The following is a 72,089-nucleotide window of genomic DNA, read 5'->3' as shown; positions in this document are numbered from 1 at the left end:
CAGACGTACTGTTTAATGCTTAATTTGTTGCAGGGCATTCTGCTTAACTGGACGAAAGGCTTCAAGGCCTCTGGCGCTGAGGGAAATAATGTTGTGGGTCTACTGAGAGACGCCATTAAAAGAAGAGGGGTTAGTATGCATGACTTACCTTTCATACTAAACATTTCCAGCACGGATTCTGTGCTTGAATCCTGTCTAACTGGTAATGGAAATGTTTGGAAGGAGAATGGAAAGCTGCTTTTAAACCAGTAGTGCATTAGACACCTTAAAAGCTTACAATAAAAGGTTAAAACCGCTGTGCTATAAAAGTGATTGAATGAATCTTTGTTCAGGACTTTGAAATGGATGTGGTTGCCATGGTGAACGACACAGTAGCCACCATGATCTCCTGCTACTATGAAGACCACAGCTGTGAAGTCGGCATGATAGTAGGTAAGAGTGACCGCATACACTCAGACCCATATAAATATAGCTAGACCACGGGCATAAACTTTATAACAGGAAGATGGAATATTTTAATGGCCATTCAGGAAAAAAACATCATGGCAATAAAGCAATAGGCCTGAAGCTTTTAGTTGAATGTTTTTGTTGTCTCTCTTTCATTTGTCGTGGTCTCTCAGGGACCGGCTGTAATGCGTGTTATATGGAGGAGATGCGTAAGGTGGAGCTGGTGGAGGGAGAGGAGGGAAGGATGTGTGTGAACACAGAGTGGGGAGCGTTTGGGGACAATGGGGAACTGGAGGACTTCAGGCTGGAGTACGATCGCGTGATTGATGAGACATCACTAAACCCTGGACATCAGCTGTGAGTGACCTTAAAAATAAATCAATCATTCAATCAATCAATCAATCAATCAATAAAATTGGTCCAGAAGTCCGAGACCACCTTCATAATCCTGGTGTCATATTCTAATTTGGAAATAAAAAATAAAAATAAAACAAAGGAAGGTTAAAATTAGGTAAAATTGATAATAAATATTTCTAAAATATTTAAATTATATATATATATTTAAATTAAATATATATATATATATATATATATATATATATATATATATATATATATATATATATATATATTTGCTTATATTCAAGTACAAGATGCACTTTAGAACATGTTATGACATAATATGTCATAAAAAACATTTACTAAATTATTAAAATGTAAAATAAAATTTTTTTTTGTGATCTCTGACTATTAAACTAAATATATATAGCATATTTTTCGGACTATAAGTCGCACCTGAGTATAAGTCGCATCAGTCAAAAAATACGTCATGAGGAAAAAAACATATATAAGTCGCACTGGACCAGGGCCGTGCAGAGACCTTTGGAGGGGCAGGTGCTCAAAGTATAAAAGGGGCACATGGAACAAGGCTTTAAAAAGCGCGGTTCAAAATATCAATACAGCAATATATTGTGATGCATTCCTTGCCAATTTGCATATTGATATGGATGATTATGTATTGATACGGCAGCCAATGCTGTGATGCAGTTTTGAAAAAGAAAAAGATTAGAAGAGACAATTTTAAGTTTAAAAGTAAAAAAGTCTACATTTGCCTCTTTTTCTCCCTCTATCTCCATCTCCTCATCTGATCTATTACTTTCCAGTCTCTGTCCATCTAAGAACAAGGCACAATCTACTATTTCATTAGCAATCTATTATTTTAACCATCACTACTACTCTTGCACCTAATCAATAAGTCCACCTTAAATATTGATACAAAACAATAAACAACTGAGTCATGCTATGAAAGCACTGTATAACTTATATAGGCTTATATTTTATTTATTTTTCCTTTTTATTCAAAACAATTCCAAACATGCTTAATATATCAGGAAATATCTCGATTCTTAAACGTGTAAGTAAACGCGTTTTGCACCTTTATAGATTGTTATTTGATCAATAAATGGAAAGGTAGTGTAATCTATTAACTACACATAAAACCCCGACTTTTTACTTAAGTGCCATATCATGCCATAAAATATTTTTAATACGACTGAATTTGCATTTAATGTATATTTTAATAACAATATTGTAAGTTACTCATTTTAACTCTTTCATTTTGCAGAGAGTAAAGAACATTTACATTATCAAATAACATTTACATTCATTCTAGCCAGACTTCAGGCACTCTCAAAAACTCCCATTACAATCACTGAAGCACTTTATATTACATTATGCACATCAGGACTGTTTTTAGTTTTTACTCTCTCTATCTCTCTCTGAAGAAAGAATTCGCTAAATAATTCAGTCAGCAAGCAAGTGAACAAAAACACCGCGTTTCATGATGACTCTTCTGCATGTATCCGATTGGCCATTGCATTCGCGCAACAGAACCCTTGATTGGTTATCATCATGAAGCGTTGTACGAACGTCTCTGGCTCTGGCTTTTTTTTTGTCGTTTGAAAGCTGCATTTAAAATCAACTTGGCTCAGAAATCTTTGAATGGGCATGACGCCTCTGCCCTCGATGCCTGTGAAACGTTTCTCCCTCAAACAGCACGCTAACGTTACTGTACACTACAGGCTACACACCGCAATATAAACAACATATCAGCATGTTCTCACATCACGTCGTTCTTGTAAAATAATAATAAGTAAATAAATATCAAAACCACTTCGATGAGTATGAAACACCACTTACCAGCTTCCGCGGTGTTGAAAATATCCTCTGACAATTAAAAAATGCGCTGCAGCGTGACGAATCATCCCGGTCTGATGAGGAGGTCGTCGTCATCAGGTCAAAGGTCATCACGTTGGTCAGCTTATTGACGGCTAAATTATTATTCAAAATTTTACTAATATTTAGATTGGGCATGAGCAGGCATTCACCAAAGGAAACGTTATGACAAAAAAAAAATTAGAGGAAATTTTGCTTTGACAAAAGGGCACTTTGGGCACCAAAGGGCAAAGGGGCAGGTGCTCAGGCACCCAACGCCCCCCCCCCCCCCCCTCTGCACGTGCCTGCACTGGACTATAAGTCGCATTTATTTAGAACCAAGAACCAAGAGAAAACATTACCGTCTACAGCTGCGAGAGGGTGCTCTGTTTTCAGTGTAGACGACAGGAGAACTGTGCAGCATAGAGTGCCCTCTCGCGGCTAGAGACGGTAATGTTTTCTCTTGGTTAATTTCTCTCGGTTCATGTCAAATTAATTTTGATAAATAAGTCGCACCTGACTATAAGTCGCAGGACCAGCCATACTATGAAAAAAGTGCGACTTATGGTCTGGAAAATACTGTATATATATTGGATATGTTATAGCAGCACAACAAATAAGACATTTTCTTTAATTTTGTTTAATTTAAACCTATTTTAAAGAATTATTCACAAAAATATGCATTTTAGTTTGATATTTTTTTTTTCAGGATATTTTCTTTCTAAAACAATCACTGGAAAATATTATTTCAGTATCTCGTCTATGAAAGAAATATTTGACACGTTATTTTGTAGTATGATCAGTGCACTTAATTGTATCGAATGTGCACTCTGTGTACTTCAAATCTCAAAAGTACTTTTAAGAAAAAAAAAAAAAAACATTTGCAGTGAACACATAAGTGAAATATAGACCACTTCAGTCCTTACACACTTAAGCACACTTATGAAATGTACTATAAAAAGTGAATTTTGTAATAATATCAACTTAAAAAAACATGCTGTATTATTTTAACTCCTCATCTATGAAAGTACAGTATTTGACACATAATATGTATACAAGACAACAGTCACAGTTATGACCATCTTTCGTCATGAAGTTAAATGCTTTCCCCATTGTGCAATAAATTTATTGCAATACCACTTGTATTTATTTGATACCACCCATCTTAGTCTATCCCTATATTTAATCTATTCTATTCCATCTATAGCTTGCTTGTACCAACAATTTTTGTTTATATATGTATACACATACATACATACATATATTTCTTTTTTATCATCTCTGTGTTGTTTTTGTCTCTATGTACTTGAAGTTTTTGTCACCAGATCAAATTCCTTGTATGTGCAGACATACTTGGCAATAAATCTGATTAAAATGTGAAGATACGTGCACAATTTCCTTATTTATATCACATCTGTAACTAGATTAGACACTTTAGGCGCAGCAGTGTGAATCAGAAACGCAGATGTCCTTACATACATGCTTCTAAGTTTAAGAAGAGCTTATTCATATGGTAACCTGGAGCTCTCATGTGGTCTCCAGGTGACAAGGGTTGTTTTTCTGTACATGTGTATATACTGACGGTAGCCACGTCAGTGCTGGAATACACACGGCTGGATTAATGGCCAGGGAAGGAGGTCATTAGTAAAGCTGCTCGCCTAATGGGTATTTACAATGTACTGTATGCTAGAAGATTCTCAATGGGCCGCTCCTCTTCCCACGTCACTATAGGCCATTTGTTTTTCATGATTATCCCCAGGCTTTTACTTGCATTAAAATGTTTTCTTGTGCTGCTGAAATTGATGACTCGATGTCAGTTTTAGCTTTGCGAGATCTAACATCCACATACTCTTTCCTGATGACTCTAGGTATGAGAAGCTGATCGGTGGGAAGTATATGGGGGAGCTTGTGCGTCTCGTGCTGCTAAAGCTAGTGAATGAAAATCTGCTGTTTAACGGCGACGCCTCAGACCTGCTGAAAACACGAGGAGCTTTTGAAACCCGCTTCGTCTCCCAGATTGAGAGGTACGGCTGAGGATTAAAAAAAAGAGAAAATCTACTGTAGATTGTTTTGGTTAAGAGAATCAGAATTGATAAACAAACGTATGCTTGTACATTAATATACAGTTTATTTGATCGATTTCAGTGACACGGGGGACAGAAAGCAGATCTACAACATCCTGAGCTCACTGGGAATCTTACCCTCGGAGCTGGACTGTGACATTGTGCGTCTGGTCTGCGAGAGCGTGTCCACTCGAGCCGCTCACATGTGCGGGGCCGGCCTCGCTGGCGTCATCAACCTAATGAGAGAACGCCGCTGTCAGGAGCAGCTGAAGATCACTGTGGGAGTCGATGGCTCTGTCTACAAACTACACCCTCAGTGAGTACAAGACGAGCGAGAGGGGTTATGGGAAGGCAAACAAAGAGAAATGAGGGGGGAAATTAAAAGGAAACAGAGACGGAGGCTGACGGATGAGTAACAATGTGATATAAACACCATTATAACGTGTTTTCCAAATTCTCCCATGCAGTTTCAAGGAGCGGTTCCATAAGCTTGTGTGGGAAATGAATCCTCACTGCGAGATTACCTTCATCCAATCAGAAGAGGGGAGCGGTCGGGGCGCGGCTCTCATTTCCGCTGTGGCGTGCAAGATGGCCGCCTGCATTCTGACACCGTGATGAACCCCGATCCGGCCTCGTCAGGTGGATCTCATGAATCACAGCTGACCCGCGATGATCGAGCGGCCTCTCAAAGCCTCTCCATATGGTGAAAGTGCTTCTCTCCTTTTCAGCATTGCATATGTGAAGTGGCCGGCTACAGGGTTATTTGGCAACATCATGCATACATCCCATTGAAATATTTAACATAGCTATGTATTATTTTATGTCATAAAGTCAGATGTTTGCTGTTAAATATGCTTTTAGAAACAACATACATCTTTTCTTGTTAGCTGTTGTCCTGAGCACATTCAGGTTGTGTTACACATACTTGCACCTTCATGACTGTTTGGAGGTTAGGAGTGACGTGGAGGGAACTACATAGGTGTGGTTGTAAATATATGAACTGGTCAGGTTCAGCAAGGTGATTGTGCACTGTTTATTGCTTGTTTTATTTATTGACTTTAAATTATGTTTATATTCAGTGGTAATCAGAACTGTTAAATTATTTTATGTAGGAGCGACATATTCTTTGCACATGTGATTCATTGTTGTAAATAAAGCTGCTGTACTATTTGAGTGACTGGAATTGTTGTTTTTAGAGGTCTGCTATAAAAAATTTTTTAAATTAACATTACACTCAAACATTAAAAAAAACTGCATCCTCCTCCATGAGAATGACATTACATTTCAGGGATACTCAAGACCCCGTGGGTCAGGATGGACCATGACAAAAGTGTAAGAAAGTTGTTGTGGACTATTTGCAGTAGTCACAAATTCTGCTGGATGTTTGTGTTTGATTAAAACTGACGTCAAACAAAATGTCATAAACATTCTATTACATATACATATATATGTTAATAATTTACACAATGAAGTCCTGTTTTGGAGCAGCGTCCATGTGAATGACACGAGACCTGATGTGTTACTGCCACCTGCTGCTTCTTACATGCAAATATTTGCATTCAGATGCAAGGATCAAATGTGCCAAACTATACGTTTTATACTTTAAAACTGTGTATTCATAAAAAAAAAAAAAAAAAAAAAATTCATGGATAACAAGACAAAAATATTGTTTCTGCAGTGAAATAATGAGATATGCAAACTTCTGGAAATATTCCAGTCATGTGCATGCAGTACAAGAGAGCGGGCTTGTTTTTTTTTGTGGTCGCAGCAGGCAGTTGTTCATTACGGATGTGGCTCTAACCAAACAAAAGTTTGAAAATCTTCACTAGACAATGACAGTGTTGGTAATATTGCATCACATCTTGTGAGTATGTGGAAATTATGTAGCAGAAGCTAAGTGACTCTTAATTTAATTTTATCCTGGGTGGTCATGCACTGCTGAAAGGCAAGAACCATATTAAAGGCAGTGTTGGGGAAAGTTACTTTTAAAAGGAATGCATTACAATATTATGTTACTACCTAAAAAAGTAACTAATTATGTTTCATAGTTACTTTAAATGAAAAGTAATGTGTTACATTACTTTTGCATTACTTTCGCGTTACTTTTTAAAAATGCGCAGGGCTTTATTGTGTTTAATATAAGAAGTTCTATTTTTTTAGAAAATGTAAAAGCTCTTTCACACTAAAAAGACTAATGAATAAACCTCAGGCTCAAAAAAAAAAAAAAAAAAATATATATATATATATATATGTATATATATATAAATAATGCATAATTGTTAGTTTATGTAGAGTCATTTTTGCATTTTAGTATGGTTGAACTGGCACATCAAAGGTCAGCAGCAAAAACATTAGTTAATAAAATGGGACTGGATACATTTTTTTTATTTAACATATTTAATTATTGCAGGTTTGCCTCATATTCTGAGTTTGCATTTCACTGTTTTAATTAATTTTGATGAATACTAAACCATTTTACTAGCTACTTGAAAAAAGTAATCTGATTACGTAACTCACATTACTTGTAATGCGTTGTAACACTGTAATACTTGTAACACTGGTTATTAAAGAAAAATAGAACACTCTTAGAAAAAAGGTACAAAACTGTCACTGGAGTGGTACATTTCAACAGGTAATCATTTGCATAATTAAGGTACTAGTACTTTTTAACTACTATTTACCTTTAGGTTACTAATATGTAGCTTTTAGGGGTAAATAAGGTAGAACGGTGTACCTTATAGCTTTTGCATCTTATAGGCTTCTGCCCCAGTGACTGATTTGTACCTTTTTTTATGGTCACCTGAGTGTGCCATATCAGCTAAAAAGACTATTTCACTACACTTCATTAGCAAGAGAAGGGACACACTCAATGTGATTGATGCACACTTGGTCAAGCTTCACTGGTCAAACTAGTTGTTCCACATTATAAAATATCCACTTGTTCAGAAACATTTCTCTAGTCCACCAACATACTGTGCAAACATTAGTCTGTACATTTCGACAGGCTTCCATTTTTATAATGCATCGTTTAACCTCTGAATGGCTGGAGGAAAAAGCTTCCATATTTACATGCTTGTTACACAACAAGCTATTCTACATTTAGCAATGCTAATTGCAATCTTCAGCAGGGAGAACCAGTCATTTTGGCCTTACGTAATATTGCTGTATGTGTATACGTCTCTGAAAGTGAAAGCCTGTGGTCAAGGGCCGTTTCTCTCTCTTCCATTTCTGCTTTCTCTGATATCAGACCATCAAAAAAACAGAACTGTGATTAAGAAGAAATTCTATGAAATGGGTCACCTGGAATAATAATCAAAAATAAATAAATAAATAAATAAAAGAAACACCTTTGCATGATGATAGACAGTGTGACATACTCATTTGCTTGATATCTCTCTTAATCAAAAAACAGGAGTCTTTAACATATCTTTTTTCCATAATCATACTGCTGTTGGTTAATTATGGTTTGAGATCAAACTAATTAAAAAAATAAATAAATAATAATAATAAACACAAATGTAATTTAATGTTCAGGCAGTCGTTTCATTCTTGGATTTCAATATACAAATAAATAAATAAATAAATAAATAATGATTATTTTACTGGCGTTGCAATTGATCATAAATTAGCATATTTCAATATATCAATATTTTGTAAATAACAGTAGAATTTTATGTTAATAATAATAAAAAGTTATGTTATTAAAGAGCAAGTTTTAATGCAACACTACTCAATTAATATGCACCAAAGTGTTCGTGCAACAAGATGGCAGTGTAGCACATAAAATACAGTTTCAAACGTAGTACATTGCATTTGATGTGCTCATGGAATATTCCACGCAAAAATGAGAAGCCTGTCATTATTATTTTTATTATTATTGATCTCTCTAATTAAAGCGTATTCTGCAAAGTTGAGGAAAAAAAAACTTTACTTCATTCATTCTATCATTGCAATCAGGTTCAAACTCTTTTGAGAAAACCTATGTCTGTATTTGTTTTCTTTCATTTAATATATTTGAAACTTTTCGCTGAAAGATATAGGCTATTTATTATTCTGGCAATTACCATTGTCACGGTTCGTGAATGCACCGTCTCCAGCTGTAGTCATGTTACGTCATGTTGATTGTTTCCTGTGGGTGTGGCCGCTGATCGTCTGATCAGCGGCAGGTGCGGCTCGTTCTATCAGACTATATAACGCCCTGTCTTTCGTCTCCTGTTTGTCTGATCGTTGTTTGTAGATCCTGGTGTTTGATGTCGTGTTCGTGTTGTTCCTGCCTTGTTTTGTCGCCGTTCTGTCGGATCCTGTCTTCACGCTCGGAATACACTCACCACCATTGGATTATCACCACTGTCATCACCACCATTGGATTATCACCACTGTCATCGTCGTCAGCGCACTCTACGTCTCAACTCACCAGTCTGTGCTGCCATCGTGGTTCCTGCGTCACTCTCCGGCCTTCCATCATCATCATACTGTCAATAAACTTCCTTGTACTTGCATTTGTCTCCTGTCCTCCATAACTACCGTCACAGAACGATCAGACCAACATGGAGGCAGCGAGTACTCAATCCTCATCTCTGGAGGAATTTCTCAGCGCCAGTGTTCGGAGGATGGACTCCCAGGAGAGGACTCTTAACGACACTGGTCGCGCGGTCCAAGCCTTGGTGACGCAGGTGTCCGAGCTCACCCAGCAGTTCCATCTTCTTCGAGCACCCACTGCGCCACCCACACCGCCCGCTCTCCCGATACCACCGGTGACCGCCTCCCAGCCGGAACCGCGACTTCCGATCCCGGAAGCATACTCGGGTGAGCCCAGCTTTTGTAGAGCATTTCTAACCCGATGTGATATGCATTTTGCCCTGCAACCCAGGATATTCTCCAATGAGAGGGCGAAGGTGGCGTTTGTCCTAACGTTACTCTCTGGGAGGGCGGCACTATGGGGGACGGCGGTGTGGGAGAACCAGGACCCATGCTGCGACTCGTTCCTGGCGCTCTCCGAGGAGATGAGGCGGGTCTTTGATCGGGCCGTCGCAGGACGGGATGCGGCCAGGAGGCTGGCGGAGTTACGCCAGCAGGAGAGATCCGTCTCAGACTTCTCGATCGAATTCAGGACCCTGGCGGCGGAGTGCCAGTGGAACGAGAAGGCGCAGTGGGACATGTTCCTGCATGGGCTGGCTGACCGCGTCCAGAGGGAGATCTACGCCCTGGATCTGCCCCCCTCTCTTAATGGACTCATTGAGCTAGCGTTACGGGTGGATGCCCGCCTCACTCGGATGGAGAGGAGGGGGCTGTTCAACACCCCATCCAGGGGCCCGGCGGACGGGCGATTCAGCGGCGGAGACGTGGTCAGTCCCACCTACGATCACGAGCCCATGCAGGTAGGGCGAGCTCGGCTTTCCCGGGAGGAGAAGGAGAGGCGGAGATCCCTGGGCCTCTGCATGTACTGCGGGGGAGCCGGACATCAAGCCCATACCTGTCCAGTAAAAGGCCAAGCCCGGTAGTACGCATGAGGCTACTATCGGGTGGGATCTCTGCCGAGAAGACCTCATCACCACCATCATCTACGCTCCTTCCAGTAAGACTGCGGTGGTCAGCACAGACACACCACTGTCAGGCACTACTGGACTCTGGGGCAGAAGGTAACTTCATGGACCGTCATCTCGCACACAAGCTCCACATTCCCCTCAAACCCCTCCCGCACCACATCACAGTCCATGCCCTCACTGGACAGCAACTCCCCACTATCTCTCACAGTACTGAGGACATCACACTCATCACCTCTGGCAACCACTCCGAAACCATCTCTTTTCACATCCTTGACTCTCCCCTGGCACCCATTGTCCTCGGGCACCCTTGGCTCCTTCTCCATAACCCCAAAATAGACTGGTCCTCTAATTCCATTTTTTCTTGGTCTCGAAAGTGTCATGAGTCTTGTTTAGTGTCTGCTTGTCCGTCCGTGTCTGTGTCTGTGTTACAGGAGGAGGCGGTGGATTTATCTAACGTGCCCGCTGAGTACCTCCACCTGAAGGAAGTGTTCAGTAAGTCTCAAGCTGCTTCTCTTCCTCCGCATCGTCCTTACGACTGTGCCATAGAGTTATTGTCAGGTAAGTCTCCGCCTAAAGGCAAACTTTATTCACTTTCTGTCCCAGAGAGGGAGGCTATGGAGAAATATATTTCTGATTCTCTAGCTTCCAAATTCATCCGCCCTTCCTCTTCTCCTGCGGGGGCGGGGTTCTTTTTTGTGGGAAAGAAGGACGGATCACTGCGACCTTGTATTGATTACCGAGAGCTGAACAACATCACGGTAAAGAATACTTATCCTTTGCCGTTGATGTCTTCAGCCTTCGAGAGGTTGCAGGGAGCGTCTATTTTCACAAAACTGGACTTACGCAATGCGTATCATTTGGTTCGGATCAGGGAGGGGGATGAATGGAAGACCGCGTTTAACACCCCCAGAGGGCACTTTGAATATTTGGTTATGCCCTTCGGGCTCTCCAACTCCCCAGGGGTCTTCCAGGCACTCGTCAATGACGTGCTGCGAGATATGATTGATCAGTTCATTTATGTCTACCTGGACGACATATTGATTTTTTCCTCCTCTCTCCAGGAACATGTGCAGCACGTCCGACGAGTGCTTCAGAGGTTGCTAGAGAATGGGCTTTTTGTCAAGGCGGAGAAATGCGAGTTTCATGCACAGTCCATTCCATTTTTGGGGTTTATCGTGTCGACTGAGGGAATACGCATGGATCCCGAGAAGGTTAAGGCTGTGGTAGAATGGCCAAGCCCAGATTCTCGTAAGGCCCTACAGAGGTTTCTGGGGTTCGCTAACTTCTACCGGCGTTTCATTCGCAATTTCAGCCAACTAGCCGCGCCTCTGACCGCCTTGACCTCTGCCAGAACTGCGTTCAGGTGGTCAAACACAGCGGAAGCTGCGTTTGCGAAACTGAAGAGCCGTTTCATTTCAGCTCCCATTCTGATTACCCCTGATCCTACACGTCAGTTCGTGGTGGAGGTCGATGCGTCAGAGGTGGGGGTAGGAGCGGTGTTATCCCAGCGTTCTCCCTCAGACGACAAGGTCCACCCTTGCGCGTATTTTTCTTATCGTTTATCTCCTGCAGAAAGTAATTACGATATTGGTAACAGAGAATTGTTGTTAGTCAAGATGGCATTGGAGGAATGGCGACACTGGTTAGAAGGATCGGGGGTTCCTTTTATAGTATGGACTGACCACAAGAATTTAGAGTACATTAGCACCGCCAAAAGGTTGAACTCCAGGCAGGCTCGATGGGCACTTTTTTTTCGGACGTTTTGATTTTACTATTTCGTACCGCCCGGGTTCCAAAAATATCAAACCCGATTCTTTATCTCGTATTTTTGACCATTCCGAACGCCCGTCCACTCCCGAGTGTATTTTTCCTGAGACATTAGTGGTCTCCACTCTCACATGGGAGATCGAATCGAAGGTCAGAACGGCCTTAGAAGGGGTAACGCCTCCGCCCGGGTGCCCACCGAACCGCTTATTTGTGCCGGAGGGATTAAGGTCCAACGTTATCCAGTGGGGTCATTGCTCTAATGTGGCTTGCCATCCAGGGGTTAACCGTACTAGATTTTTAGTCAAGCAACGATTCTGGTGGCCACTGATGGCTCGCGACATTCACAATTTTGTTTTGGCTTGCTCGGTATGTGCCACTGGTAAGGCTTCCAATCGGCCCCCGGATGGGTTACTCCAACCGCTGCCGGTACCTTCTAGACCCTGGTCCCATATCGCACTAGATTTTATTACCGCCCTCCCGCCCTCCCAGGGCAACACGGTTGTTTTAACCGTGGTGGACCGGTTCTCGAAGGCCGCCCATTTTATTCCCTTGGCCAAGTTGCCCTCAGCCAAGGAGACAGCGTTGACCGTCTTGACTTGACAAGACTTGACTTGACTTGACTTGACTTGAGTATGGAATCCGAGGTTGCGGTCCCCTCCTTTCACGCCTTCGTCCAGAGGTGCCACCGCACTTGGACCAGAGCCCGCGAGACTCTACTCCAAGTGGGGGCACGCACCAAGGCCAAAGCTGATCGCCACCGGTCTAGGCCTCCCGTATACGTCGTGGGTCAAAAGGTGTGGCTTTCTACTAAGAACATTCCTCTCCGTTCCGTTTCTAATAAACTGGCTCCCAAATTTATCGGCCCGTTTACTGTCACCAAGATCATTAGTCTGGTGACAGTCCGCCTCAAACTCCCTCCGACGTACAGGAGAATTCACCCCGCCTTTCATGTATCCAAAATCAAGCCCGTATTTCATTCTCCCATTAATCCGCCTACCCCGGTTCCTCCCCCGCCGCGTCTCGTAGATGGGGAGACCACTTATTTGGTTAATCGCATTCTGGACTCTAGAAGGAGGGGACGCGGATTTCAGTACTTGGTGGACTGGGAGGGTTACGGTCCGGAGGAGAGAAGTTGGGTACCTGCTAGGGACATCCTGGATCATTCCCTTATCGTTGATTACAATCGACAGGTAAGAGAGGCTGGGGACGCCAGGAGGCGTCCTTAGGAGGAGGGGTACTGTCACGGTTCGTGAATGCACCGTCTCCAGCTGTAGTCATGTTACGTCATGTTGATTGTTTCCTGTGGGTGTGGCCGCTGATCGTCTGATCAGCGGCAGGTGCGGCTCGTTCTATCAGACTATATAACGCCCTGTCTTTCGTCTCCTGTTTGTCTGATCGTTGTTTGTAGATCCTGGTGTTTGATGTCGTGTTCGTGTTGTTCCTGCCTTGCTTTGTCGCCGTTCTGTCGGATCCTGTCTTCACGCTCGGAATACACTCACCACCATTGGATTATCACCACTGTCATCACCACCATTGGATTATCACCACTGTCATCGTCGTCAGCGCACTCTACGTCTCAACTCACCAGTCTGTGCTGCCATCGTGGTTCCTGCGTCACTCTCCGGCCTTCCATCATCATCATACTGTCAATAAACTTCCTTGTACTTGCATTTGTCTCCTGTCCTCCATAACTACCGTCACAACCATGTGCTATCGATCTTGTTAATTTATTAATAAAAAAAAATTAATTGTAAATGTTTTATTCACAAAAACAAATTTCTCAAGATTTTACCATTTGAAATCTTTCTTGCTGAGGTTTCGCTTATTGTTAAATCCTTTAAACTCATTAATAACCATAAGAATAAACAAGTTTCATAAAGCTTATGATATGTTTCTTACTGATTGAGATGTTACTGTATTGTTTCTGTCTTATTCCTTTTATATTATTGTATCTTAATGCAGTGCTGTTTGTTGTTGCACAGGAAAAGCAATCTGCATGACTCATGTGCCACATATATTCCAAGTATTCTGAAATCATAAGACAGCTTCCAAAAAAATTCTCTCCACGACTTTCTTTCTTTCGTTCTTTCTTTCTCTCTCTCTCTCTCTCTTTCTTTCTTTCTTTACTTATTCTATTCTCGCCTGTCAAGACAACTTTTTGTGCAGCTGAGAAACATGATTATTATACTCTGATTGAATTGTTATGTATATAGGCGGATGCCGGATTGTTGCCCCGCCCACGAGCTCTACTTTCGCCGCCCACTTTAAAATCAAACTAAGGGGGATTTTACATTGTTTTGTTTGAGACTCATTCGCAGTTTTGCTCTCTTTACTTTGGGCGACTTGTGATGGTCACGCGAGGAAAGCCAAACACGCGCTGAAACATGTGGACGGAGGTGAGACACAACAACAGCTCTATTCATGAAGAAGCACAGGAGCATAATCTCACACAGGTACAAGCAAACACACGAGGGGCAATCCAGTGCAATACTGAACTCTCCTGCAGTGCATCTGTTATAAATGATCCACCTGTTTACAGGCTTTAAAGATAGGACCTTTTTAAGATGAGAAACAAATATTGCAAATGTTGACATTAGGTTAATCAGGTTTATCAAGTTAGGTTGCACTGTGTTTTTTTTCTAGTATTCAGTAAAGTAAAGTTACATTTTGAGAGACTTAGGACTGCATTTACAGCACAGATCAAATGTTTGAGGAGCAAGACTTCTTGGGAAACAGTAAATCTCTCTCGCCCCCCTCCTCCTCCTCCTCCCTGTCTCATTTCCTGTCTTCCAGCATGTTTTGGAAACTTTCAGTCATGGCATAGTTTCTTATCTTTGTTAAACAACAGTGCTGGGACATGCCCCCCTCTCTCACTGTCACATATCAGTGATTGGATAGGATAGGTTCTACAGAGGTGCAAGTAACTTTTCCACAGATTCACCTCTGGAGCATCAAACTTTTGACAAATATATTAAAAATGATATACACTTACACGATGAATGCTTTAAAATCATGTTTGAATCACATGACTAGTGGACACTATACTCGCTCGAACTCTATAACCAGACATTTTATTTTACATAAGAGATTAATCATAGGTGAGGAATATACCTGTGGACAGGTAATGTCTACATTGACATCTGTATCTGAAAACTTGCTCTGATGTGATGCTGCATCCACACAGATTGGTCTAAAATTTAAAAATCGTTGTCTTTGCATTGTTTCATAAAAATGTGGCCATGCTTCTGAAACGGTTTACTCCTTTATGTAATGTCACCCTGTGCTTATTTATTTAACCCTTCCCCACCAATCACTGTTCTCTTATTGTATTTAAAGGAATAGTTCACCCAAAATTCCCCCATGATTTACTCACCCTTAAGCCACGCTAGTTGTATATGACTTTCTTCCCTCAGACGAATACAATTAGAGTTACATAAAAAAAATTTCCTGGCTCTTGCAAGCTTTATAATGGCAGTGAATGGGTGTTGAGATCTTGAAGCCCCAAAAAGTGCACCTATCCATCATAAAAAGTGCTCCACATGGCTAGATTTTATGGTTTATAACATTTTAAATATGGATATTTTTTAGGGCTGGGACAACGCGTCGAGGTCATCGATGACGTCGAAGCAAAAAATACGTCGACGCAAAAAATATGCGCATCGATTCGTCGATCTGTTTTTATTTCTCTAAAAAAAAGTTTGCAAAACGTTTACCTTATGTGCACTGAATATACGCGATGGGCGGATCAACATTCTGTCCAACGTTATATAACCAATCCAGCGTTTTTTCTGCATTTATCTTTTTTTGGCGGCTGTCAAAGCCTTATTTGATCGGTGAGTGATGTAGAATAGAATGACTGACAGGGCGCGTACGAGAGAGAGCCCCGGCTGCGTGCGCACTCAGTCTTCAAACAACACGAGCGCTTCTCTCTCTCTCACACTTGTGCATATTAATCAAAATCATTAAACACAATAGAAAAAGGGCGAAACACCAAAATTTCACGCGCGCTCGCGCACTCACAATCTTCAAACAACATGAGCGCTCCTTGCTCTCTCTCTCCCTCATGCATATTAACCAAAATCATTAGACACGATAGAAAAAGGGCGGAACGCCAAAGTTTCACGTGGAGCATTCTGAGATTTTTTTTTTCTCCATGACAGGCTGCTGGCTTCCACTGTTAATTTTTATTTTTATTTTTTTTGAAAAAAAAAAATGCAAAGTAGTGCATTCTTAGTCAGTCTTTTATTTTGTAATTTTAAGAGCAATAAACATATATCGCAATGTTAAGGAATTCATGTTTTTTTCATTTAGATATGTAAATCAACATGTATGAATTGTTAGTAGTCAATTAATGGGGAGATAATCGAAATTGAATCGTTCTGGAAAAAATTAATCGTTAGATTAATCGATACATCGAAAAAATAATCGCTAGATTAATCGTTTAAAAAATTATCGTTTATCCCAGCCCTAATATTTTTCTTACAAAAATGCATTGCTTCACTTCAGAAGTCTTTTATTAACACCCTGGGTCGTTTGGAGCACTTTTTATGATGGATGGATGCACTTTTGTGGACTTCAGAATCTCATTATATTATACTGCCATTATAAAGCTTGAAAGAGCCAGGGTATTTTTTATTATAACTCTGATTGTGTTCATTTGAAAGAAGAAAGTCATTTGCTGTGGGTTATTAATCATGGGGTGATTTCCATTTTTGGGTGATCCATCCCTTTAAAACCCACTTTTTGCAATTCACTCAGTTCCTAAATGATAAAATCAAGCCCCACCCATTATTTTTATTTATGAAAAAGCCTGTTGTTTTCTCTCTCCAGATAGTTTCCCCAGTGTCTTCATGGATCCCCTCCAACTCTGATAGAAATGGTAGTACATCAAATGGCCTTAATTACATCAGGTTAATGATATTCTGTACATGCATGTTTTAACATAATCTTCATTGTCTCTAAAGGCTCAGCAACTACCAGTCCACCCACTGTTGCTGAGACCACCATGAACAGAGAAAGTGGAATCATACCAGGTACAATCTCACTCTCTCATTTGATGGTCACATGACGCTCACAACATTACATTTTACAGCATATTAAAATAGAAAACATTGGTGTTTTCCAGTATTTTTGCCTTGGTGAGCTTCTTTGCCAAAAAAATAACATACAGGTATGACATATAGGAGACATGATTTATCTGTGACATTTGATTTTGCAACTTGTTTGACATTTTGCCAGGATGAAACAACAAGGGGTTATGTTGTGTAAAAATATCAAACATAATGAATTCTCAAAAAAAAAAAAAAAATATTCAAGAAGAATGAGGAGTATTCAAGAGTGTGGGTTTTTATTGACCACATCAAGGGAAACTTACAATATCTAAATTTCATTGCTTTACAAATAATTACCAACTAACATGCAAACAGATGCTGCTAGAGCTTTTCTCAGAAATATCACATTTTTTATTTACACTAGAGTATATCTACTGTTGTGTATATAATATTAGAAGGATACAGATTTTTTTTTTTTACTTCCTTAAGCACAAAAATGTAGGTAGTGTGTATATATACATAGATAAAAAGAGAGATCACCCAGTGTATCATGTTTCAGTGACATAGAGATTTTTCTTTATTTATTTTTGTGTACATAAATACTTGACCTGTCATTAGAGTTTAACTGATATAGTTTGCATAATTTCTCCTAATCATGGCCAAATTTAGATTTGATTTGCTTTAAAGAACTAATCTAAAACCAGGGTGTTAAAGAGAAAGTGAAGGTTGAGTGTTAAATCATAGTTCAGGGTTGATTTGCCTTGTTTCAGCTTCTTCGCTCACAGGCTGAAACAGGTTTCCAAGTCATCACTGGAACTTTCCACCTCCCCGTTTCCTCACTCACTGTTTATGTCTATATATGTCTTGGTTCTCAGGGTCGTTCTCCTTGATGAAAATCACCAAAGAAAAACAAACTGACTGTTCTTTCCCATTTAGTGGGACCTTTGACCTTTCACATGCCTAAAATCAGTATATAAAGCAGCTGTGATGTTTCATAAATAGGAGATGTTTACTAACAGTACTGAAGTGTCTAAGCTGCATTTTTCACTGGAAATACCAGAGATTTTGAATTGCAGACAATGAAACTGCAGCCTGTCACACTCTGTATCAGTGGTACTGATCTCATCTCTGGGTAGAGGATATGTGCCTCTGTGTACAAATGTTCTTCAGACTGCAAACAGCAGAGTAACAGGTGTGTGCATGTGTGTTTGCAGGTGCGATTGCTGCAGCAGTGTTCATAGGCTTTCTGTTAGCCCTCTATGCTGCTCTTTGGAAATGTATGGTTAAGCAACCAGGAAGGTATGAACTAAACCAAACTTTCACAAATTGCGAGTGCAAAGTTGTTTTGTTTTGTTGCATTTTGTTCTTTGTTTTCCTTTGTGCTTTTTATTTATTTTTTATTTACTTTTTTTATTTTTTGCTTTTTGTTCTTTGTTTTCCTTTGTGCTTTTTATTTATTTTTTATTTACTTTTTTTTTTTTTTTTTTGCTTTTTGTTCTTTGCTTTCCTTTGTGCTTTATTTATTTTTTATTTACTTTTTTATTTTATTTTTTTTTGCTTTTTGTTCTTTGTTTTCCTTTGTGCTTTTTATTTATTTTTTATTTACTTTATTTTTTATTTTTCCTATTTGTTTTGTAGTGTTTTGTGTTGTTTTCATTTGTTTTGTCTTTCTTTGTGCTTTTATTTCATTTTGGTTTTATTTATTTTTTTATTTTATTTTTTATTTGTTTGTTGGTTTTGTTTTTTTCATTGGGTCCAAAAGTAAAAAAAAAAAAAAACCTACATTTAAAACAAATAAACATCAATAATTATGATTATATACTATTCAATCAAAAACTGCCCTCATTCAAAAAGGCGGGAAAAGTCTAATACTGATATTTAAAAAATGTTAATGTATATTAATTGTCTTTGGAAATGGTTACACATCACAAATGTATGAAACAAACAATCCTTTCGCAAGGTGCAAGTACAATGCTGTGTTTAGCTTTTTGTTTTGCATTGCATGTTGTGTGGTTTAAAACTACCAGACCACATTTAAAACAAATAAAGAATATGATATTTGTTCAAAAACAGTGTTGTGCCAATTCAAAATGAGGGACAAGTCAAATTGTATGATATTCAGACATTCATATATTTTTCAATTCACCCCCGCTATCTCTGTTAGGAGGAAAAAAAGAGCAAGACCGAAGGCTCGTGAACACAGGTCTCTTACATGCTGACCTCTGGACGGGACGTCCACCTGTCTACCAGAGATTCTGAGTCACTGATGTTAAGTCAGAGCTTCTCCTGCCGTGAAGCACCCTCATGAACCGTGTTTAGGTCTTAACGCACAGTTTGAGACAGTATTTCATGCTGGAGGAAACTAGATCAAAATCTGCTGGGTTTCATAAGTCACCCTTTGGGCTCTGGGTTGGTCCATTTGTATTCCAGTACATGTTATTCAGTCAGACCAGAGAGTTGCATTTAAAAAAATGTGACCCTGGACCACAAAACAGTCTTAAGTCGCTGGGGTATATTTGTAGCATCAACCAAAAAAACATTGTATCGGTCAAAATCATCGATTTTTCTTTTATGCCAAAAATCATTAGGATATTGAATAAAGATCATGTTCCATGAAGATATTTTGTACATTTCCTACCGTAAATATATCAAAACTTAATTTTTGATTAGTAATATGCATTGCTAATTTGGACAATTTTAAAGGTGATTTTATCAGTATTTAGATGTTTTTTTTTCACCCTCAGATTCCAGATTTGAAAATAGTTGTATCTCGGCCAAATATTGTCCGATCCAAATAAACCATAAATCAATGGAAATCTTATTTATTCAGCTTTGAGATGATGTACTGTATTAATCTCAATTTTGAAAAACTGACATTTAAGATTGGTTTTGTGGTCCAGGGTCACAAATGTTTCTAAAAATGTAAATGTATTCATTAAACTGAATGATTATGTGTATATATAGGGAAGTGCAAGTCCAAATGTGCTCTTGAAGTGTGTATGAATAGTTTACTTGGTCACAACAAAACAAATGTCCACCAGATGGCAGATGGCTCAGTGTTTTTTGCTGAAACCAGAATCAGCCACTATATACAGTCTTTAGAGGTTTATCTTTATAGACTTGTGTGTTTGGGACGTTTATTTTATTGCTGATAGCTATGCTAATTAATTCAAGAAAGATATAATACATTTTTAGAGACTAGGCCCTTGTTTTTCTCCAAACATCCCCTTTGACCATGGTGAACTCTGCACCAGTGAATGAGTGCGTGTGTGAGCCAGAGAGATTTCCCTTATGCAGCAGGATTGACCAGAGAGCAGCAGACTTCTGGGTTAAAGTCTTCGGGTACGTGCGTATGAGTGTGAACATAAGAATTGCACATTTTTATTGCAGGTGCCTTGTTTGCACAATCAATGTAGTGTAATATATTTTATTTGAACTGTGTGTCATTAATTTCAGTGCTTGATAAGTATTTGATTTCCTCTTATTTGGAATAAGAATGTGTTCAATTCTCAGTAGCATGGCTGTATAAAACCTGTTTATCACTGCACAAATGCTTAATATAGAATGTTATGAAGAATATGTGCCAATAAATGTGAACTTTGATTTACTGTAGGAGGATTTTGTACAATAATGCTAAAAGCTGTTTATAGTGAAAGGCTTAAATATTAGATAATTTAATATTCATGTGAGAAGGCAACATTACAGTTCAGTATAGTTTATTTTGACTGGATATCTTTTACAATGTTTGTACATTTATATATATATATATATATATATATATATATATATATATATATATATATATATATATATATATATATATATATATATATATATATATATATATATATATATATATATATATTGATTGCCTCTGAAATTAGTATTAGTTTGCCTACATTCATACAGTCAATAAAGTGTTGTAAAAGCACTTTATGGTTCCTTTAACAGTAAATGGTAAACTTTGAATGCAAGGCTGAGAGATTGAACTATTGAGATGATAATACTGAACATGTATACAGAATGTAGAAATACACACAGTGCATTTAATATAATTACAGTAATGCTTATAATACATGAGCAGATGCTCTTTATACTGGAGTGCTATTTGAGTTGCATTGTCTGCTTTCTGTCCTCAACGAGGCAATTACTTGCATGCAAAAATGACAATATGAAACATTACAACAAAATTAAATATAACTTTACAAATATTACACAATAAAAAGTGCAGTAATTCGAAACTATTGTACCAATATCCTTATTTCTAAAACAGAAACTGTGCTCCTCAATTATCACTTTGTCTCAGGTGTGTAAAAATGATGGTGAAGGACTGACAAGCTGAGTATGAACATCTTCAGAAGGAGATAAGCTGTTTTATAGCAGTAACACAACACTACTGCGTCCACATAAAGAGGCATAGAGCTGACACAGCAAGATGAGATTCTGCTTGAAATGTTTTCGAGCCTGCAATTTTTTCTTTTTTTATTCAGGACTCACACGCATAGTAGTGTATGCTATAGCAGGTGATGCCTTCATTTCGGAGTAATCTCTTATCAATTCACTGTAAAAGTAGAGGTAAATGAATTGGATGAAAGAGGGAGAGCAGTTCGTAAGAGCTACAAAACATCATTTTAAAATTGGCTGGGTTCTTGGGCGGTCTCGGAGACAATGTCAGCCTTTACCGGATGTGATGGCTCTACAGAGATTTCTCCATTTGACTTTTCATGGCTTTCGAAGCTAATGTTGTCATGTGTAGCTTTGCTGTTGAGTTCCATTTCTTTGGCTTTCTTCTCTTGCATCTGCAGCAGAACTGCGTTGTTCACACCAGGACCTGAGCAACACAGACAGATGATTTAGATAAGTTTTGTTTAATCAAACCCTTTTAGAATACACCAGATTTTATTTGGTTGGTTCAAGAGTCTGGAATGGATTTGAACCAACCGAATAAAATCTGAAAAAAAGAAAAAGAAAATAGTGCTTGATACATAGTCTTTTATTGTTAACTAAAAATGAACTTAATATTTTTATTGTAATTAAATAAAAGTAATTGAAATAAAGCTGAAATAGAATAAAATGTAAATATGAGATGGAAAAAAGTTAATGAACTTGAAGTGAAGGTACTAAAATTACTGAATTATTTAAACTGCTTTTTAAATGAAAATATAAAATAAACACTAATTTAACATTTTAATAAACACTACCATAGTATATCAATAATACAAATATAACTTATTATGTGGCAATACAATGTGCTAATATTAAACAACTCATATACTCTCTTGCAGTATTTCTACATAACACTTCAAATTGTAGAATACATTGTTGCCTCATTATGTTGCATTTATTTCATCAAGTAGATTGTGGTAATGTCAACTAAATGTGAACTTGGACCACAAAGTCAGTCTTAAGTGAACATTTTTTGAAATTGAGATTTAAATATCATTTGAAAGTTGAATAAATAATTGGCTGAGATACAACTATTTGAAAATCTGGAATCTGAGGGTGAAAAAAAAATCTAAATACTGAGAAAATCGCCTTTAAATTTGTCCAAATGAATTATTAGCAATGCATATTACTAATCAAAATTACGTTTTTATATATTTATGGTAGGAAATTTACAAAATATCTTCATGGAAGATGATCTTTACTTAATATCTTAATGATTTTTGGCATAAAGGAAAAATCGATAATTTTGACAGATACAATGTTTTTTTGGCTATTGCTATATCCAAGCAAATTAAGGTCCAGGAACACAAATAACATTTCCTTCTCTATCAGCATATTGGGTTGTATAAACAAATTGCATCCGCTTTTTTTTTTTCTTCCTTCACGGATGAACTGACATGTCTGATGCCTCTTCCTTATCTGTTCTTTCTGGATGTTTCCTGTATATTTCTCATCGTCTGTGTTTTCAGATTTGAAATGCAATACACATTTTTGGTCATTAGATTTATTTTGTGTGTGTAACTTTTGTTTTAAACCTTTTACGTTTCGGCTGACTGACAATTTTGGGATATGAATTTGCTCACCTGTTCCAAATGTACACATTGCACACTGCAAAACCAGTGCAATTACAATACTTTATTACAATTTTAACTAGTCTCTTAGAACCTAAACTCTTTGTGATTGGGCACCATGTGCATAAAGACTGCATGTCTTTATAATCATTCAACATACCGAAGAAACTGAGCAGCACGGGCAGAAATATGAGGCCGTGTGCCATGCCAAGCAGAGTGATGACCAGATTGAGTCTGAAGAAGAAGATCTGGATGAGCTGTGCTTTAGCTAATGCCAACACCACTATTCCAGGTAGATTGGTCATCGCAACTCCAGCAAACACCTGGGAAAGAGAACACACAAACACACACACTCATGAAAAAACACAACAACTAATGCATAGCTGAGGAAGATTCAGCATGTTTGTTGTGGTACTCACTGCACTGCCCATGTTAGCTGTGGCTTCCTTTGCCCTTTCCACCTTTGTGGGTTGAATACTGAGCGCAAATGAGCGTGTTAAATGAGACACAAACTCTACTGATATACCAACAGCCTGAAAAACAAACCCACAGTGAGATGAGAAAGTTATAGATCATTCCTGACTACTTTTATGAGCTGCAAACATGCAGACCACCCGGTGTTTTTCTGAACAGCTCACCGTCACAAGGTTGATAAGCGACACAGCATTGAAGTCGATGCCCCACAACGTCATGACACCAACAGTATCCACAGTGATCATCACTATGGTGAGCAGGTTCAGAAAGCCTGATCTGAAGTCCATGCCCAGCAGGATACAACACACCACGAATGTGGGGAGCAGACACACGCCGATGTTGAACAAACCCTCGTTCACGATGGTTAGATACTGTTCGTAATACACGTACGTCACACTGCGAAATAAAAGATCGTAGAATCTGCGCTCAGAGATTTTTGATCCTGGGTCCTCTTTCTAGTCTAACATATTCATTTATTCTGCATGTACTTTTACTTATTATAGTGTTTCTTTGGCCATATTTTATCTTGCAAAAAATAAGTCTACTTTTGTGTAGGTGTGAACTCAACGTAATGTTTCTCGACACACAATTCCATGTTATTTGCAATAAAATGAAAATGTATTATAGTTTAAATTCATGTTTAACACAATTGCTTTTTAAGTTGGACTTAAGTTCATCTTTTTATGGAATTTCATAATTGTTTCTATTTGAAATATAGTTAAACCAGCTGACAAAAGTATTGAATAAACTAAAATATAATTTATTTCTATTGAACATGTAAGTCATGTATATTTGTAATTACACACCTGTAATGAAGTTGGAATTTTTAATATTTAAATAGTCTTTTGTTTAATATATTTTCTCTAGGTAGAGTTTATTAAACAATATACTTTTTTAGATTTTAAGTACACTACAAAATGCTCATTCAGTTTAATTTACACGCACTTCTTTTCCACTGGTGCCACCTTTACAATAGGTGCGTGATATCCCAACTACAAAAAATATTTTCCATCTTGTAGTTCAAAGAAGAATCTGATCTATGATGCTGTTTTGCAATTTATGAATTCAAGGACACTTTTATTCAACATGTATTCAAGGACACGTTATCATTCAATAGTACTGATTATTGCTTCTTATCTTATCCGGAAGAAGAAGCAGCAAGGGTGAGAATGATAAATGTAATAAGATAAGGGAGGATTAGAAGTGGACACCTACGTGTAAGGGAAGACCTCAAAGTCTTGAGAGGTGCCTGTGACGTTCCTCATGGTCATTGTGATGCTATGTGCCAGCTCTCTGGCCTTCTCTAGCGCTGCCGAGAACTCCTGTGAGTTGACCAGAGGAGTGTGATAGGCCATGAAGCGAGTCGCTGAAAAACAAAGAGATGCGTTTAATATGAGCTGTTTGTAGGGCTCAAAACCTGAAAGATATTTAGCATTTTAGCAAGTAGCGGATTTCAGTTTATGAGTAAACTAAGGTCTGTGGCTTTGTCACATTTGATTCTTTAACATAAATTACAGTCATACCTCAAACATTGTGTACAAGTCATTAAATAAGGAATACAACTACTACAAGGATCTGAGTTTACTTGGTTGACAACAACTGGTTGTTGTAGCTTAGAAGCTTTTTAGCAACATAGCTTCTTTTTAGTTTCAAGAGTTGTGATATGACAGTGTTTAACTGATGTTATAGAACAAAACAATTATGAAATTAAGTTTCATACAGTAATATTAACAACAGACTTTACTCATAAACCAGAAACTGCTGTTTTTAAATGTATGATGGAAACCAATACAAAATAGCCTACACATTGACATCATGTTCGAAAAGATTTATAGAACAGTGGTTTTCAACCATTTTGACTACAAGTTTCCTCATTGTTCACAACAATATTTTAAGGCCTTATGACTTTTCATGATTTTCTGGAGAATTAAGGATAAGGTATATTGGTAACGCTTTACAATAAGGCTGATTATTTATATTAGTTAACTACTTTAGTTAACATGAACTAAGAATGAACAGTACTTCTACAGCATTTATTCATCTCAGTTCATGCTGAATTCAACATTTAGCTACTATACAGTAGTTATTAAAGTTAAAAGTTGTGCTTGTTACACTGTGAATTAACTGTGAATTAACATGAAAAAACAATGAACAAATGTATTTTCATTAACATTAACAAAGATTAATAAATACTGTAATAAATGTATTGTTCATTTTTTGTTCTAGTTAGTGAATACATTAACTAATGGAACCTTAAAAATATGTTATGCTTTGCATAACTAGAAAAAAATTTATATTCATTATAAAAATGTCCAAGAATTTTTTCATGGACCATTTTCAGGTCTAGAAATCATATTATTAAAATTAGGCTACTGGTTGAGAACCACTGCTAAGGTGAATGAAAATTGTTACATAGATAGTTAATAAATGCATCTCACCTATTATCTCCCCAGTTTCATTGTCTCTAACCACAGCTTTATCATAAGCTCCCAAACCACTGAAAATGAAAGCATAATCATGAACATGTTTTATTCTAAACATTCAGTCTGTTCAGACTTTCAGGTGGTTGTTTTTCTTACCCCTTTGGACACTGTAGGTCAGGTCTGTTGCTAAGAAAGTCTGGCAGAAATCTGTTAAAATCTTCAACACTAGGTCGCAGAACCCCATTTTGGGGTACACTCATGCACTTCTTGTTACACTTTAAGAAACCCGCTGTCAAAAAAAAAAAAAGGTCTATACTTAGTTCTCTAATAAATTTCCATTGAAACACACACCCATAATAAACAACAAGGTTTTATATCTTCACTGCTAAATTACGTAGAAACTCTTACTCTCATTGGCAGGACAAAATTCGCCTATATTTGGGCCAGACGTATAGATGCGACAACATTTGGATCCAGGGTTCAGCCAATCAATATAGTCATCCACCCAGGAGGATGCTGGGATAGCCAAGTATGATCTAGAGCAATCAGCAAGATTTTAGTTTTAATCAGCAGCTTAAAAAAAAAAAAAAAGTCTCACTTAAAAAAAAAAAAGTATGCATTTGTATGCAAAATATCAAATGAAGTGTCATCTTCAAGCAAAGTATTCTCACAACATAAACATGCAATTCCATTCAAAAGTTTTTTTTTTTTTCTAAAAGTGATTAATACTTTTACTCAGCAAGCCAAAGACTCATTGAACTGACTGATAGGAACACAAAAGATTTGGTAAAACTTTAGTATAGGGTTCAATTCTCACTAATAACTAGTTGCTTATTAGCATGCCTTTTATTAACATATTAGCTTTTTATTAGTGCTTAAAAAATAAGTATAATGCATGACATCCATAATCCTACCCAATACTCTAAACTTAACAACTACTTTATAAACTATTAATAAGCAGCAAATTAGGAGTTAACTGAGGCAACAGTCATAGTTAATGGTTAGTGAGAATTGGACCTTAAAATAAAGTGACCAAAGATTTTTACACTACATTGTTGCAAAATGTGAATGCTGTTCTTTTGAACTTTATATTCATCAAAGAATCCTGAAAAAAAAGATTTATATCTAATTTTCACAAAATATTAAGCAACACATCTGCTTCCAACATTGATAATAATAAGAAATAATTATTAAGCATTACTGCAGGATCATGTGACACTGAAGAATGTGAATAATGTGATTTTGAGTAATGGCTTTTTAAAAGATATAAGACTTACCGCTCAGGGTACTCGGTGGCGTACCGGATCTTCTGGGTGAAAGAGAACGGGTCACATCCCACACTGGAACACACTGCATTTATGCCCTCCTCACTGGTGAAATTGAACCCTTTGGTCGTGATGAAATAAGTGGGCACACCAACTTCAAAATACTTATAGAGGTATGCGAAGTAGTCCAACATGTAGGAGTCCTGAAAGAGAGAACGCCAACACTCTAACTTAACATTCAGTAACTGAAAGTTTTTTTTTTTAATTAGCATTTTGGCATAATTGGTCATTTTTATTGGCAGGCTAGGAGAGTAAATTTGTGTACTTACAGATGGCATGGCCAGTTCCTGATTTAATCCCACTTTTACATGGAACAAGAGGAACACACAGGCACAGAACGACGCAAGGAACACCACCATCTAAGAGAACAAGACATAATAAGATTAAACTATTAAATTGTTCATATAAAAGCTTATAAAGGACAGAAAATATCTCATTTACAATCATAATATCAACAATTGGTCACTTTTAGCTACATTTACTAGTTTTATATTGTAAATGTATATTTATTGGAATAAAATGTCTTCCTTTGTTCTGTTAAAGTTATATATAAAACTTCTATTTGTATTTTAGGCATTTATGAAGCAGAATTGTTGGCTGAGTTAAAATTGATGCTATGGGCAACTAAGGTACAAAATTAAAGTTCAACAGTACAAAAAGTTTTATTTATTTATTTATTTTATTATTATATTAAATGTATTACTTTTATTTTTATATTTTATTGGAAGACATTTGAAAATCAGTAATTCACTACATATGGATTTTCCAACTTTTCCAAGTTTTATGTGAAAAGAGAAATGATCTTGAAATCTGTTGGTTAATAAGAATCCCCTCTGGGACACACAAGTGCTTCTAATTGAAGAAACAGGCTAATACCATTATTGGTGAAGTAGGAACGTACCACTAATACCCTGCTGACAGGGTTGAGCAGTGCAGGGGCGTAGTACTTTTTCATTAATGGGAGCAGGACACCCTGGTTGGGTTCGGATGGGTGTGGAGTTTTCACAGTAACGCAGCATACTATCTCACAGCGGTTTGCATCTTGACGCCTTGCATCAATTGAGAGCAGAGCCACGAAGGCAGTCATCTGTAGAATGAAGTCCATGAGCACAGCCAGTGCAGCGTACAGGGCAAAAGACTTCACCGCTGGCATAGTGCTCAAAGCACCTGCAAAGAGACAGTACAGGTGTGTTTAATCAGCTGTATATGTGTTTCCTCATAAATGGAATTAATCTGAACCCACCAACTGCATTCAATATGACTCAGTCAGGTGCTGAAAATACATTATTGGCTGTACTATGCATGAATAATATCTGTCTTTAATTAGGATGGTGCATATCTACTGCATCATGTCTCACTGACATGAACAAGTGAGCAACGGTCAGGCAATATAATAAATGTTCCAGTAGGAGATTCTCACCCAGGAAGAAACAAACAGATTCAGACAAACTGCAAAGCAGCATGCTGGGAGCCACATTCCCAAGAACTCTCCCAATCTGTTCCTCCCTCTTCTCTCCTGGTATGCGCATATCTCTCTGATAGACATTAAATACAGAAATTAAGCATGTTTTATGAAATTATAGCGATAGTGGTAGAGACATACAGCAATATATTTAAGTTCTAAAATACACCACCATTCAAAAGTTTGGGGTTGGTGAGCATATATATATATATATATATATATATATATATATATATATATATATATATATATATATATATATATATATATATATATATATATATGCCCACCTTACTAGATCTTCATCTGGTAAGATTTATTTGGGAAATAAATTATTACTTTTATTCAGAAGTCACTTTTGATTTATTTAACTGCTGAATAAAAGTACTCATTTATTTCCCCCAAAAAATCTTACTAACCCAAACTTTTGAATGGTAGAGTAGAATGGTGACTAAGAAAAGTGGGTTAAGAACAACCTACAGTGTGATTATAGCTGACCCTAGAATGTCAGAAAGGCAAGAAACACAAAAAAATCAATAAACTCAACAAACCTGATATTCTAGAACTAAAATGAAGATGTTATCGGCTCCCACAGCAAGCACAAGGAAGGGTACGACCTGCAGAATGACCAGTGAGGACGGAATCCCAATCCAGGCATAGAAACCCATCGAGGCCATGACAGAGCAGCCCACCACCAGAATACCACCCAGTCCCACCAAGAACTTTGAGTCTACCTGTGAAAACAATAATAGTACCAAAGGGTCAAAACACGCCAAAGGGTAGCTCATCTGAGATTCTTCTGAATGTATTTAATCTAAAAATATTTTCTTCTTTTTCTTTTTCTTCTTCTTATAATAATTTTAATAATAATACAATTACTTATCAGCTCTTTATAGCACCCAATGACAACACTTTTATTAAACTTTTATAATTATTTTAATGACACTTTTACAGCCTAATTTCATAAATATTCTGTAATATTTAGCAATATTTAAACTGACCATTTTAAAAAGTTCAAAAATCACAAATTTAGAGTAAAGAGAGGTATTGTTAATAAAATAAATAATTATTTTTTAATTGATAACTATTAGTAGTCCTGGACTATTCTTTTTAAGAAAGTATTGATTCGATTGCTCTGAAACATGCTGGAGTTTCCCCTTTATTATAAGAAAATGATTGCTTCTTCCTTTATTCCCGTTATCAGAAATGAGGAAATTCCCAGCAAGCCATCAAGCACTCTGTTACGCACTCACCAGGATACGCTTACAGGATGAATATTCCCCGAGCGCCACGGCTATGTAGAGGAAGATGACAGCATAGCTTATCATGAATATGGGGATATCCTCTGCGGTCGTTCTGTTAATCTCATCCTCTAGAGACCTCTGCGGAGCACCAGACAGGTCCATTATGAGACTGCAAGCACTGACATTTTGATCATCACAGCATATGGCCAACAGAGTCTCACCTCAGCCATGTAGGCGAATGTGAAGTTTGTGTTTGGGTTTTTCTGGTATTCCTGCACGATTTCAAGGAACCTTCGTTCCCACTCTTCAGCCACCTTGAATTTAACATCAGTTCGTGCATAATTGTTCAGAGAGAAGGTGAGGATCAGGGCTTCAGCAGTGATGTATTCCTCATCTAAATAATAAAAAAAAATAAAATAATGGAAAGTCAGTCCAGTGAATATTTAATATAATGGTGAAATGTTAGCCACCAGATATTTGTCTTACTCTCATATCCTCCTACAGCCAGGAAGGGGAAGACAGGGCCTCCATAGTCTGCCATACAACTCATGCCAAGAGCTGTGATGTCTTTAAATGATAATGGAGAGCTGTGGGCAAGCATAATATATGGATGTTATGTGTGATATATTGTTTATATATATATATATATATATATATATATATATATATATATATATATATATATATATATATATATATATAAAACAGTTCAGTAAACAAGAATAACTGAGTAACTTACATTTAAGACACAATATTGGCAGTAACTTTGTCTATTTTATCACCAATGAAAACGCTTCCAATCAATAGATAGTATTTTGTTCTTGTTTGAATCAGCTTTTTAGAACAATGTAGTTGGTTGAGTGAATGATTCAATGACTCTCCCATGAACACAGTAAATAATTTCAAAATAACATTCTACTCTTACCATTACTTTTATTATTATAGTAGAATTATTATTGTATAATATAGGAACCATTCACTGGCTGTGTCTAAATAGACATACTTCCCTACTATATAGTAAACATTATGTGAAAAGTGTAATATGTTCGAGTTCACAGTATTCATAAACCAGCAGGCACAAAGTATATTATTGCCTGGATAACCTACCACGGAAGAGACAGTTTACTATCCCATAAGGCCACATAACAGGATTTGTGAATGGTTGTGTAGTGACGTACCTAACGTTAGTAGGTGACATTATAATGACAACAGGAAGCATGTAGTACATCCAAATTGCATTCATAAGGCGCACATACAATTTTTACATTTGCAAGGTACAAATTAGTCAAAACAAGTAGACTACCTACTTAAAATTTTGAATGGAGCCTATCACACTAGCATAGTTGTTTTCTAATCGTACTATTTCTCACATATAAAGCCTTTATGTAGATTTTATATTAGTACACTAGCCTAATAGAATACCACAAATTCCAAAATGAGCCTGTTCTTATTTTGTTCCTGAATTAATTATGTTATTGAACCAATTGGTGAGCAAATAATTCAATTACTCACTCATAAGGAGTCACTTGTCACCATCTACTGGCTTAACAATGTAATCTACAACCTGTCTGCCTGAAAAAATGTTGAAATCCCCACATGCAAACTCAGACTTGCTGAGTAAGTCAGTGAAAAAAAACAGTGAAAAGTTCCAGTTGTGATTGGAACACAAACTGTTCAATGGAACTTCAAAAAGTTGGAAACATCTTGGTGCAGTCTCAAATGTTAGGTAGGTAACGCGACATCTAGAGATATATATCTGACTTACTTTACGCAGTAGATGAAATGGTCCCTCCAATCCACCTCCTTAGTCACGCCGAGCTCTGTCATGTTTGCTTTGGCGTTCAGGTTGTCCATGCTGTTTTGGAAGTATTGCGGTAGACTGTTGACAGCGCAGTCTGTTAAAGAGGGGTTGTCTGGATTGAGTGGCGCATAGCAAACATCTTTAAGGCTTGCAGTGCGGTTTAGCTCATCTGACCAGAATTCAATTGCTTGGATTCTCTGCTGAAGCTCCAACAGCTCAATGATCAAATCTGCGTGAAAGAAACAAACCCCATATATTTTACTATGACTGAAAGCATCGCTGCATAAAACACTGATGACTACATGCTTACGACAAAAAACATAAAAGTCAGTTATTGCTCTTGATATTGCAATTCAGTATCCTTTACGTAAGCTACACTTCCAAACTTCAGCCTTACATTGGTTCTCTTGTTAGCGTAGAAAAGTTAGAGCTTTGGATGAATTATATTTATAGAAAACTAGATATGGCTGCTTTGAAACTGCTTAATGAAGCTTTGAGACATGTACAAATCTTTTGTATCGAATCAGTGTTTCGGAGCACAAATCAAACTGGCCATCTCAGTTTTAATGACAAAAACCTATGTAGAAAAATTAAGAGTAAAAAATAAGCTATCTCAAAACACACAAACAAAACAACAACTACTATAAACTAATGGAAGAACATAGAATTTCAATAGCTAAATAACTATTGGACTGAACCAAGTCCTTGCTCTATTTTTTTTTGTGAAACATTGTGAAAGTAGATTTTTCATGACTAGATAATTTGGACAACCACATAGATTTTTTTATTTGACCTAAAATGTGAAAAATGAGGTAATATCACCTTTAGAGATGATGCCACTGAAGTTCTGTTCACCAAAGAGTAAGGAGTCATAGTAGTGACTGGGCCTGTCCGGAGCGGTCAGGATCAGTTGATTGGTGCGGTAAAATGGATCAAAGTTTGCATCGTGGAAGGCCTTCTCACGCATGGCACGACTTTGGGGTGCTGACCAGAGCTGGACAGGGTCTGTGGTGAGTTCTATGTCTTTTATTCCCACTGCGAATGCCAACACAACCACCAGGCAGACTGGTAGCACTATCACAGGATATCGAGCCATTATGGTTCCCCAGGTCTGGAAAAGAGATCCCAGGAATTCCTGAGTGGCAAGACTGGCTTTATCAGAGCATGAAACATCTTTAGGACTGATTTTACGTCCAATCTCATTTTCATTTTGGTCCTTGGTGTTCTTGCCCTTCCGAGCGCCCTTTGGCTTTTGGCAGTGGATGGAGTAGTCAACTATTACGTAACACATAAGCAGGAGAAAGATGCAGGAGAAGACTATGATGGAGATGACAAGGACACCATCTAGTCGACCAATCATAAATGGTTTTGGTAAAGGCGGTGGCTGTGGAACAGCTGGACAGGATTGTTCGCAGTCCTGACAGGAACAGGCCTCGCCGCCTGTTGGGGTCGTCTCGTTACAATTCAATGCTGTTCCTGCAAACAGAACCGCTCCTGGTGGGAGTCCAGCGGTCTGACCGTCTGGCAAAAGCTTGAAGTTAATATCCAGAGGCGCCAGTCCATTGCTCGAGTCACCCTGGAAATCCAACCAGCGTTGCGGCGTACACAGCGTTGCACCATAGCGCCCACACATCGTGGCAATGGCAAACCCTCCGGTGGCTGGGATCCGTACGTTTTTGCAGGACCTAAACGATGCATCTGAGAAGCTGGTAGATACATAAGCCTCGTAACCCACCACAGCTTCCTTAACCATGCCGGCCGGTTGAGTGATGTTTGCAGTTTTCGTAATTTTTAAAATCTGACTTTGGTTGGGACTGCAGGTGGTGGCGCAGTGCATGTGCGCAAAGTTGTCGGCGCAGGACGGGCAGCGGATCAGCACGGCTTTGGACAACGTCAAGCTGCTCTGTAGAGCGGTGAGCTGTCTGATGGAGCAGCAGCCCAGTGTGTTACCCTCACCATGGGCCAACATCGGGCACACGGATTTAAAAAGTTCATAGTGGTCTCCTGTCACATTCACGGCTTTTCTGTAGTCCTTACAGGGTACCCTAGGGGGTATAAGAGCCCCCTCCACTGCAGGGTTTAGGCCACAGTCCTCATAAAATGAGCAGTAGCCTGGTTCATGCTGAGCACCTGTGAGAACCTGCAATAAACAGATATACAATAGAAACATAAAGATATATTAAGATACTTCACACGGTATCTGTAGATCTGTAATATTGAATCTTACGCACATCTCAGAACTTAATAATAATCTTTCTTTTAAATTCAGATTTTTACAGCTTTTTTTAAAATATTATAATTATTTAGAATAATACATTTACTACAATAATCTATCAGATTGATACCATAAGATGCACTGATATTAGTCAAATATCTTTTTTACATTTACCATTCAAAATAATTTATCTTTAATATAACAAAGAATTAAGAGGTAAATATTAAATAATGACATTATTATTATTTTAGAATTCTCTTCCATGACTGTGGAGGCCTGGGAAAAGCTTAAAACATGATTGTAGTTTGTGCCTAAATATTTTCTAAGATGCATGATGCTTGTTTATTTCATGGCATTTGTCTTTTTCTGCCTGACCAACATGATCATATAAGGTGGAATTTATTTTATATTCACCAAAGGTGATTCACAAAAACTATTAACTAATACACAAGTAAATAAAATTATACAAATATACCACGAGAAATCTGTTTTGTATCACTGTTAAGGCCAGAAAGAAAGTGTTTAATAAAGCTAGAGATTGTGAAGTTTAGACGTATATCAATGGAAAACGCATAATGACAACTGATTTTAAAGTCAGTTTAACAGTTGGCAAAGCTATAGACATACATGTTTAAACCTGAAATATTCAGTCTGCAGTCATTTGAAAATCCAAATATATTTTAATATTCCATTATTGCGAAACATTTTAAACTTATTTGTAAATCAGTTATGAAGCAAGTATCACTCTGACTCATGTTATTGATCCCTGTTCCACAAATAAAGCGTGGAAAATAACTACAAAAGCACAGCCAGTACCCAGACATTGCTGTTTCAACATATAAAACAGACAGTTTTACATATTAGGTTCATGATTCTGTCACTTAGAAAATGTAAACTTATATAGAAAATATGTCAAGTGAAGACCTACCGTGCAAGCAGCAAGTGTAAACACTACAGCCCATGTCCAGCTCTTCATTTGGAAATGCATTTCTCTTGTCATCTTTGCACTTCTGTGTGAATGGAGTGTTATTTCCAGTGGAGAGATGGAGGAAGTAGGATGTGGGGAGTTACAGGTAGAAGAGAAATCTCTGCTCTACCTCCGCCTGTGCTGGTACTGTAAAGAAACAGGAGGAAATGAAGGGCTTTCTCACGCTCATTGGATAAACATAAGTGATACTGATGATGATCAGAGTCTTATCTGGCCTGATGTTTCCACCACCAACCAGAACGGACAAAAACCAATCCAGCTCACTGATCATTAACTAGATGGGCAGACTAAATCAAAGGTGTATTACTGACGCTATAGAACTTCGAAGGAACAAAACACACCCACCAAAACCTGATAACCCCCCGATGACTCTCTTAATAAAATGTGCATTAAACTATGGTCCGCATGACTGCAAAACTTTCTTTTTTTCAGTGGTGCGGTTCTTATTCGTACACAGTATATGACATAATACAATCAATAATCTATTTATATAGTCTATATTTAATTTTTTGCTTTGTAAAAAAAAAAAAAAAGGCGTTTAATGTGTTGTTTTTCTTTTCTTGGAGTACTGTTACCTAACCATTTATCGATAGAGAGCCTGTTGAAATCCATTCAGTCAAGACCGCTGGAGAAGCTTTCATTAGCACTGAAAAACAATTCAGACAGGTAAGATTCATGACACAAGACTGAAGAAGCATGTACGTTTTATTTGGCCATATACTATTTTTCATGTTTTTAAAAAGGAGACCCTTATGCTCACCAAGGATGCATTTGTCCGGTCAAAGATTCAGTGAAAACAGTAATATTGTAAAATATTATTATAATTTAACATAACTGTGTTCTATTTGAATATATTTTTAAATATGATTTATTCTTGTGATGCAAAGCTGAGTTTTCAGCATCATTACTAGTTTTCAGTGTCACATGATCCTTCAGAAATCATTCTAATATGATGATTTGCTATAAACATTTCTTATTATTAACATTGTTTCGGGATCCTTTGATGAATTTAAAGTTCAATGGAACACTTTTTTGAACTATAAATCATTTTTAACATTAAATAAATAAATGAATGAATAAAATAAATGTATGATATTATAATAAATCTAATTAATCACACATTTCATGTCTATTGATTCTGAACATATGTGGCATTTCCTTGGGCTTCTTGGTAGAAGCTCAGAACCAATCAAAACAAATAAGATATTAATAAGATATTATTTGTAATAGCTAAAGGAAAAGTGTTTGCTAAAGGAATAAAAGTAAATTATTAAGGGAGCAATAAACAGTAAAGCATCATCACAGAACAAAGCCAAAAGATTTCACAAACCGACAAATGACAGCAACAAAGAGAGAAGGCAGAAACAATCGAACAAAACTGGAGGGCTTTATGAGATATGTACCACAGAAATCTGTGTTGTGTACTGAAAGGTTTTTTGTTGTTTGTTTTTTTGTTTTTCGACGATGTCCAATGAAAAGAGATTTGCAGCAGTGAGGTTGTGAGGTGTAAAGACATGGACTAGTGCATGCTTATATTTTCTCCAAAAACATAATTAGGGGTTATATCCACTTGAACCAACACCAGTTAGGACAAAGTTTTATATAATTGTCCTTTAGGATTGTCAGTTAAAGCAATCAGAAAAGGTTCAGATTGTTGATAAGATTAAACATGCAACTCCATATATTGATACGTAACATGCCCAAATTACGCTTGCAAACACATTGGAATCAATTAAGATAAGTTTAACGCATACAGTACATTTATATTTATATAGTTTGATACTGATGTCTGAATGTTTAATGTTGGATTATAATTTGAGCAATTTGTGGATTCTGCACATTATATTAGTAGAGTAACATTAAAGTTGTAATAAGGATAATAAGGATATTTTTATAATGTTTTCATTACATATTATAATTAATAACGGTCTCACTGTTATGTAAGATAATTGGCACAAAGGCACAAAGCTTAAGAAACAGTGATATAACTTTGACGAAAGCAACCTTTCACCATTTTACCTAGTTTCACCTTTGCAAAAGTAATACAAATAAAAACGTGAAGATTTTTTTTTTGTGCCTATTTGGCAGCTGCCACTTTTTAAATAACTTGAATAGTTCAGTAGATATGCTATAATGCTTGTCTTTTGGCACTTTAGACATTCTATACTGTTTAAATACTGAAATAGAATTGTTGCATAATTACAAAAAAAAAAATAGATTATAGACCCCAAATAATTGTAAAGATATTAACAAAAATTAAACATAGTTACAAATAAATAGAATGAGATCCACAAAATAAATTGTAGAGTTTCAGAAACATTGTGACAAAAGATTGTTGGAGTGTAAGGCTTCTTAATATTTCCATCGAATCAGTGAATGAGGGTAAACTTATAAATGATATAATAGCATTCAAAGATGCAGTGCATCATCAGTACCGGCCTCATGACGTGTCCAAAGCAAACAGAAATCTGCTGCGATGCTGTCTACACTGGACGAGGTGCGACATGACGAAAGACAAATGATTCGCACATTTGCTTTGATGTGTGCCGTTGCAGTTACAGCTGTTGCAATGCAGCGACACAGAGAAGAGTAGACATGACATATGGCAAGGTTTATTTAGCCTTTTAAAGCACAATCATGGTAACAAATATATAACACGTGTAATATCAAATATGGGCTCAAATCATCCCTCAGCATCCTCAGCCTCAGCATCACTGCAGCTTGTACTGCGGATTGAGAGTGGACAATGTAAATAAAAACCATGCATTAACTTTGGATGCTGTTAAGTAACTTTTACAATCAAAGCTTGTAAGTCTGATTCATAGAAATTACTGTTTGCGAGATCAAGTGTTTTAAATGTCCTGTCTTACATTTATATGAATTTTTATTCAACACACCTGCACCATATCCTCCCCAAACAATGGCAACTTTGTGATACTTTAAATTAATGTTTGAAAATATTAGTAATACTTAGATCCACATAGCTGCTCGCATATATCATTTAAGTGGCTTAGGGAAAAACTTTTGTTTGACGGCAATTTAACCTTTTAGACAATCTCAAATGTTTATGATGAGGCTGAATCCTGTTATTTATAAGTCACAAATGAATACCAGGAAAAGTTGTTTGTGACATAAAAATATATTTTTGTGAATATGTTTTTTATTTGCAAATCTCATTTTCTTTATTTGACAACAACAAATAAATATTTGTTTGTTTGTGAAACTCTATTTATTTGTGGATCTCATTCTATTTATTTGTAAGTATGTTTAATTTTGGTTAATATCTTTACATTTATTTTTGGGTCATAATCTGTTTATATTGAATTATGCAACAATTCTATCTCCATGTTTAAACATCCACAGTTTTCTATGCACACAATGTATAATGTGGACAAATGGTTCATCTGATCAATAAATAGGCGATTATGACAATATTTGGTTTGTGTAAAATTTGGAATGTGGCAAAAAATGACGTAAATTTGCATAATCAAAACATATTTGTATGTATTTCACTGTTAACAAATATCATTTTCAGTGATTAAATCTGCATTATATATATATATATATATATATATATATAAACAATATAAATGGGAATGACAATGAAATAGAAATGCTTGTTTTGTTGTAATGAGAGATGAATTTCAGCATGAGTAAAGTCACTGCAAAAAACGCTTTTACATTTTGTCTTCTACTAAAAAAAAGAAAAGATAATACCTGTACATTTTAATTTCTTTTTATTTTGTCATTGAAAAATAACTTTTTCAATGCATTTTGAAATAATAGAACATTTACCTTTTTATTTACTGTGAAACTTACTAAAAATGTTGCGTTCTATCTTTATTCGTACAGTACATTATCTTGTATCTTGATGACTGTAAGACATGTATTCCTATATTTGTGAATGATTACCTGCCCTGTCCTTGAGAATCCAATTAATGAAGATTAGTGTTATCAGTGTGTGTTATATGACTGATAATACAGATACTCAGGACAGAGTGCCAGTTGCCATAGGAACAGGAAACATAAGCTGATCCATGATCACTCTCAGAGTCTCTTATGAAAGGGGTTATGCTTTTTTACAGGGGTTGTTTTATAAATGCATAAACCACTGATGAATAAACACATACATCAGGATCAAATAACCATTTTTAGATTAGAAAAATTTCACTCACTTTCCACTTCCTGGACTTCAAACCACCAGCATTGTCATGTGAAGTAAATATTGCTGCCCATACAATTCTTAATTATGTAAAAAAATGTTGATACACAATTTGATATACATTCATTATTTTGATCGTGCTGTACAAAAGTTCAGGAAATGGCAAAATATTGTTTGAAACGTATAAATCTTTCAAATGCTGAAAAATGAAAGAGGGGTCAAAAAAAAAAAAAAAAAAAAAAAAAAAAAAGGGTCCAAGAAAGTAAAAGTGAATTAGAATAAAATTCCAGGAGTGTTCATTTAGTGCTTCTATCGGTTTTTTTTTTTTCAAGGTTGAGTGTCCCTTTAACACTAGTCTGGATCTTTTAAATCATGATACTGTACATCAAGCCATCAGAGAGCAGAGTTCTTCAGCAAACACCTGTCTGGACACTGGAGATTGGGCACAATAACTTTATTATTTATTATTATTATGGTTTCTGAGGGTGTGTGAGAATGGCTTTTCTTTAGTCTCATCCCTTATTCTTGAGTTTCAGAGTCTTGTATTATTTATTCACTGTAAAAGTTGTAAACTGTTGTAAGGACTATAAAAACCAAGCAACGGTCTCATGGAAAACATATCTATTTTACCAGGTGGTTATTTAACATGAATTTGTATGATGTGAATCATACGAAAATGTCTTTTTAGAAAACCAGTAAGCATAAGAGTGTGTGTGTATGGATGAAGACTGGCACTGTACAGTATGCGCACTATTTTGCACACTTATCGATAAGCACACATGTAGACTCATGGTTATGGGCACATAAATTATCTTTTCAACATATAGTTTCTGTGTGGAGGGACAATATATGTTGAACTTTACCCAGCATGTTCTGGCAAGTGATAAACTATCAACTAACTACATCTTTTCCCTGCTCATAATCTTTTATTCTTTTATCTTTTTGGTGTCAAAATACCTTTACATGTATTTGACTAAAATTATAAATTTCTTGATTACAATGATGCTTAACATGTCTGCTTTCTGTACCAGGTTGGCAATATTACATAGATTTTGACTGATTTTGAAAAAAAAAATCATTGATTTGGATTTATGCATGTTTGTGTGTAAGCATATACAGTAAGGTCAAAAGTCTAAGTCCACTATATTAAGAAGCTTGATTTAAAAAAAAAACCTGATGATTGTGTTCTCCAGCATGATTTGAGATGATCCAAAGAGCATCTTGAGCTTCAGTGTCACAAATGTACTTACAGTATTTGATCAGTAACCTACAAATAGTGTCGCATTCTAAACATTTCTTAATCATCGCCATAATGTTTCTTTGTTTTTCCAAAATCCTAAAACTTTAAGCTTATTTCAAGGTTTGAATTAGATTTTGAAGCTTAGATTTTCAGCGTGAACGCTTGTATGCTAATCTTTGTGAATCAAGGTGCATGACTGTGGCATGTGCATTGTCTTGAGTTCATAACAGTGTGTAATTTGATGGTTTTTTAAGGACATGGAAACTTCAAAAATTTCAGATTTCCTCATGTGCATATGTTCACTGTCATCACACCTACATAATCAATTCACGTCATGAATGAAGCAAATGGATCTCGCAGTTGTCACCTACATCAGGCCTGTGTTGAGGTGGCACGGACCACCGCTGTCAGTTTTAACCACTGAGTGGGCTAACTTTACTGTGATGATGAAATGTGACAGCACGACTCTGATCTAGAGGAAGTAACCTGCCTCAACCCTTTTGTCTGCATTGACAGCAGTATTTGAAACAACCTTTTTGTTTTGAAACATTGGTTCACCCAAAAATGAAAATTTGATCATCCTCAGGCCATCCAAAATGTAAATAACCGTGATTTTATTTCTTCATCTAAACATATTTGGAGATTACATCTTTGGAGATTGCATTACATCACTTGCTCCCCAAACTCTGCAGTGAATGGGTGCCATCAGAATGAGAGTTCAAACAGCTGATAAAAACATCACAATAATCCACAAATAATCCACAAGTGATGTAATGCTACATTTCTCCAAATCTGTGCTAATGAAGAAGCAAACTCGCCTGCATCTTTGATAACCTGATAAGATATTTGTGATATGAAAATGTTTATTTGTCAGATTTGTATCCTTTGTGACTGTCCTCTTCATGGACATTTCTAAATAGCATGTGTTGCTATGGAATTTAGAATGTTTCTGCATGTATGACATCATAAGGGTTCTTTGACTCTGAAGTGACATTTCTGAAGAATGCCAAAGTTTCACTTTTTATATTTTGAAGGCCACACCTCACTGTCTCTACTAAATGGCTTTTGCATTTCTTTTCGGCTGGCTTTTGATTCTGGGTTCGTGTCCCAGTGTGTGGTCCTGTCTGCAGTGTGACCAGGTGATTCGTAATGTGCATGAAGACTTCCTGTCCTCTGTCAAAGACATCACTGTCCGTGATCAGATCGAACTGCAGCAAATCATTGAGCACGCTTATGTCAACTATCGGGACACCAGCAGACTGTTTCATGGAGTCATAGGTACTGCAGTTATATAATCGGGAGTAGCTGGGAGATACTGCTATTCATATCTGTAGATTTAGTAGGAATTATTGTGTATAGAGCACATTTTCTATAATCTGAAATAAAACTATCATCTGACATAAAAATAAATAAAACAGACACATATATAATCAACCAATAAAAATGACAAAAAGACAGAATAAAAAAATTATAAAATTAATAAAAATTACAATAACAAAAAAAATAATAATTAGAGGGTGGCAGACCTTGAGAAATATACACATATATATATATATATATTTTTTTTTTACAAAAAAATTGTTGGTCACTATACCTATTTGTTTTGTAGTTTTGATGACTTTGCTATTAAAAAAAAAAAAAAAAAACTGGAAAATGATTGTGTACAAGACACTTTTTTATGTCTTCAAATCATATTTCTAAATGATGATGTGGAACGCTATCTGATGTTTGCTTTAGATCCTACAACACTCTATCGTGCTCGGACAGAATATCAGAGTGAATTTAAGAGGCACTGGAAAGAAGACAGGACAGGTGAATGCTTATGGATGCAGATTATATACTCTCACCTTTTAAGAAAAAAAAAATGTCTAGTCTTTTTATTTTAGACCAAAAACCATTTATTTTAGACCAAAAACCATTTAAATCTAATGCTGTGTAGTTTTTGTTTAGATTCTATTCAGTGGGATATGATTAATATTGTGGAGAAAGGAAAGAGAATCCTTCGGAAACATTTGGAGGTTTTTGTTGCCCAAGGTAGAGTGCAGCAATAACTGGTCAGAACATCTGATTCTCACTAATTATCTTATTAGCATATCTTACTAATTATCTTGTTTTGTTATTACTTGTTTTCATAGGTCTGTGTCCAAATAAATGTGGTAAGTACAAATTCCGGTTTCCGATATTTCTCTATAATATTGTTCTGAATATATTAACAGTCAAGATTTGTACACACATATTCTTTATTTAGTACACTGAAAAGATATTGGTGTGGAAATGAATTATTCTCCATAAATGCTTGTAAATTTTGACAAATGATTACAAAGAAACAGCAAGTAACGTAATAAATGAAATGTGAAATGGTTGAGTATACAGAGTATGAGTATGATGATGCGTATTTTATAACTCGCTGAAGGTGTGTGATTGAATACAGATGCTTGTGTGTTAAGGGCTATTGTATCAAAGAGTGATGAACTGCACTTCCTGTCAGTATGGGCTCTATACGTGTTTGTCAGCCACGCCGCCTCTAGACTGTGGAGGTGAGAAAACACCACCGGATACACACACCAGGATGATTTTAGCTGACTATATGAACACATCACACTCTTTTGTCCTTCTCTCTTCTTTGTATTCTCTCTGTTTCCATTAGAGCATCATCTCGAGGCAGATGAAGGAGAGGAGGTGGTGCTGGACTGTTTCCTGCCCTGGCACGCTCTTATAGTTGGACAGACCGAGTACCATTACTCCTGGCATCCTGGAGAGAAGAATGTACATGCACACAGACACGCAAACACATCTGCTGTTTTCAAAGAATCAAACAACTCCCATGTAAAAATAATAATAATAAAAAAATTTTTATATATATATATATATATATATATATATATATATATATATATATATATATATATATTAGATATGTACTCATTACAATAATATACTTTAAAAAGAATATACTTCAGTGTGTACTCAATGTAATGTTTTCAGAAACTTAGTTGCGTGTTATTTGAAAATGAATGAAAATTTATTTCAGTTTAAATTTATTTATGAAAATTTATTTGAATTTAAGACCCATTTACGTAGGACGTAAGTGCATCTTCATAACTAATTTCATAATTTTGTCTTTAAAATTTGGTTAAAGCATTCTGCATCATTTACTGACAAGTATTTTATTTACAATATATTAACTTTAAATGTAATATTGAATAACACTGAATATATTGAATAAGTTAAAATTATAATCAAGCACTTTAAATGGGTTTTAGTTTTTGAGTCAACCCTTCAAAATAAGAGTAGCTACTTTTTTAAAGCATGACAAAAGGTTATTAAAATGATGATTTTAAATGCACTTTAAGGTGAAACTTTTAATTTTACATTACTACAAAGCGCACTTTTTAGAAGTGTACTTAAGTGTTTTAAGAAACAGTTGATAAGCTACAGTTTTAAATACACTTAAGTACTGATCTTTCCAGAGATCCACAGACCAGATAACACTGACTTTAATTTGAATCTAATTACGAAATTGTACTTAAACACAGACTTTTTATTATTCATGGCAAGCTGTCACAAGACGGGGAGTATGAAGTGCTGGTGGTGACAGAGGAGTCTAAAATAGTTCTCAATCAGCTGAAAGTCAATGAGGAAGGCACATACCGCTGCCTCCTACAGGATCAAAAGGACACTGCACTGTCCCGCATGTATTTCAAACTGAAAGGCAAGTGATGTTTATTAAAAGTAATAACTCACTGAGGTCTAGTCTAGATTTGTCCTCCTCTCATCTGTCTCTCTTTCCCTCAGTCAACCCACTGCCATCTACAACCCCTAGACTGATGGTGACATTTCCGTCCCTGCCCTCGGGTTATGATGCCACACTTCACATCCTCCAGAGGAGCAGTTTTATCATTATACTGAGTTTACTGACTGTACTCAGCATCACAGGCAGCCTTGTCATCATAGTGAACCTCAGGTATGTATTAACAGGCTGGTTAGATGCAAAGCAGCGAACCTGTTAAAAAGGGACTTTTTAGTTTGAACAACAACAAAATAGCAAATGGGCCAAAATAAAGATAGGGAAGGACAGAATGAGTAATTAGATTATCAAGCTGTTATTTTCCAGAGAGGACTTGTGGGTGTTACCTGGATTTGGTTCACAAAACACATTTATTTAAAAAAAAAAGAAGAAAAAAAAAAAGAAAATGTGGATGTGGATGTGTTTTATTGACAATGTTTATTGAATGCTTTGTATATTTTGTGTTACTATTACTGTATATATAGTAACAGTATTATATTTAAGTCGAATTTCACTTCATTCAAGCTTCCATTAAGTGGCATTTGTTTTATATTTGTATTATAAATGAATTATAATCAGGCCCACAATCTGCATGGAATGGGATGGAATTACTGTCATTGTTTGTTTGTGAAATATTGAGGCCAGTGTTTTTACTGTTAACTAAAACTATTACAAATCCTTTTCATATGTTCACATTCATATTTTAAAGCTCCTAACACCCTAAAACTTTCTAAAACTTAAACTAAATTATAATTTAATTTAAACTGAAAATAAAGGCTTATTTAAAATATCAGTGCTTGTAATTAATAACACAATAACACAACTATCAATAATATTGTACCTTGTTTAAACATATTCTTAAGAATTCCAGATAGTGTGTGTTTTGTTGTCTTGCAGACTATAGATACTTTAAGTAACATACTTCACAACATGTATATTCATGTAAGATACTTTTTTTTGTAAGATACATTACAACATATATGTTAAAAGTATATGTATGAGCTGAGCTGCAGGGAATTCGAGAATGGAGGGGAGGAGAGAATGAGAGTGGGGGATCTGCGATGGCACCCTGCTGATTTTGTCCAGAGAGACAGCATTAGGAAGGAAGTACTCTTTGTTTGCATCCATTCTGTCATGTTGCTTTGTGCCGCTCTGACAGACTGACCATGAAGCGACAGGACGACACGAGAGACAGCAGGAGAGGAGGAGAGGAGGAGGATGGGGAGGACATCGAGCTGATGAGTGTGACAGAATGAGGGATGTGATCCAAAGAGACACATGAATAAAAGACCACAGACACACAGGAGACTGATGAGTTTCAAATGTGTCCATTTAAAAGATCAATATATGTATATATGTTAAAATCATGTTAGGGTCAGTAAGAATTATTATTTATTTTTTTATGTAATACTTTTAAATATATTAAAATAAAGACATATTGCTTATAATATGACATTGAGGAACGGCTGCTAAAATTTCAGCTTTGGGAGAAATTGCATAAAACAGAAAACGGTTGTTTGAAACTATAACAATATTTCACAATATTACTATTTCACGTATTTTGATCCAATAAATGCAGCCTTGGTGAGCATAAGAGACTTCTTTTAAAAAAATGATAAACATCTAACTTTTAACTGTATTTATATGTTTATAATATCTTAATATTATTACGTCACTGGGGATTCGAGGGAAAGTCCTTTAAGTCATAAATACTAAAATATCTGACGTATGCTGATATATCACAGCTGTATTCACAACTATACAGAACTCAAAACTGTTTCACACACACACACACACACAAACACACACACACACACACACACACAATTGTGTGTGTATATATATATATATATATATATGAATATTTTTATATATATATATTTCATATATATATATATATATATATGAAACGTTGATAGCAATTTTAAGTCAATAAATGAAAGAAATGAATAGAAACTTCAATCGGCAATAGTTTATACTGAAGTTAATGACATTATTATTTTCCATCAAGTCATGTGACAAACGTAGGGACAAGCTCTAGAGGTAGATTTTCATGGGTAATTTATTTGGGGTTTATTTCAGTGGTTAATGTCATTTTCATTATTATCTGTCCACCAGGTCCTGTCATATGTTATTCAATTACACACTGAGTCACACACACACACACACACACACACACACACACACACAAACACCCTATGTAAAATATATAAATTCACTGGTAATAAAAAAAGACATGTTTCAGATGAATGAATGCCACGTTTTGGTTGTGCAGACACGTGGGAGAGAGCAAAAGATAAAGTGGGAGAGGTTAATCTCTCGGATTACAATGTTTTTCTAGAATTAATATTCCCCTGCCAACTGGTTAATCCTGGGGATTATTCGCTCTTCTGGCCAGAGGAGAGTACGCTGAAAACTCTCAAACACTTGTGAAGTTCCCCTTTGGTAAGTGAGAGACTGTCAGACTTCCTGTTCAGCACGGCTTCATCTGATTGATGATGGCTCTGTTTTTCAGTTCTTTCAGTTACAGTATTGTGTTCGGCGTGAACAGGTGGCTGAAGTCTCCCGTGCACTTCACAACATTTATCAGGAGTAACTTTGCTCATGTTAAGTGAATTTTATTTGTATAGCACTTTCCACAGTATTTCACTATTTCACAGCAGCTTTGTAGAAAATGGCAGTGTTAATGTTTATAATATCTTTATATTATCATGTCACTGGAGATTCTGGGGAAAGTCCTTTAAGTTGCAGGAAGTGATCCATTTTGAAAGTTCTGCTCAGTTGTGATTCTGAGTGACTGGTTTTGATGCTTCCATCTATTGTTTATCTCCTTTCTGCATTTTCCTATTGTTTTACTGAGACGGGTGACGTCACGGGTAGACACAGGTCGAATAGTTGTTCCAAAACATTTTCTCTTTTTCATTTGTTTTCATGCTGTTACCTACATTAGTTTTTTCTTCCTCAAGCTTGTTTGATTGTTTTCTCTGGAACAGAATACGAAACAGAACACTTGTATAGAATAAGTACAATTTTCACTGGATTACTCATCAATTTCCTTTATGAGACAGAGACGTTTGATTAAACAAACGTGGAGGGGACATCCCTCAAGCAAACATTATTTTAGCTACATACATCAAGATATAGTCAAGAGTATTAATATTAGGGATGTGTCAACATTCATGACTTCCAGAAATCATTTGATCTGCAGTTAACAAAGGAAATAGTAAAATGTATTAATAATAATAATAATAATAAAAACAATATGCATGTCTACACACCTGTTGGTGATTACCAGATGATAAAAGTATCAAATATTTACATTTAAATTGTTTTAATTATTTTTAATTGAATGTATTATTATAATTTAAAATTCAATTCTAATTTAAAATGTATTTAATTTATGACAAATTAATGTATATGCCATTATTATCATATGTACAAGGATTCATCCAGGATATATGTCGTCACAGTTTTGTTTTATTGAATTATTTTCCGACAGTAAACGGCCCTATTTTGTTGCTACGGCAATAAAGGACATTTCTATATCTTTTTCTCTGCCAAACAGGAAGTTGTGACATTACATGGCCCGTTACTCTAACCTCAGCCCACAGCACCATCCTCACAACAGTTTACCCATTTAAAATGAACACCCTCATCCTGACTCCCTCACAAAACCACATATTATTCAACGTTACACACACACACACTGAATGTGACAGGTGTACATGCATATAGTGAAATAAACAGATGCGAATGGAAACAATGGAAAACATTATATCTCTTTTATATTTTATTTATCTAACAAAAATAGTTCCAACTCATTCTGAGTTGCTTGCTTTTCAGTTTTTATAGACATATTACCTGAAGTAGCATCAAGAACTTGAGCAACAACAATGGTATTCGACTTACTGCCATGGTAGGAAAATCCCATTTTGTGTAATTTAGATACAGGCCAGGAGCATGATTGTATTCATTTTATTTGAACATATTCATTTTTTTATTAACTGCACTAAATTAACAAACTACACATGAACAGTTGGTCTCATATCAAGTGGAGTGAGTCTTCACTAAATTCTCATTTAATGTGATGACGATGGTGTTGCATCACAAACCAGTTCTTTGACATGTAAAGACATGCGCTGAAATTCAGACTAATATCAGGCAAGTACGAACACAAAACCTCATATTCTTGAGCTTGACAGGAGGAGGAGTGTGGGATGGAAGAGTGGCCGCAGCTGTGGGAGAAATTGTCGGGGAAAAAGACGGGGGAGAGACAGAGTGAATGAAGGGAAATTCAAGACTGAGGGAGTGGAGGAGAGAAGAGGACGGAGCTGAACTCAGCTGCTCTTTATACACACATTCAGAGAAAGACAAACAGTGCATGGGAGGATCCTCCTCCTCTTCCTTTAACAACAGTGGTTTTAGTTTTGCTTTGCAATTTTAGGCTGAGTTGAACACGTACAAGTTTTTATTCTTAACCATCAACCGAAATTTTACAATATTTTGAAATACTGTGCAGAAATAATGTCAATCAATGCAATGATTCAAAAGGTTTCTCAACATTTTAACCTCCATGTTCTGATTTCAGAGAACTATTGTAACAGCTCAGTAAAAAATATACCATGTATCAAGTTGATATATCATGATACAATATTTCTTAATCTTAATCTCAACATTTCTAATTGGCAGTGTGTGATTAAAGTGTGATTAAATTATCCCACACTGCAGCACAATATGACTATTTATTGTATTTACAACAGTTTCTCATGTAATGGCAGAAAATATCCTAGTCTGCATTGATTTCACTGCCAAATTCTGAATAAAGCATTTTATTATATTTTAAAAAATCATTGTTATCTTGAATCTTGTAAAATTCTGGCAGTGTGTGATTAAAAATGATTCCGTAATATATTTTATATTGATGAAGGTGTGGAGAGGTCAAAACAATGAATAGCAAATACATTGCATTCAAAACTAATGATATTAACGACATTATATATTATATCATTACTATACCTATTATATCATTACTTGAGTTTGGGGTCTCGTGGAACCTGGAAAGCAATCAATACTAAAATTATTAAAAAAGGTGTAGATATACACTCCTGCCATCTGTTTATTTTAATTTCTTAGCTGATCATTAGTGGTTTATTTTTTATTTTTAGTTGTGTCAGTTTAGCTGAAACAGAATTAGTCAAACTGATACCAGTCACATGATAAACATCGATAATATCTGCCACCTTTAATGAGGTCGGAGGAAAAATAAAACAAAGACTTAAATATCTAAATTAATATTATGAGATACACGCACACCACAGAAATGTTCTGACACCCCACATATAAAAACATTCAAGTCAATTGCAACTGAACATGAGAGTTAAGAATAATCTCTCTTTTCAGCATGAGGCATAATGATGTCATTTTAGGTCATGTTGGTTAGATTGACCACAAGGCGTTTTTAGTTTTCAGATGGGGGTGTTTTTGAGCAATAGCAGTCTGTATTCTTGTGATGTATCATATTTGATAGGATGTATCAATCATAAATGAGGAAGCAGCATTTCCATTTTCAGATATGTGACTCAGACACACGCACATCCTCACACATTTTAGTAGTAATGTTTGTTGTTGTCATTTCAAATTAATTAAAAGTGAGCTCAGACGTGGGGGACGTTCCACACTGTACAGAAATAAATGTGGGTGAACTTTTTTTTTATGTCTGTTTTATTACTGGCTATTAGTTTCTACCTTCCTTTAAGTTTTGGTTACTAGTTTCTGTACTTTTATTTAAATCTATAGTTTATTCCTGCCTACAAGTTGCTGTACTTTCACAGTTATTTTTAAAGTGGTGGTCCTACAATTGATTACAATAAATGCTGACTTCATACTGTGACGGCAATGTGAACAAAAGCAGCAAATGACTGTGGTCAAATAACTATCTGCATCTATGTTTTATTAATGACGTATTTATTCACACATTAACTGCAGTTGTGTGGTGTTAGACTTCCAAGCATGACTTAATTGCATTTTTATTTTTTTTATTTTTCTGACGTACGATTAAAATTATTTTTTTTGACTGCAGTAACCGATGTTAAGTTGCAGTCCCGGTTGATGAGTCAGACTAATAGTTCACCTGACTCAGCTCACCAAAAATCCCCAACCACCCATAAAGGTTTGGTTCACCCAAAAATGACATATAGCTACATATAACTACACATAGTCAGAAGCAACGGTTTGAAGTCAAAAACATCAGTTATGATCAGACTTCATAGTCAATTACTTAAGTATCTGTGTTGTGATGAATTTGTCCTTAACCTGGAAGAACATAATGTGAGTCAGGTCATTAGGTACAAATTGCAAACGTAAAAATGCAAATGAATAAACTTGTGTAATTTTTGCTACATAATAACCAACTGTGTTCTTGCTAGGAGAAACTGAATTCAATTGTAAAAAGGTCCAAGATCCCAGCCAAAGTGAACACTAATGACATTACTTAAACTATTATCCCACACTGCAGCACAACATGACTATTATTTATTGTATTTACAACAGTTTCTCATGTAATGGCAGAAAATATCCTAGTCTGCATTGAGTTCACTGGCAAATTCTGAATAAAGCATTTTATTATATTTAAAAAAAAAAATCATTGTTATCTTGAATCTTGTAAAATTCTGGCAGTGTGTGATTAAAAATGATTTCAAAATATATTTTATATTGAAAAGGAGCATTCAAACATAGAGAGATGAAGGTGTGGAGAGGTCAAAACAATGAATAGCAAATACATTGCATTCAAAACTAATGATATTAGTCTGAAAAGCTGCAGAGCCAAAAAAGAGGGAAAAGTGCAGAGAAAGAGAAATAAGATGTGATTGGGACAGAGAGATTGAGAATGCAACCTCAGATTACAGACTGCTGTTAAACATTATCCAGCCCCTTGGGCCATTTAATTCCACACATAATCCTGTATTCAGAGTTCATGTTTTTTTTTCCACTTTATACCACATGGCCTATTTCTCCACTGCAGATTGTTCCATTCACAAGTACAAACCCTCCTTTATAGTGCTTCTGTGTGGACGTGTATGGAGAATGAGCTGGCTAGACACTGAGTCCTGGACAAGCACAATGAGGTGCATGCGTGGGAGGTTGTGCTTTTAAAGTCATTTAAGCATCCAGAGAACAACCTGCTCCTTAATATCTGCAACTGTGCTGTTTGCTCTTAGGGGTTAAAAATAGATGTACATTTGAAATTGATCTGTTTGTCTTTGCGTTTGTCCAGTCACATATAGAATTGATTTTAGCGTAAACTTTTCAAATTTGTTAAATTACTAGGGAGCTAATTATATAGTATATATGTTTTCTGCATAAACCTGCAATATATATATATATATATATATATATATATATATATATATATATATATATATATATATATATATATATATATATATATATATATATATATATATATTTGTTTGTTTTTTTTTGTTTACAGTGATGTGAAATACATATATCACACAAATATCACACAATACATCGGGTTGATGATGTCATGGTACATTTCCTAATCTCATGAGAGTTGATTCTAATCAAAATTTCTATTTGAGTACCTCTTTTCAATATCGCATTACTTATTTGGGGTCTCAGAGACACCAGATAGGCCTATTGCTAAATAAAATGACTAAAATTGTGACATATTACATTAACATATTACATATACAATAATCTGCCCCCTAAGATTTTTTTGATCAAATCGACAATGTGAAATTTTTTATGTACTTTGGAATGCATTATGTTCAATAAAACAATAAAATAATAATATATTATTTTAATCTGACCACTGTTCTTTATTATTTTCTGAAGTTATTAGAAACTTGACAGATATCTTCATTTCTATTTTTCTTTGTTTGCAAAACATTTATATTGTAGCCTATACAAATTGTATTGCAGCAATAAGTAGGCTACATCTGCATTGTTTGTGTGTTTAGTTTTTTTCTCAGCATCTATTGGGTCTATTTGTCATTTTAGCAGTTATTCTCTGCTGACAGCTTGCATCACCCACTGAAACTGTATGCTACACCTATGGAAAGTTGCAGAGCGGTGTATTTTACCCACACTAAATTACATGGTACGGCCAAGCATGAAAATGCATCATCGCCTTCAGCGCGTGGTTTTGATGTTCCTGATTTAACGTTGTGATCTTGCCCGAGGCCCTCAGGCCAACCACAATGGTCTCATAATAGACCGTATTCTACACTTCACGTGTGTGCGTGTGTGTGCTGTGGTTTTACAGCTCTATGGTACTGCTTAAACTAACGTCACAAAATAAAAAAACACGGGTAACCCCAACGACCACGTGCCGGTGGGAGAAGAGGTGAGAGCGTAAAGAGCCATATATGGAATGTCGTTCTTAGTCAACGGGCCATATATGGTGCTTCCGTGCGTGACGTCTGTTCCTTATGTGGAAAACGAAGGCGTGGCTGTGGCGGAGGAGAAGCGATACAAATACTGTTTCCAACCCCGCCTGTACTGTAGAAGCACATCTACTGACAAATAAAAGACTTTACAACTAAGCTTTGACGAAATACAGGGAACGATTATATATATAAAAAAATCGATTTTCTTTAAAAAATAAAAATACTGTGAAAACAAACCAGGTCAATACGGACCAAATAATATTGTGTCATCTAGTTGTATTATTGTTAATAGTTCTTAATTTCTAGTGGACTAACAGGTTCGTTCCCATACACTGCACGCGCTGTCGTGGATGCTGTGAAGAATATCCGTTTCTCCTCACGAGTGTTGTTTGTCTAGAGAGGTCATGGGTATCGGCGACCCTCTCGAGATCTCAAGTAGTGAGTTAGTTCATATTTTGCGGACTCCCACTGAGCTCTTCGCGTCTGGGGGATGCATCGTGTTGGACTGCCGGCCGTTCCTCGCCTTCTCCCGAGCGCACATCCTCGAGTCCCGCAACGTCAACTGGAATTCCATGCTGAGACGGAGGTCCAAGAGCTCCGTGGTGTGTCTGGAGTGGCTGGTGGCCGATAAGTCGCTCCTGGCCCAGCTGCGGAACGGGGACTTCTCTCCGGTGGTGGTGCTGGATGACAACAGTCGCTCGGTCCGAGATCTGAAGAGCGAGAGTCTGGCCAGTCTCCTCCTCAGCGCCCTTCAGTCAGAGGTCCAGTCTGCCTCGACGCACATCTGCTTCCTACAAGGTAAACGTCACAGAACTATATGTTGTCCGTGTTTTTTTTTTTTTGGGGAATAGCTACTGCAATTCAGTTAAACTGCTATATTTTATCACTGTAAAATTGGTGTAAAACATATAAATTAGCTACGTTTAAAGATACACACACACATTTCACTGTAAAAATGGCAGGTAAACAACAAAACACTCATGTGGTTACATCTGATTTGTTTTGGAATAATATGATTTGACATGACTCACATGACTCAGACATACTATATGGTCTTCTATTTCGACGAATTTAATTAGATTCTATAGTGCTGTATTTATCTGTTGAAAAATGTAACATATTTGCAAACTGCATAAGCAACTTTGCTTTATAAACTGTTAAAATGTTTTTTCAGGAAACATATACATGCATGCACACACACACACACAAACACACACACACACACACACATACAATGACATAACAAAACGCACAGAATTAACACCAAAATGTTTTCTTTGTCCATTTCTAGGTGGATTTGACGGGTTCTTCGCACATTATCCAGAGCTCTGCTTAAGCCCTACTGTCATGTGCTCAAATCATCCTGCTCTCAGCGATTCAGAGCCCATTGTTTCCGGAAGAAAGACTCCTCTCTATGATCAGGTTGGCTATTAGAAATCTTGAAATCATAATGAATTATCTCAATTTAAATCACAATGTCTTTTGAATGCACAGTGTCTCATTGACTTTTGTTCTTTTGTGATTTCTAGGGTGGTCCAGTCGAAATCCTCCCTTTCCTCTTTCTGGGCAGCGCACATCACTCATCCAGACGGGAGACTCTGGAGCGATGCGGGATCACCGCTGTGCTCAATGTATCCTCTTCCTGTCCCAACCTGTTCGAGGAGGAACTTCAGTACAAAACTCTGAAGGTGGAGGACAGCCTGGCCGCAGACATACGCGTCCTCTTTCCAGAGGCCATCCACTTCATCGGTAAGTCCTGTGGTATCGACAAAAAGACGTGTCTTGATTCTTCAGAAATATAATAATGACATAAAAACTAATGCTCACCTCCGCTGCATCTGCAGATTCGATAAAAGAGAGTGGTGGTCGAGTGCTGGTCCACTGTCAAGCAGGAATCTCCCGGTCAGCCACCATCTGCCTGGCGTACCTCATTCACGCCCGACGTGTCAGTCTGGACGAGGCCTTTGACTTCGTAAAACGCCGCAGACAAGTCATCTCACCAAACCTAGCTTTCATGGGCCAACTTCTTCAGTTCGAGACGGACGTTTTGTGCCCCTATTCTGTAATAAACAGAGAGAATAGTGGCACATTTTAAACTGGCCGCACTAACTTTCAGAAAACAGATCTACTGGCCACAGCTTTGACTTCAAAGACTGGGGCAGATCTGCAAAGGTGCTTTCAGAGAGTTTTAGTTTGATGCTATCTATGGCTGTACAAACAGAGAGACATGAGACATTTAATAAGGGGATCAAATGAGGCATCTCACCCTTTGAACTACACCATGAAATAACTCGACTTGTTTGGGTAACGTTTTAGATGGCATCAACTGACTACCAGTTCTTGATTGTTTATGGCAATACAAACTATACATAGATAAATGCCTTCCTGTGTTTCTAGACAACAGCGGCATCGCTGACACACTGCTACACCCAATAGCCCTCATGGAAAATTTTGACATTTGTCATTTTGACACTGTACTACTGACCCAAGATAACTTGTGTATGAGTTTCGATGAAACAGACAAACAACTTCTGTCATGCAAAGATGGGTAGTAATGTAGGCTAAAAGAGTATTTTGTTTTCATTTTAGCTTCAACAGTAATATATGTTTAGGATGTATGTGCACAGATTGTCATACTGTGAACAATGTTGCATCAGTCGATGTTCCGTTTGACTGCGGTGACTGATGTTGTGACCATATAAGGCTGTGACGTGTGGTTAGTCTTCGCTTTGGTAAATGTCAAGATTTTCCATGAAGTTACTGTCTAATTGTCAGCCTCGAGCAAGTTTAAAAGGGCAAAGACCTGACAAACTGTGATCTTAGGTCATTTTAAAAGTAAGTTTAATTGTTGCGATAGATAACAGGCACTGAAGCCTTTTTGTAATTTATTTTATTATTTTTTTTTATAAAGTGTTATTTTATTTCCTTTCTTTTTGTAAATAGTTATTTATATATTTTCATTCAAGAAATGCACTTTAAATTGCAATTGTTTTGATAATAATATCTTTTGTAAGCTATGTGGTTGACTTATTTCAGTATGTAAATAAATTGATTAATTTGTTTAATACAGAAATGAATGTATTTGTCTTATTATTATCATGTTTTTCAGAAACCTTATGGTCCTAAGAGCCCCCAGGGCTTAAACTTCATTGTGGGCCCCCCTCCATATGAGAATTAAAGCCCAAGTAATTACACTTAATATGAGAATGTGGCCACAGTTATATTCAATTATAATATTATATTTATTTTAGGTTTTTGAAAGAAGTTTATTATGCTCACCAAGGCTGCATTTATTTGATCAGGAAATAACTTTAATTTAATATCTAAAGCTGTATTTTCAGCAGTCATTACTATTTCTTCAGTGCCACATGGTCCTTCAAAATCAGTATGCATAACATTTTGATGATTTGGTGTTCAAAAAAGATTTCTTATTAATATCAACGTTGAAAACATTTTTTGAAGAATAGAAAGATTAAAAAAATAGCATTTACTTGAAACAGTGATCTTCAGTGTGTTGTGACTAAAAGGTTTCAGTTACGTAAAAAATATCAGTTGCGTCAAACGTTTGCAAGTTAGTGTTGCAATATTAAAGAGATCAGAGCTGCAGGGGTGTCATAAACAGATAACATTGCTAATTTCTTAGTTATTGTTGCAATAGTCATTGGCACACATTTATCTTCTCTTGCTCATCGCTGTGGTAATCACACAACTGTCCTACGTACATGATATAAGCAGCTGAAATCTTTTACCACAGCACCATCTGCTGGCGAAGTCAAAGGAGCTGACTGCGCATGTCAAAGCATAAATACAGTAGACCACAAAGTGGCAGTATTAGACTATTAACCTGAGTATGAGCAGGTCTCTAACGAACACGATTTATGATGATGATGATGATAATGATGATGATTTAATTCCCAAGCATCTCTGTGATTGCTGAATGCGTTGAAGGTGAGCAAATACCAGTGAAGAAGTAAAGCAACAAATACAGTTTTTGTTTTATAACTTTGGAGTGTTGTGTGGGATTCATCAGCAAATCAGAGATCAACAATCAAGGACTGTGTTACACAAGGTCGTTGCTGCCTACAGCCATCAGCATCTACAACTCCTTCATTGTGAGCGTGGCCATGGAAAACACTTATGGGTTTAGCTTTCTGACCAACTCTGATGGAGGTTCGAAGCACTTAGGGTGAAACAGATTGTGGTTGCCCATGTGAGGCAGATCCTGTGATGGCAGAGCTGATATGGTCATGAACAAACTCTCTCACATCTCCAGCAAAACTCAGAACGTTATCTGAAACTAACAGCTCTGGTGTGAAGCTATCTAGCAAACATTTGAACTTATTTGCTTACTCGCACAGCTGTAAATTGGATCTGTTTCATTTTGTGTCAGTTCCAATGAGGGCCTGGCAATATTTCTGAATTATATTTTACCCAGTAGCTTACATATTTAGGCTGTTAAAGCTCCTACACAGTAACTGTCTCATATTCAAACTTTTCATTTGACACTATTATTCAGACCACAGCAATTTCTGTCTCTTTGTTGTTGTTGTTGTTGTTTGTTTGTTAATTCACTTTTGAATACCTAAACATGTAATTAAAATTATCCTTACAGCGGGTTTACTTTTGTTTGGGAATCAAGTTTGCTTCAAATGACTGTCCTTAAAAGCTGTTCATTATGCAGCTACTGCTTGCATTGCCATTAGAAACCGCAGAATTAACAGCAGAACAGAGAAACATTCAGAATCTCCCTCCAACTCTTTTTTAAAAGAACTTTATTTTCTGACATGATTGGTCTTTAATATATTTTATATGCAAGTCATAGGCTATATATATATATAATTATTATTATTTTAATAACAATCTCAAAATGGCCAGGTATCCCCTACCTAAGAGAGGTACATTTAGTATACTTATAATGGCAATAATATATTTCTAGAAATTCCAACTTATATACAACGTTTTCAAACACTTGACTGCATGTTATTTGCAATTAAATGCACATGTATTACAGTTTAAATTTATACTGAATGTATTTAGCTTGTCATAATAGGACTTAGATCTTTATATTTAACTTCATAATTACTTCTGTTGCCTTTGATATGGTTAAATTGTATTGGGATAGACAGACAAGCATTTATGGTAAACTAAAATTGAATGTGCGAGTCAACACATCAAAATAAGTGCACTTATTTAAAGCAAAGGAAATATGTTTTTAATATAAACATTTGTAATGCACTTTAAAGTCAAAGTTTTAATTTGACATTATGACAAACTTTTTAAAAGTATACTTGCGTATTAAAAACATGAAGACACTAAGTTATCTCTCTTCAGGTTTTATTTCATTAATATTATATTGTAGTACAGCTGTTTTAACACACTTCTAAGATTTGAAGTACACTTCAGTTATACATTCAGTACCATTAAGTGCACTTCTTTTTCACAAAGGCAGGCAAACTAAACAGTTTCATATATCTCGTATATCACTCTTTCACTACTAAGAAGAAAATGACCTCTCTCCAGAAGGAACATCATGACCCGCTTGAAAGTTATTGGGGGGAAAAAGTACAGTAAATGCAGTTTCCAAAGAGAACTTCATTCTCAGGAGTGCCTGGATCTATAAAGGCATACATGAATGGATAAAAATACTATGATAAAAAATAAGTCACGCATTTTAGTCAATAGGCCTTAATCAGGCTATACACCATGCTGAATTTAAAAACGGAAGGAAACGAGGTTGTCTTCACAGTTGCGCAGTTTTATGGAGTTTTCGTCAACTGAATTTATGTATTTATTTACGTATAGACTTTTGTCAGCTGAGCAGTTGTAATGTGATTAAACAAGACTAAAACCCATTGAAATATGGCGCTAAACTCACTAAGGTAGCCTTTATAGAATAGGCTTAACACAATTTTGGATCATACAGAATGTTTCAAAAGAAACACAAATCAGTGAATGAGTCACAAGATCGTGTGGTATTCTGACATTAACGCAGCTGAAAAAAACTGACTTTTGTATAAATAAAAAAAATGAAAATACATTGGCAAAATACACCAATGCTTGAGTGCTGGATCACCTGCCAAATAAAATACACCTACAAAAATGATGGTTAAATATTCGGTTTTGTCCATTGATCTATCTATCTATCTATCTATCTATCTATCTATCTATCTATCTATCTATCTATCTATCTATCTATCTATCTATCAAATCTAAAATACGCAAATGTTTTTCTAAAGCCCAGTACTCCACAGAAGAGCGCTTCGTGCAAATATTTATTTAATATATTTTGCATACTGGAAATGGTTCGACCCTTTTGACACAACGTCCTTTGTTCTTTGCTAAAATCACGACGGTAATACGGGTGATTCAGGAACCAGAAATTCTCTGATCCTAATGGACACGCTAAATTGCGTTTGGGTATATGTTGCACTTCATCTGAAGAGCGCATTAAAACACTTGATCTTTCCGAAATGAAGCGCTCGACCGTCACGATTCATTTGACGAGCTCAGTCTGTCATTAAAGTTTGAAACGTTTCAAATAGATTTGTTGCTTTTACAGTAGGCTATGCTATACTTTTTTTGGTGATGTAGTCAGCAGTGTAATTATTAAATGTTGTTCTGCAGTTGTGAACAGCTACGCACCTTAACTAAAAAAAAAAAAAAAAACTTTCATTTTTCATACTTTATGCTTCACAGTCTAGTTTCAGGTCATATGTACCTAGCTATAATATAAACTTCTCAATCGAACACATGGTAAAATGAATCATGCAATCTTCGTTAAGTAAATGTCTTTATTCAAAATCATTGCTTTTATCCATTTTGGATAAGTATTTTGAGTTCTTAAATTCTCCAAAATGCGTTATTTGACTTGCATCCACTACACGCCGGTATTTGTTTTATGTTTGACATTAGAGTGTTGGGATAGGTCAGGTTTTTCAGTGGGAGGGAAGAGTTCGCCTCATGACGCCCGTCCTGACATCCCTTATACTGGGTTACTGAGGAGAAGCGTTGCGTAGAGATGAAGCCAGAGCGGCGCGCGCGAGCTGCACCGACACTTCAAACTGTCACTGAGGTAATGCGCGAGGCACGCAGGAGGCATTCAGCTTGCTCACTGAGATACTGTGACTAAAACGGGAGACACAAGGCGGGAGACGGATGGCAAACAGTTTTTTAGACATTATCGTTCTTTTTAGTGCTTGGACATACCCGACTCATTTTGCCGTGCCTCTGATTCCTCATTAAGCCGACTTTCTCCACTCAGGAATGTAACAACGGCACAACTATAACAGACTCCATCCTTTTCCAGGGTAGTTGTTGCACTCAAATTCTTTTTGCAAACTTGTGAAAACTGCGAGGGGAAACTGGCACAACGCCGCGCGCTGCTGCGTGTTCACTGGAGATTTATATTTAAAGCCTTGCGCTCCGTGGAGGGTTGAGCATCTGGGTAACATAGATTTAAGCATTCCAATATATTTGTTTTCTAAGCACTTGGTGAGATTTAATAGCGTTTTTATTCGTAATTTGAATTTTGGAATATTTAAAATGTAATAACTGAATAATTGTTACTCAGATAGATATAATTTATAAAAGCACACTATTACGCAGATTTTTCATATTGCCAGTTCAATCTATTTGTGACACCATTGCTCGCATTTTTTTCCCCACTGGGCGTTTGGTTTGTTTGTTGTTTTAGTTTTAGTTTTTTTCCTTTCACGTAATCTGTCTTCGTTCAGAAGTTGATAATTTAGCGACAGAACCATAAAAGATAATTTATCAGAACCCTAAATCATAATTTAATAGATGTAATCTCCTTACATTTAATTTTCTTTTTCATGGCTGTCTTTTAAATTAAATTGCACGTTTCCATAACTGTTCAATAACGTTTATTCCAAATTTGACGCAAAGTAATAATGTATCAACACTCGACGAGATGTGACGTAACAATGACTGACAGAATCTTTTCGCAGTGAGCGATGTATTCATTCGATTATACGTAAAATCTTTTAATTTCAACAAAATACATTTTACTAAGTTCTTAGAAGAAGAAGAAGAACGATAAAACAGCTAAACGAAATAATTCCATTTATTCTGCCCACATTTGGATTAATAATAGAGAAGGTTAATCCACGTGTATTCTCAGTTGCTGCCTTGTGGCAGTCATGGCAAGCGCGTGCTTGGCGGGCACGAGTCTGCATGGCCACAACATCAGTGGCACTGGAGGCACATCTTCACCGATTTGTAACCAGAGTATGTTAAAACCCCCTCCGTACACCCCAGAAGCCACAGCAGCCTTTGCAACAGCCATCACACTGATGATTATTTTTACAATTGTTGGCAATATTCTGGTTATCATCGCTGTTTTAACCAGCCGCTCGCTCAGAGGACCCCAGAATCTCTTCTTGGTCTCCCTTGCAGCTGCAGACATTTTGGTGGCCACTCTCATCATCCCATTTTCACTGGCCAATGAACTGATGGGCTACTGGTATTTCCGCACTGTATGGTGTGAGATTTACCTGGCGTTGGATGTGTTGTTCTGCACTTCCTCTATAGTACACCTGTGCGCCATCAGTCTAGACCGCTACATGTCTATCTCACGTGTCACGTACGGCCCAAAGAGGACGCCCAAACGCATCAAATGTTCCATTTTGGTGGTGTGGCTGATCTCAGCAGTCATCTCCTTCCCACCACTACTCTCCATGAACAAGAACAAAGGGGTTTCAGGTGGGCTGCCACAGTGTGAGCTCAACAATGAGCGCTGGTACATCTTGTACTCAACTATTGGTTCCTTCTTTGCTCCTTGTCTGATTATGATCTTAGTCTACATGCGGATCTACCAGATCGCCAAGCAGCGCACACGATGTCCACCTGGGGAGCCCCGCAAAGAGGTCCCGGCCAATGCCGCAAGTCCTCAGCACAAGGTCCACATGGAGGGTCTACAAAATGGAAGAGGAGATGAAACGCCCTCTACCTTGCAGAAAAAAAACAGGCCTCCGACTCTGGCTGTGTCCCAAGTGGACTCCACCGAGCGGGCGGCGAGCCCCCCAGTCTCCAAAAAACATCTGCGACCCCCTTTGACAACCCTGACATCGACCACATCGTGCCCCTCCCCGTCTCCTTCAAATTCATCCGAAATGGCTCCTTATAAACCTAAAGAGGGGAAAAAGGCGAAGAAGACCATGAAACAGCCTGACAACAATAACGGAGAGAGCATGAGCTCTGACTCAGACACTGAGCAAGGTGGGAGGGGGTTAGAGGTCCCCTGTACCCCGAGCATGACACCCAGCGGCATCCATTCCCCCGCCACCATCCAGAAATACAGAGACATGATCGCCACCACCAAAGGGGCCAAATTGGTGACCCGGAAGACGAAGCAGGAAGGAACACCCAACTCGGCACGGCGCAAAGCTATGGTGAACCGAGAGAAGCGCTTCACCTTTGTGCTGGCGGTGGTTATTGGCGTCTTTGTCATCTGCTGGTTCCCTTTCTTCTTCTCGTACAGCCTACAAGCTGTGTGCCCAGAGATGTGCGCCTTGCCAGATCCGCTCTTTAAGTTCTTCTTCTGGATCGGCTACTGCAACAGCTGCCTCAACCCGGTCATCTACACCATCTTCAACAAAGACTTCCGCAGATCCTTCAAAAAGATTCTCTGCAAGAACATCAAAGGCACATTCTTCTGAAGCTCCTGAAGTGAATCATCTCCTCAGACAACAACAACAACAACAACAACAAAAACAGTTATCCACAACACAGGCTTCAGAAAAAGACTAAAAGAAGCACAATAACAGTGCTGTTGCAATGTAAACGAAGGGCCTTTTGTGCAGCCCGATGAACTGAGGACACTTTTTTTTTTGGTCCAGGTTACCACCTCAGGCACTGGATTCCTGGTATACATGCTATAAAATGGACCTAATCCAAAAATATTCACTGACAACGAAAAACCAAAGCTGAAAACAAAACGAAAATTATGAGGACTATTGCACACCTTCTCTTATCTCACCTTTCTAAAAACGCCAGGACTTGGGGACACTGCACAAATGGATTTCTCTAAGGACTTCAGAGGTACACCATTCCGAATCTTTACTTACAGCTTTCCCATGCTGATTGGTCAACCAGTGCCTACAAAGCATCATTTCTGAGGAACAAAGACATGAAATGCTCCTGTGGAAATCCTTGCCAGGGGCAATGTGTAGGAAAGAGGTGACGCAAGTTTCTCCGATCAAACATTAAGGCTTCTAGTCACAGACCTCCAGGGTAGGACCATTGGGAAGTATTCCTGGCATTCTGTGATACAGAAAGGCTCTGTGAATACAGAACACCTGCCATGGAAGGAAGCCTTTCTTTCTCTTTCCACCTTGGACAGGTTGGCAGCAGGCTTTACGATTGAAAAATGTTTATTACAGGAAATTTAGATATGCATTCTTTTCGAAGGTCATTTTCATTTTTATTATGACAAGACTTTTTGCTTCATCAAAACTTACTTTAGACTTTGGTAACTGTATCAGATGAAACAAACACCTCCTGATTTCACTGGGGGTGCTGTTTCTGACTCAGTGCAGCACTTTGCTTTGTATAAAAGAACAAATGATCATTTGTTGGTGTACACTGGTCTACTGCACCCTAAATGTCTGAACATTCAGCAGGGTGATACTTTGGGACTAAGGGCTGATAGCAGTGATGCTTTCTATTTCGTTGGTCATTGTCTTTTTGCTAATGATCCCTGTGTGTGTGTGTGTGTGTTTGTGTGTGTGAAATGTAGTGAATGGGTATGCGTCGTGTCTGATTGCCGTGTATGTTTAGAAATGTATGCTGTGTGTGAGAGGGTGTGCGAATGTTGTTGCGCAAAGTTGTCTGTGTGTAATGGTGTGCGAGTTCACATCCCTCCCCGATTCCACTGGCACCAGTTCAACTATATATGTATGTGCTTGATAAATGTGACTGGTTTGCCAGATCTGCCAGTGCTTATGATTCAGCTACTTCCCGTGCCAATGCTTTTACATGCTGCTAAACTCATTTAATATCTTCTTAAACCAGAGTTTATTTCATAAGAATTGTTCCATTGCAGGTCCTTTTGAACTAATAATTTTGAGACAGTTAAGACATGTTTTAGAGGAGAGGAGAGCTGTAAATTATTGTTATGTAAATGATTTTGTATTTATTTAATCTGCTATTTCTTATTGTTTCCCCCTAATATATATATTCCACTTTTTTTTTTTTTTTTTTTTCAAGGGGAAAACAATCATGAGATCGTTTCAGCTACAACACAATATAAAAAGCCTTCTACTGTACTTTTCTGGTATGACTTTTGTATGTGGCAGGACATTGCATTCAGGCTGCATTCTCATAAGCTTTGCAATTGATGAGATCCTGGTAACTGTATCCATTTTGCCTCCTGGACTCCTCTTTCTTCAGTGTAATGCTGTTGGTTTCCCACTGCTCTTGAAAAATAAAACCACTGAGCTGTGCGTGCCAACTGACTCATTGCTTTCAGAGAATAACTATGGTGCTTTTAATGCAGATGAACAGATTTTTATCCCAGCACACGTCATTGGGACACATTGAAAATTATGCAAAGAGAAGACGGTTTTACTAATGGCAAGGCTTTATGAAAATCAGGCATTTAACATTCCTTCTCTAAAAGAACTCTAGAAAGATTGTCAAGAGTACCCTGTTGTTTATGTGGAACAACACTGAACAACAGTATGTCCCACTTTCTTTATTAATTTGTATGATTCTTACAGATTTAATTCCAAATATATAGAGAGAAGAAATTTGTATTCAAAAGGGAAGATGTTTTGAAGTATTATAATATGAGATTAATTGGTGCTTTGGCTTATGTATGTTGATATGGTTGGATAAAATCTTAGTTTCCCTTAAGGTCAATTTGACACCCTCCAATCTTAAAATATATATATATATATATATATTCACATGATTGTATGATTGCATGAGAAATGGTTATGTTTCTGAACACAATGCAGGGATGAGATTTAGGATTAATACTGGACTGTTTAACACTAAAATACAGGTTCAGCTTCTTTAATGTTAATTGCTTTTTTATCAAGACTGCATTTATAGTGGAAAATAGTGGAATGGAAAAAATATATATATATATTATGTGTATTCTACAAGATAAGAGGCAGGCTCCGGACTCTGAAGTCAAACAGGGACAGAGATACATTTCTGGTAATTGCAGGAAATGCTGCATTTAATAATTGATGAAGGCTCGGTATGAAGTGTGTAAACAATTTTGTATTAATTAGTAGCCTACCCTTTTTCTTAAGCATTTACCTGTAAGAATCATGTTCTGGCAGAGCCTCAAACTTTTGATTGCTTTGCTTTGACTCACAGAGGAACTGAAATCATTCCTCTACAAATACAGAAACGTCATTCCAGGGAAATGAACATATTTCCCAGAGCATCGGGCTGGCTGCTAACAACATCTTTTAATTAGACGAAATAAAATGAAAAATAGTTGCTGGCATAATTCATAAGAAAACAACAACAACAACAAACATTTCAGGCACACAGTGTCTGTCCTGTAATGTAGGAATAGAAAAGTTTGGGAAAATTTGAAACCTACTTTTTGAACAAAAGAATCTAATTAGTGGTTGATTAAGAGGCTGGCAGTGTGGGGTACACTCTTTTAGAAATAAAGCTACAAAAGCTGTCACTGGGGCAGTACCTTTTCCTATTAGGTTCTAATATGTACACTTTAAGAACAAATATGTACCTTTAAGGTACCAAAATGGGCCCTTTAGGTACAAACATGTACCTTTTGAAAAGGTACCGCCCCAGTGACAGCTTTTGTAGCTTTATTTCTGAGAGCTATTAGAAGACATGCAAACACATCATTGCATCCAAAGCCCATTCTCAATTTCCCAAATAAAGTGAATGAGTTGTATTTAGTCTCTGATTCTAAATGTGTGTTGGGACAATGAAGTAAAACTTTAAGGTCATGTCACAGAATCTTACCACTGATATGAGCCATAAGAAATCTTCCCAAAGATTTTAGAGCTTTGTTTGTGGAAACAAAACCCAGAATTATTTATCAAAACCCAGCTGGATGTACGTTATGTTGGTTTTACTTTCTCACTAAATGCAAAACTCCTAGAAAGTTCCTAGCAAGTGGCTTTGAGGCATTTTATAACAAGACAAATATTTAAATGATAATTTATTTTACCTGTTTATTATTAAATAATCCATTACAGTGTACAGTTTTCCTGGGAAGATGATGAACACAACAACAAAATCACAGCTCTATTAATAAGTGATATGTTAGACAGTTTTCCTACTGATGCTGATCATTATCAGGGAATAAATGACCTCACAATGTGACTGACCAATGAAAATTTAGAGAGTCATGCAATAGTAAGGTTCCTGAAGTAAAAGTCCTATTGATTTCCAGTTGAACTTTTAAACCATTAAAGACAGGCCTGATGTGAGCTAGGTGTTTGTTAATCAGTGCTAATTGCTTTGGTTGAAGCCTCCTTATCCATGATTCTGCATATAAATCTCCACTAAACAAGGAACAGAAACATGATGTGATTGAGTCAAAGGCTCCCATATGCTCTCAAACTATACTTTATTATTTATATTTTGATTATGTAATTTGAATTGCTTTATTTTAGATATTTTCCCTCGTTTAAAGACATTAAAGTGTTAGTTCTAATTCTAAATCAACAGATTAGTTAAGAATATCTCATGTCCTTAATTTTTAGTGGAGAGAAGACAAGTTCAAAAAGTTCAACAAGTTAAATGTCCTCTTAGGAAGGGTCCCTTATTACCCTCCCTGTAACTGACTTTGCACTGTACTAATCCTAAAACATATTTTGTTTAGGAGATATCTCGAGTCTAATATGACAGCAAGGCAGTTTGTCTTTTACCCCTCACCCAAATTCTTATCCATGGAAATTCTATAATGTTCATGTGTTTGGGTGAGCAAACTATTGCAGTACATTTAAACATGGATTTGAAGGACTATGGCTGGGAATGGATGGGAGGAGGGGTTGTTTTTGTTTTTGGCATAGAAAATCAAACAGGAAATACAAAGTGTGTTCAGTCACAGCCTCATCACGTACCACATCTCATCATGTCTAACAACTGGATCATAATCCACTGAGAATAGCTCTTTTAGGACAGCCTCAGTGGTGTCTTCACTATCTGAGAGAAAAGCTAAAAGGGAGTTTTTATTTATTTATTTAATTATTTACTAATTATTATTTTTTTACTATTATTGATTCTCTTGTCATTTAAATGTTCTTCTCAAGAAATGAGGAAATATTACAAAAAAAGGGGATGGGAATGATTTGTATAATGTTTGACAGATTGGAAGGAACTCATGTTTTGATTGAATGTGAAAAAAATGCAAAATATATAATCAATTAATTGTGAAGGAGATCAAGCAAAAGGGCAGATTTTTGTTTGGTTCTATTAATTTATCTGAAAAATGTTCTGGTTCCATAAAATCAGTAGTAAAAGAAGTAAAATAAAAAAAGACAAAAGCTCATTAAATCAATTTAATACTGGAAAAAAAAGTATGGTTTAACATAAACTTATTAATATTTCTTAAAATGGTTTCATGGTTATTTTATTCAAAAATATTTAAAATTGCAGTTCATACAAACATATAAAAACACTTATGATGAGCAAGTCGTAAATTTCCTTATTTCAATAAATGTTGGTATTTTTCTGGCTGCATTAAAAATAAAATCAGGGTGAACAGTAAATGAAGAGGAAGAAGAAAAAAACTAGCAAGACAAGAGAAACGAGAGACAGGAGCTGCCACGGATATGGTGTGTATTGATAATGGAATAGTAAATGAAACAGATGCATGGGCAATGCATACTTAGCTGAGAAACAGGTAAGTAATGGCAAGGACTTATGGGTCCAAAGCAATAATAGCACAACAGGATGCTGAGGAATGATGGCTGGAGGACCAATGCAGACAAGTAGCCAGGTAAGTCGTGCAAGGTTAACAACAAGACCAGACAATGGGAAGTGCATAGTGATTGGTTACTCTGTGACAACAAGAAAATGAAAATAAGCATTTGAATATAAAAATTATTATGGGTTTTAAATAATCAATATATATAATGTATACACACACACACACACACACAAACACACACACAGTGGGCATAGAAAATAATCAATCCCCTTTAATATAATTAAATTTTGTTGCTTTGCAGCCTGAAATAAAGACGGACACAGTTTGTTTAATTCAGCTGTGTATTTACTCAGTGCAACTTATAACATCTAAGTAAAAGGTATAACACCAACATGTCAGAGAGAGAGAGAGAGAGAAAGAGAAGAAAGAAAAGAGCCCCAGCAAACAAAGAGAGATCGCCAAAACCATGAAAAGAGTCAGAGAAAACAGAATCACTGAGTTGGAAAAATTATCACCCTTTCCTAAAAATGACCCAATCAGGTGTAGCTAATCACCTTCTCGATGGCAATAAAAAGCCATTAGACTTTCAACTGTGATCAGCTTTGGTAATTTTGATTAGCTCAGCACGAAAAGAGCTTTCATGGAGCATTTCAGTCCTTGGTACTGCAAATGAAGCATACAGTCAACTATGGGTGGCAATGCACTGTCAAAAGATCTATGGGATGTAGTTGTGGACAGATGAAAAAAAACAGAGTAAAGATATATAATATTCGGTACAACACAGATCCTCCCTGAATCAGGACCTCACTCCAAACTGGATGAAAGAGAAGGAGGAAACTGATCAGAGAGGTGACCAAGAGGCCTACAGCAACTCTGAAGCAGTTGCTGGAATTTATGACAGAGTGGTCACTGTGTGCATGTGACAACAATATCACAAATTCTCCACAAACGTGGCTTGTATGGGAGGGTTGCAAGAAAAAAGCCACTTCTCAAGAAAGGCCACATGCAGTCACGGCTGAACTTTGCCAAAACACATCTTAAAGATTCTGAGGCAGATGAGAAAATGTAATTATTTTGCCTCAGTACCAAATCATATATCTGATGGAAATCCAATACAGCTCACCATCCAAATAACATCATTCCTACAGTAAAGCATGGAGGTGGTAATATCATCATTGTCATTAGGGTATGTCCCCAAAACCTTCAAACTGGCTGTTATTAAACCTCTCATCAAAAAAACACAACTTACCCCCAAATAACTAATTAATTACAGACCACTCTTGAATTTTTCCTTTTCTGTCCAAGATACTAGAAATGTAGTATACTCACAACTATATTTCTTCTTAGAGAAAAATAGTATCTGAAAGGATTTCCAGTCAGTATTTAGACCATATCATACTACTGAGACTGCTCTCTTTAGAGTTACAAATGACCTGCTCTTATCATCTGATCATGGTTTTATCTTTCTATAAGTGCTACTGGATCTTAGTGCTGCATTTGACACTATTGACCACAACATTCTCTTGAATAGACTAGAAAACTTTCCTGGCATTAATGGGAGTGCATTAGCATGGTTCAAATCTGACTGCCATCAATTCGTTGCAGTGAATGAAGAGGTATCATATCGATCACAAGTGCAGTATGGAGTACCTCAAGGCTCAGTACCAGGGGCGTTACTTTTCACGCTTTACATGTTACCCTTGTGAGATATCATCAAGAAGCATGGTGTTAGCTTTCATTGTTATGCTGATAATACTCAGCTCTGAAATTCTTTGTGGCATGGAGAAACATACCAATTTGAAAAATGTATTGAAAACATAGCCGATCTAAAAAATAAACAGGATAAGGAGTAATTTCTTAATGCTAAATACAGAAGAAAAAAAAACAGAGGTGTTAATAATAGATCCTAAAAACTCTGCATGTACAGTAATAACCCAGAACCCTGTCTAAGACTTGATGGCTGCTCTGTCAATTCTTCGTCATCAGTTAGAAACCTAGGTGTGCTATTTGCTAGCAATCTTTCCTTTGAAAACCACATTTCTAGCATTTGTAAAACTGTATATCTAAATTACAACCTATGCTCTTAATGTCAAATGCAGAAAAGTTAATTCATGCATTCATGATCTCAAGGTTAGATTATTGTAATGCTCTATTGGGTGTTTGTTCTGCACTCTTAATAAACAAACTCCAGCTAGTCCAAAATGCAGCAGCTAGAGTTCTGCACTGGCTCCCTATCAAACATTGTATACCTTTTTAAATCTTGCTTATTACTTATAAAGCCCTGAATAGTTTAGCACCTCAGTATTTGAACATATGTACACTACATTCTCAAAACTATGGCAATTTGATAATACCTAGGATATCAATATCAACTGCGGGTGGCAGATCCATTTCCTATTTAGCGCACAAACTCTGGAATAACCTACCTAACATTTTTCGGGAGGCATAAAAAACTCTGTCAGTTTAAATCTAGATTAAAGACCCATCTCTTTAACCTGGCTTAACACACTAACACATTTCTAATATTCAAATCAAGGACAATTTTTCTTTTATTTTTAGGCTGCATAAATTGCATAAAACTGCATAAAAACTGGAACCAGGAACACTTCCCATAATGGGGGGGGGGGGGGGGGGGGGGGGGGTTTGCTTGCGTGTACCTCAAATAAGGACTGCTACAAGTATATGCACTATTATTATATTTTATCGACACGAGTGCCTCAAAAAAGGACTTACAATGACTTACAAATATACATAACAGCTACAACTGTATATGCATTATTGTATATGTATATACCTTATCTACACAAACTGATAGGTCTAACAGCAAACAAACAGCCACCCACAAAAAGCCTGTTTATATATATTTTTCGCAACTTGTTCTGAGCAGCGCTGCTTATTTCCCCATTAAATCACTCCTCAAACAAGTGCGTGCCAGGTAACTTTTCAGACAGAAGAAGGTTTTTTGCATCCTTACAAGAGATGCACCCCAAGCTTCTTACAGTCTCTCCACTGGTGGCTGTTCCAGTTTAACGGGAGAGAGGACTCGGAGCAAGAGGGGTTAGGATCGGGGCCGGTGTAGCAGTCGATTCTGTTCCCCTCGGAATGTCTGTTCCCCTTTACACAAACATACTACAATTCTTGTGTAGTTGCCGAGTTACTATACGTACGATCAGAACTAGCGTGCGCAAGAAGCAATACTGGATGTACGGCAAGTAAAATAGTTCAAAATACCATCCTAAATCCTAAACTTGAAAATAAATTTAAGACGAGAGGTTTTTCAACTTGAAATGTAAAAAAATAAGACAAAGATAATGGAACAACTTCTAGATGAATAACAAAAATAGAACATAAACTGAAGTGTGAGAATCATTTTACTATGTTGCAGTGTAGCAAAAATTTATCCCTTTTTGCTTTCCTTACATCCAAGTGTGTCCGGTGTGTTTGTACGCGGGAGTGTTAAGTGTTAGGCTACTTTGGGAAAATGTTTGATTAACTATTTGGTTGGGTTTATTACACGGACCTGGCAACCCGAAGGGAAACAGACATTCCGAGGGGAACAGAATCGACTGCTACACCGGCCTCTGACGAGCTATTACCATCTACAGCCAGAGATAACTTTTCTTCAGCTTCTTGGTGGGCGCGCGGCGGGAGGTCTAATAAGTGTTTGCAGCAGGTGAATCAGTCGTGCTATTAATGTCATCACCACACAAATTCTTAATAAAACCAAAATTAATTAAAATGCCTTGTTTTCTTTTTACCATTGCTATCATTGCTATGATGCTATAACTGCAGAATGAATTAAGGACTTTGCGCATGATAAATGGCCTTCAACGTTTATTTTTTTCTACGAATATATGACATACTAACGGGGAATTTGCAGCGCAGCGCCCCCACACCTTGATGCTCATTACAAGAATAGCATGTATAGTAATCTTTATTAAAGTAAATTAGGTTTTAATCGCCGTCATGCATGAATGAATAATATTTTTGCTATTTTACACTTAATAATCCATCATGATCACATTGCACAACTGAAATTGCACTTCAAAATATTCATATTGTCAATATTTTTGAGATCCCCCCCCCATGTCTTATTAAGGGGAGCCGAGCTCCCCCTAGCTCCCCCGTAGTTCGCACTATGACGCTAATATTAGTCTGTTTCTCTCTTATTCCAAGATCACTGAGGCCACCGGATCCAGTCTGTATCCAGATCAGATGGTTACTGCAATCACCCGAATCCAGAACATATCCAGCTCAGATGAGAGATGACCTCATCAGCCCTGAATATCAGCAGACACTGGGACAGCTAGATGATCACCGGAGACATTTCCACACTGAAGACCTTGTCTCCTAGACGGCCACAGTCACAAGACCACAGGAAACAGATTTTTCTTCTGCACAATCTGACTTTGCTGCAGCTTGGAATTGAACTGAAGGTTTCATCTGGCCAGTGGAGAACTTGACCCCCAACTGAGTCTGTTTTCTAACAAAGGTTTTTTTTTCTCCATTATGTCACTGATGGAGTTTTGGGACACTTAATTTCCAAAGATTTTGTCGACTTGATG

The 72,089-nt window shown here is 36.8% G+C and overlaps 5 protein-coding genes across 6 annotated transcripts in view; 4 read left to right on the top strand and 1 right to left on the bottom strand.

Annotated features, from left to right (window-relative positions):
• The window catches only part of LOC128018420 (hexokinase-4-like), a 7,685-nt gene extending 1,791 nt beyond the window's left edge, over nucleotides 1–5,894 (top strand). Inside the window, exons 5-10 of the mRNA XM_052603898.1 lie at nucleotides 34–129; nucleotides 333–432; nucleotides 621–804; nucleotides 4,530–4,685; nucleotides 4,807–5,040; nucleotides 5,192–5,894. Of these exons, the coding sequence (XP_052459858.1) occupies nucleotides 34–129; nucleotides 333–432; nucleotides 621–804; nucleotides 4,530–4,685; nucleotides 4,807–5,040; nucleotides 5,192–5,339 (918 nt within the window). The 3' untranslated portion in view covers nucleotides 5,340–5,894. The remainder of the gene's footprint in view (nucleotides 1–33; nucleotides 130–332; nucleotides 433–620; nucleotides 805–4,529; nucleotides 4,686–4,806; nucleotides 5,041–5,191) is intronic.
• Nucleotides 5,895–21,006: 15,112 nt separating this feature from the next.
• On the bottom strand, nucleotides 21,007–35,205 carry LOC128018417 (NPC1-like intracellular cholesterol transporter 1). Of its 2 annotated transcripts, XM_052603896.1 has the most exons (20): nucleotides 34,978–35,205; nucleotides 32,657–33,974; nucleotides 31,799–32,063; nucleotides 30,520–30,620; nucleotides 30,255–30,427; nucleotides 30,043–30,171; nucleotides 29,341–29,523; nucleotides 28,748–28,862; nucleotides 28,229–28,494; nucleotides 27,597–27,686; nucleotides 27,280–27,470; nucleotides 26,411–26,538; nucleotides 26,159–26,291; nucleotides 26,018–26,076; nucleotides 24,795–24,945; nucleotides 23,744–23,975; nucleotides 23,525–23,638; nucleotides 23,266–23,428; nucleotides 21,771–21,919; nucleotides 21,007–21,649 (listed from the first exon to the last, which is right to left on the bottom strand). In XM_052603896.1, exons 1-20 carry the CDS (start codon nucleotides 35,047–35,049, stop codon nucleotides 21,647–21,649), a joined length of 4,035 nt encoding a protein of 1,344 aa, XP_052459856.1. In that variant the 5' UTR covers nucleotides 35,050–35,205; the 3' UTR covers nucleotides 21,007–21,646. The 2 variants fall into 2 exon arrangements, with proteins under 2 accessions (XP_052459856.1, XP_052459855.1); XM_052603895.1 differs by having other exon boundaries at nucleotides 21,007–21,919.
• A 67-nt stretch (nucleotides 35,206–35,272) lies between these two features.
• LOC128018418 (izumo sperm-egg fusion protein 1-like) lies at nucleotides 35,273–45,570 on the top strand. Its single transcript, XM_052603897.1, has 10 exons — nucleotides 35,273–35,703; nucleotides 41,551–41,717; nucleotides 42,177–42,251; nucleotides 42,390–42,473; nucleotides 42,575–42,595; nucleotides 42,887–42,976; nucleotides 43,087–43,205; nucleotides 43,998–44,151; nucleotides 44,235–44,403; nucleotides 45,386–45,570. The coding sequence occupies exons 1-10, from the start codon at nucleotides 35,579–35,581 to the stop codon at nucleotides 45,480–45,482; spliced, it is 1,101 nt and encodes a 366-aa protein (XP_052459857.1). The 5' UTR covers nucleotides 35,273–35,578; the 3' UTR covers nucleotides 45,483–45,570.
• A 7,181-nt stretch (nucleotides 45,571–52,751) lies between these two features.
• LOC128018416 (dual specificity protein phosphatase 2-like) lies at nucleotides 52,752–55,710 on the top strand. The gene is made up of 4 exons (XM_052603894.1): nucleotides 52,752–53,435; nucleotides 53,929–54,059; nucleotides 54,167–54,386; nucleotides 54,482–55,710. Exons 1-4 carry the CDS (start codon nucleotides 53,042–53,044, stop codon nucleotides 54,730–54,732), a joined length of 996 nt encoding a protein of 331 aa, XP_052459854.1. The 5' UTR covers nucleotides 52,752–53,041; the 3' UTR covers nucleotides 54,733–55,710.
• Nucleotides 55,711–59,638: 3,928 nt separating this feature from the next.
• LOC128018415 (alpha-2B adrenergic receptor) lies at nucleotides 59,639–64,099 on the top strand. Its single transcript, XM_052603893.1, has one exon. The coding sequence runs from the start codon at nucleotides 60,797–60,799 to the stop codon at nucleotides 62,312–62,314; it is 1,518 nt and encodes a 505-aa protein (XP_052459853.1). The 5' UTR covers nucleotides 59,639–60,796; the 3' UTR covers nucleotides 62,315–64,099.
• The last annotated feature ends 7,990 nt before the right edge of the window (nucleotides 64,100–72,089 follow it).

The sequence above is a fragment of the Carassius gibelio genome, chromosome A8 (assembly GCF_023724105.1).
Source record: "Carassius gibelio isolate Cgi1373 ecotype wild population from Czech Republic chromosome A8, carGib1.2-hapl.c, whole genome shotgun sequence".
Classification (NCBI taxonomy): Eukaryota; Metazoa; Chordata; class Actinopteri; order Cypriniformes; family Cyprinidae; genus Carassius; species Carassius gibelio.
This window is presented reverse-complemented; position numbering and strand designations above follow the sequence as displayed.

What these genes read in the sequence shown, in the direction of transcription:
- LOC128018415 (XM_052603893.1), top strand. Translation starts at nt 60,797, where the DNA reads ATGGCAAGCGCGTGCTTGGCGGGCACGAGTCTGCATGGCCACAACATC.
- LOC128018418 (XM_052603897.1), top strand. Translation starts at nt 35,579, where the DNA reads ATGTGTTGTTTTTCTTTTCTTGGAGTACTGTTACCTAACCATTTATCG. An exon ending in ACTGTTTCATGGAGTCATAG is followed by an intron (nt 41,718 to 42,176) that starts GTACTGCAGTTA and finishes TGTTTGCTTTAG; the next exon opens with ATCCTACAACACTCTATCGT. An exon ending in GGAGGTTTTTGTTGCCCAAG is followed by an intron (nt 42,474 to 42,574) that starts GTAGAGTGCAGC and finishes TTGTTTTCATAG; the next exon opens with GTCTGTGTCCAAATAAATGT.
- LOC128018416 (XM_052603894.1), top strand. Translation starts at nt 53,042, where the DNA reads ATGGGTATCGGCGACCCTCTCGAGATCTCAAGTAGTGAGTTAGTTCAT. An exon ending in GCACATCTGCTTCCTACAAG is followed by an intron (nt 53,436 to 53,928) that starts GTAAACGTCACA and finishes GTCCATTTCTAG; the next exon opens with GTGGATTTGACGGGTTCTTC. An exon ending in AGACTCCTCTCTATGATCAG is followed by an intron (nt 54,060 to 54,166) that starts GTTGGCTATTAG and finishes TGTGATTTCTAG; the next exon opens with GGTGGTCCAGTCGAAATCCT.
- LOC128018417 (XM_052603895.1), bottom strand. Translation starts at nt 35,049, where the DNA reads ATGACAAGAGAAATGCATTTCCAAATGAAGAGCTGGACATGGGCTGTA. An exon ending in TGAAACTGGGGAGATAATAG is followed by an intron (nt 24,946 to 26,017) that starts GTGAGATGCATT and finishes TTTGTTTTTCAG; the next exon opens with CGACTCGCTTCATGGCCTAT. An exon ending in TTTGAGGTCTTCCCTTACAC is followed by an intron (nt 23,976 to 24,794) that starts GTAGGTGTCCAC and finishes TTTATTTCGCAG; the next exon opens with TGTGACGTACGTGTATTACG.